The 72,089-nt window shown below is 35.5% G+C and overlaps 5 protein-coding genes across 7 annotated transcripts; 1 reads left to right on the top strand and 4 right to left on the bottom strand.

The window, feature by feature from the left end:
- The first annotated feature begins 24,813 nt into the window (after window positions 1–24,813).
- LOC122001971 (SKP1-like protein 1B) lies at window positions 24,814–25,167 on the top strand. Its single transcript, XM_042556965.1, has one exon. The coding sequence runs from the start codon at window positions 24,814–24,816 to the stop codon at window positions 25,165–25,167; it is 354 nt and encodes a 117-aa protein (XP_042412899.1).
- A 641-nt stretch (window positions 25,168–25,808) lies between these two features.
- Window positions 25,809–27,240, bottom strand: LOC122028955 (jacalin-related lectin 19). 2 transcript variants are annotated; one of them, XM_042587933.1, is made up of 3 exons: window positions 26,641–27,240; window positions 26,301–26,529; window positions 25,809–26,200 (listed from the first exon to the last, which is right to left on the bottom strand). In XM_042587933.1, the coding sequence occupies exons 1-3, from the start codon at window positions 26,641–26,643 to the stop codon at window positions 25,905–25,907; spliced, it is 528 nt and encodes a 175-aa protein (XP_042443867.1). In that variant the 5' UTR covers window positions 26,644–27,240; the 3' UTR covers window positions 25,809–25,904. The 2 variants fall into 2 exon arrangements, with proteins under 2 accessions (XP_042443867.1, XP_042443862.1); XM_042587928.1 differs by having other exon boundaries at window positions 25,809–26,237; window positions 26,311–26,529; window positions 26,641–27,227.
- A 961-nt stretch (window positions 27,241–28,201) lies between these two features.
- Window positions 28,202–34,801, bottom strand: LOC122028939 (ELF3-like protein 2). 2 transcript variants are annotated; one of them, XM_042587920.1, is made up of 5 exons: window positions 34,487–34,801; window positions 34,096–34,405; window positions 31,415–32,379; window positions 29,560–29,611; window positions 28,202–29,484 (listed from the first exon to the last, which is right to left on the bottom strand). In XM_042587920.1, the coding sequence occupies exons 2-5, from the start codon at window positions 34,315–34,317 to the stop codon at window positions 28,465–28,467; spliced, it is 2,259 nt and encodes a 752-aa protein (XP_042443854.1). In that variant the 5' UTR covers window positions 34,318–34,405; window positions 34,487–34,801; the 3' UTR covers window positions 28,202–28,464. The 2 variants fall into 2 exon arrangements, with proteins under 2 accessions (XP_042443854.1, XP_042443848.1); XM_042587914.1 differs by having other exon boundaries at window positions 34,096–34,801.
- Window positions 34,802–38,991: 4,190 nt separating this feature from the next.
- Window positions 38,992–56,682, bottom strand: LOC122028931 (casein kinase 1-like protein 2). Its single transcript, XM_042587906.1, has 15 exons — window positions 56,462–56,682; window positions 56,267–56,370; window positions 56,125–56,165; window positions 53,821–53,890; window positions 53,592–53,740; window positions 53,018–53,113; window positions 52,868–52,938; window positions 48,409–48,470; window positions 48,183–48,246; window positions 48,020–48,104; window positions 47,810–47,936; window positions 47,601–47,683; window positions 47,459–47,519; window positions 46,249–46,394; window positions 38,992–39,589 (listed from the first exon to the last, which is right to left on the bottom strand). Exons 2-15 carry the CDS (start codon window positions 56,340–56,342, stop codon window positions 39,299–39,301), a joined length of 1,422 nt encoding a protein of 473 aa, XP_042443840.1. The 5' UTR covers window positions 56,343–56,370; window positions 56,462–56,682; the 3' UTR covers window positions 38,992–39,298.
- Window positions 56,683–57,393: 711 nt separating this feature from the next.
- Window positions 57,394–57,914, bottom strand: LOC122009404 (keratin, type II cytoskeletal 2 epidermal-like). Its single transcript, XM_042565546.1, has one exon. The coding sequence runs from the start codon at window positions 57,818–57,820 to the stop codon at window positions 57,479–57,481; it is 342 nt and encodes a 113-aa protein (XP_042421480.1). The 5' UTR covers window positions 57,821–57,914; the 3' UTR covers window positions 57,394–57,478.
- Between the last annotated feature and the right edge of the window lie 14,175 nt (window positions 57,915–72,089).

Raw genomic sequence — 72,089 nt, 5'->3', positions numbered from 1 at the left:
TTATAGTCTATTTTGTTACAAGTGACGTTTACGGATATAAAGTACACAATTCCTTATGTAGGAAATCGTAGTGACTTTAGGTCTAAGGAATATTAATACCAATAGTCATATAAGAATGTTTATTACACTTATATAATGATCCATAAAACATTATCATAGTGAGTCATTCAGTACATATTCTTTAATATATATCCATATATCAATATGATATTTTATATGCATAACTTGTGAGATTAAGTTATCTATTGATCTATATGTAGTCTCAACGTATTAATATTGTCTTTGTATATTAATACTTGACTAGGAATAGTTAAGAGTAGTGTGTGTGTCTATATATATATATATACTTTCATTATCAATTCAACTAGTTGATATGTTGTATATTAAAATCTACTATTTTAAAATATTATTATACTTATTTATTCGGCACTGAACTGAAATAAATATAATAATCAATTTTATCTTTTATTAATTAATAAAATAGGATATAAAATTACCCTATCAATTATCCATTGATCTAGTGTGATCATCATGCTTTCTCTATATCAAAACATTGGTTAAAGGGTTGACAATATTAGCATCGATCGATTTTTTGTATATTTTCACATCTCGTCTATCGATAACCTCTCGAATGAGATGAAATCACTGTAGTATCTAATATCTATCACCACCATTTAAGCAAAATTGACTGCGATCTGGAATCATCATTGTCAGTTTGGAAGTTAGTATCGGTGTAACCCCTTATAGCAATCTTTTTATTGTATCCAAATATCAAGAAATAATCTTAAGTTCTTAAATACATAAGAATATTCTTGATTGGTGTCCAGTGATCTTCTTCTTGATTTGATTTGTATCTGCTAGTCATACTTAACACATACGACACATCTGGGCGAGTACAAAGTATGACATATTCGATAGACCCTATAGTAGATGCATAAGGAATCTAATTTATGCAGTCTTTTTTTTTCTTAGAAGAGGGGCATTGAGTCTTCGAAAGATTCACATCATGTGACATCGATAGGAATCCTTTCTTAGAATTCTGTATGGTAAAATGATTAAGTAGCCTGCCAATCAATGTACTTTGACTTAGATCAATCAATCTCTTAGATATATCTTTATAGATTTTGATGCCTAAAATGTAGGCAGTTTTGCCTAAATCTTTCATTGAGACATAATTCTTAAGTCGTGTCATTACTGACTGAAGAATAGAGATATTATTTTTAATGAAAAGTATGTCTTCTACATACACTAAGAGATAGATGACTGTGCTTTCACTAACCATTTTGTAGACACAAGATTTATCTTCATTCTTGATGAAATTAAATGTTTTGATTGCATCATCGAATTGAAAATTCTAGCTTCTAGATGTCTACTTAATTTATAAATGGGGCATTGCAACTTACATACTTTTTCAACATGCTCTGGATCAATAAAATCCTCAGGTTGTATCATGTACACATCCTCAAGTAAATTTTCATTGAGAAATACAGTTTTGACATCCATCTGCTATATCTCATAATTATAGTAAGCTGCAATAGCAAGTAAAATCTGAATAGACTTAAACATCGCAATTGGTGAAAAGATTTTATCATAGTTTATATCATAGTTTGTAGAATCGCGATCCTACGCAGGATCGATTTAGGGTCAGGATCGGATCGGTCAGGATCGGATCGTAGAATCGTACGATCATACCAAAAACCCTTAAAATTTTATCATACATGATTAATAATTAGAAAAAATACCTAAAAAACTCATTTACATATAAATAAATAACTAATTTTGTATATATATGCAATTATTTACACTCAACACATCAAATTACATTACTACATGTACAAATTTAAATTAACTTGTAATTCAACTATCATTCTCGCATAGTAATAATATTTATATTTTCATATCATAAAATGAAAGAATATAAAATATCTATTAACACAATAATAATAACACATACAATGTCAAAAATATTTCCTTGATTTATAAGATAATTCAATTTAAATGTCAACAAAGCATCTAACGTATATAACAAAATTTTGAGAAAAATAAATGACAGAATATTATTGATAAAAAACTAACTCAAAAATAATTAAACATATATTTAAATAATTTAAAACTCTAATAAGATGAAAAAAAGATAATGGTTAAGGATAAACTTTGAAATTTATTAAAGATCTCTGAACGAGCTTTAATTTGATATATTATAGGTCCCGTGGTTCAATCCGAGTCAAAAGTTATGACCTCTCAAAGCTTCCACCGATCCTGCTCCGATTCTGCTCCGATCCTGCTCCGCTTCTACCGATTCTGCTCCGATCCTACCGATCTTTTATAGGTATGCAGATGACCATCCATGTCAGTCTTTCCTTTAAAGATCCATTTACATCCAATTGGTTTAATCTCTTTAGGTGAATCAACCAAAGTCTATACATAGTAAATGTGGATTTTTTTTTTTTTTCAGATCTCATGGTCTCTAGCCATTGACGACGGACCCTATCATATTTACGTAGAGCTTATGCTACTTGAACAGGTTGTTCCACAATTTCTTGCAATATAATAAAATCGTGATCCACAACATCTTGTGGTACCTATTCAATTTTCATTAAAGCTTCGATGTTAGATTATGTATCTTGAATTTCTTCAAGATTAATTTTATTCCCACTAATTTTTCTAAAAATAAACTCCTTTCTAGAAAGCTATCATTTCTAACAACAAACGCTTTGCCTTGTGTGTGATTATAAAAGTAATATTCCTTTGTTTCCTTGGGATATCATAGGAAATAACACTTGTTCAATTTAGGTCATACTTTATCTGAGTCTTGTTATTCAACGTAAGCTTCATAATCTTGAATCTTCATGAAAAATATTTTTGGATTTTTCCCAGTCTATATTGTATATGTCTTTATAGCGGTCTTAGATGGAACATGATTAAGTGTGAAAGCGACCGTCTCTAGAGTATGCCTCCAGAAGAAGTAGGAAGATCTGTTTAACTCATTATCGATCATACCATATCTAATAAAGTACGATTTCTCCTTTTTAATACATCGTTTTATTGAGGTATTTTAGGTAGAGTGAGTTGAGATATGATCTCATATTCAACGAGATGGTCATGAAACTCTTGGCTAAGGTATTTCTCATCATAATTTGATCGAAGAATCTTAATATACTTTTTAAGTTGATTTTGTACTTCATTTTTAAATTTTTTTTAACTTTTCAAATGATTTCGATTTGTGTATGTGTATCTATTAAAATCGTCAGTAAAAGTAATGATATCCTCCTTTAGCTGCTAGTCTGAAAGGATTGCATACATTAATATGTATGAGTCCTAACAAGTCATTAGCTTTTTCACTGTCTACTAAATAGAGTTTTTGTTATCTTACCTTGAAGATAAAATTTGCATACCTCATATGATTTAAAATCAAATAAGTCTAAAAATTTATTCTTATGAAGTTAGGATATGCGACTCTTATTTATTTGACCTAAGTGACAATGTCAAATATATGTCTGGTTTAAATTATTAAATTTGAATCGTTTGATATTTATGTTATAGATGGGGTTGTCAAAGTCTAGAATATAGAGTTCATTCACAAGATATGCATTATAATAGAACATTTTATTAAAATAAACAGAACAATATTTGTCTTTTATTATAAATGAAAAAATTTTCTTATCCAAACAAGAAACAGAGATAATATTCTTAATTAAAACAGACATATAATAGCACTCTTTAAGTTCTAAAACGAACCTAGTGGGTAAAGATAAGGAATATGTTCCTACAGTTATATTAGTAACTCTTGTGTTATTGCCTAGTCGTTGGCCCACTTCATCCTTTGTTAATGATCTACTATTTCTTAGTACATACACATCAGTACAAATGTAAAATGCATATTCGGTATTTAATATCCATGAAGAAGAAATAGATAGATTAATTTATATATATATATATATATGAGGTAGAAGTTTCACTTCTCTTCCTTTTTAGTTCCTCTAGATATAACTTGCAGTTTCTCTTTTAGTGTCCGGTCTCACCATAATGAAAGTAGGTTCATTCCTTAGTACAGTGTGTGTGTCAGGAATGAGTTATTTTAGGACATATAGTTTTCTTTCTTACTTGAGAATTATTCTCAAGTTTTTGTATCAGTCTAAGAAATTAGCTTCATTGAACTTGTCCTTATCAAGGACAGATTATAAAGAGAGTACATTCGACATATTAGACGATAATGTGATCTACAACAATAAAATATAGAAATAAATATTATATTTAAATCATTTAATTAAGATTTTAATTAAATGATTCTCTTATTGAATTATAAATCTTAGTAGAAGTAACTCATGAATGTGATTTTACCCACACTACTAACTCTAAATTCAATTGCGATAGCAGTGATGGGGATAAGATCCATATTATACTTGATTTTGAGTTAGCTTTGGTTAATCGTCCACGACTTAGTATAGCTTAAGTAGGTAACGTTTATTAATTACATCCTATGTAACTCTTGTATCATTCGATGAACAAGATTATTTGTTCATTTGTCCATCTTATGAAATTCATATTATAACTTATCTTGAGTTAACTTTGGTTAATTACCCAAGACTAGTATAATTTGAATTATATCACATATGGTATGTCTCTAAATTTTCAATTTAATTAAGGTAACTTAGTTAAGTCACACCCAAAGTCCAATAGTCGGACATCATAATTGTCCTGTCGAATCCTATCAAGATAAAATGAGTCACTTTGTTTTGGCAAAATTTGACTACAAATGATCGAGATAGTAAGGAGTATCAGACTTTGGTAGACATATGAAAAATGACCTAATTATGATAACTACACATGCATCACATCCATCTATGGCATATATGCTAATTAAACGTGACATGGTTAGTGGGCGGGGGTGAGGCGGTTGTGCTCTCGGCATAAAATAACTTTTCATACTCATTGTATGAGTTGCTGCTATACATGAGACTCTGCTACCCATATAACCTTTGGCTGAAATCTTGCTGTTCAAAATAGTATTTTGGTCGAGACCTTGCTGTTCACAATAATTTTTAGGCTGAGACGTTTGACTAAAATCTAACTTATAATTATGTAAATCATAATAAATCTCTCATATAATTTCTATATCTCATATAAAATCTAACTATAACTTTAGTATATGCCTTCGCAAGTGATTCTAATGTCACTGTAAGGATCTAGCGTGCTAAACATGCAGAAAGCACAGTGGAAAACAAATTAGATCCTCTCCAGAAGATCCATGCGAAGGAGAAAAAATACATATACTAAATTTGATGAGAGGGAGTGATACATTTGTTGCGTACCCTTTGTAATCCTTGCAGTAATTTTTCTTTAGATGCAGATCTCAATACGATCAAGTGGTTGCGCCTCTATGGTATCCATACAAACACATTATGTCTGTCTTACAAACTCATGATTTGGAGAAGAAAACAACCTTTGGTTGTGCTAACAACTCATAAGGGAGTTTCAGTCAAGAAGAAGAGAGAAGATGAGGAGGAAGCTCAAAGGACACTCCAATTTTCATATTATGAAAATTTCATTCAAAAATCCTATTTATATCCATCTAATGAATACTAAGGATTTTTGTCCTTTGATGTTCTTCTCTTTAATGCATGATTAATTTTAATTAATCATCATTATTCCCTTTTTAATGAGTTGAATTATTATATTAAATTAATATTAATCCAATAAGTCATTAATTTAATAAGCATAATTATATCATAATTGATTCTTAGGGTTAATATTAACAACTTATCTATTTAGTACATTCGCTTACCGGAGGATGTCCTTTGGTCTTTGTAATGTCAACTACTTTCCAACGTTGCATGATGGTCATCTTCTCTAACCTTATTGAAAATATGATGGAAGTTTTCATGGATGATTTTTTTATGTATGATACTAATTTCAATTCATGTCCGAAAAATCTCTCAAAAGTTTTGCAAAGATGTGAATATGTTAACTTAGTTTTAAATTAGAAAAAGTGTCATTTAATGATAAAAGAAATGATAGTTTTGGGACGTATGCTTTCTGAATAGGGTATTAAGGTTGATAAAGCAAAGGTTGATGTCATTGAGAGATTGTCTCCCTCGATAAATGTAAAGGGAGTAAGGAGTTTCCTTGGGCATATCAGATTCTATTGACGGTTTATAAAAGAATTTTCTAAAATTTCAAAACCTCTAACTAATTTACTTTTGAAAGATGTTGATTTCACCATTGACTTGGAATGTTTGGAAGCTTTTCCCAAGAAATACGAAACCTCTAGAGCTGTATGCTCCAGATTAGAATTTCTTTTTTGAAATTATGAGCGATACTAGTGATTTTGCAGTCAGAGCAGTTTTAGAGAAAAAGAAAAATAAGAAATTTTATGTCATCCATTATGCTAGTAAGATTTTAGAAGATGCTCAAGTAAACTATGCTATAACGGAGAAGGAATTACTAGTTGTGGTATTTGTATTCCATAAATTCAGGTCATATTTAATGGGATCAAATGTGATAGTTTACATAAATTATGTTGCAATCAGGTATTTATTAAACAAGAAGAATGTAAAGCCTCATCTTATTTGATGGATATTGTTGCTTCAAGAGTTTGATCTAGAAATCAAAGATTAAAGAAACTAAAAAAATATGACAGCAGATCATCTTTCTTGATTGAACTAGTATGATAAAGTCAGGATGTGGGACAACTTATCGATTAATGATTTTTTTTCCTGACAAACAACGGTTAGTTGTTAGAAGTTTAGATGCTTCATGGTATGTAAATATGGTGAACTTCTTAGAATGTGGGATCCCCCCATAAGAAGAAATTCCTCCTATCAACAGAAGAAGAAATTCTTCATAGATGCAAAATATTTTATCCGAAATGAACCATTTTTACATAAGTGATGTGCAGATGATATCTATAAAAGATGTGTTTCGGATGAGGAGATTTGAGATATTCTTCACCAATCTCACTCTTCTACCTATGGAGCTCATACCGGGCCATTAAAAACTACAACAAAAGTCCTATAAGTGGGATTCTATTGACCTTTTATATTCAAAGATGCTAGAAATTTCGTAATGACATGCGATCGTTGCTAGAGGACATGTAACATCACCAAGAGACATGAAGTGCCACTGAACACCATCCAAGGAGTGGAGCTTTTTGATGTATGGTGGGTGGATTTCATGAGACCATTTTTTATATCTAGAGTAAATAGATATATCTTAGTAGTTGTTGATTATATTTCCAAGTGAGTGGAGGATATTGCATCTCTATCGTGTAATGCTAAGACAATTATCAAGTTGTTCAAGATGGTTATTTTTCTTAGATTTGGAACTCCATGTGTAGTGATTAACGATGGAGGATCTCATTTTATTGAAAGTTAATTCAAAATTCTACTCAAGAAATATGGAGTTATTCATAAGTTAATCACGCCATACCATCCTCAAACAAGTGGACAAGTTGAAATATCAAGAAGGGAGATTAAAAATATCTTGGAGAAGACAGTGTTATCATCGCGGAAAGATTGTGCCCTGAAATTGGATGATGCCCTTTGAGTGTACCGAACCGCCTAAAACATCTCCATAGGAATAATTTTATTTTGGTTAGTCTATGGAAAATCTTGTCACCTTTCGTGAAATTGGAGCATAGAGTTTATTGGGCTATTGAGCAACTAAATTTTTATTTAAAGATTGATGGAGGAAAAATGAAACTTTAACTGAACGAATTGGAAGAAATTCGGCATGATGCATATAAGCATGTCAAATCATAAAGGAAAGGACTAAGATATGACATGACAAATATATCATGAGAAGGAAATTCAATGAAGATGATTCAGTCTTATTATTCAACTCAAGACTTAAGCTTTTCCCTAGAAAATTGAAATCAAGGTCGTCAAGGCATTTCCAAGTACAGAAGGTATATCCATATGAAGTTGTAGATGTTTGGAGCAAAGCGTCGGGGACATTCAAAGTGAATGGCCAGAGATTAAAGAAATATTTTTCAAACAAGAAAGTTAATAAAGGCGAAGGTCAAGACTTTCATGAACTGACTAACCCAGATTGAGGAATATTGGTTAGTATTTTGTCGGTTAATTTTTATTTCACTTATTAGAGTGGTTAAATGTGCTTTTTTATTTCTCTTATTGATGTTTTCTTGTTATAGTTTGTTGTTAGGATGCATATCATTATGTTTTGATATCGTGATTTCAATTTAAAGTATACATGCATAGATATGTCCTTTAAGCAACAATTTTGGAGATAAAATCTTAGTGGATACATTTTCTTATTTTTGATGACTAATATTATCCTTATCATGTAGTAGGAATTTAGAAGTGTAGTTGATTGGATGATGATTCACTAAGATGCCTACTTATTTAGTTTCGCCTTTTCACTTACACTTATTATTTTGTATTCAAAGGGTTGATTTTGTACGATATAGTCATAATTTATATTATTGGATTTGTACCTTGGAGATCATAGGTTATCCTCTTACAACATCTTAGTTACTGGATTTTACTCGGATTTGTATCAACCTATCTGGAAAAATCAAAATCCTAAATAAATATTAAAAAAAGAAGAGATTATGGAAAAACAATAATACATTTTAAGTGTCAATAATGAGATAGAAAATAGTTGTCATAGGTAAACATGATAGAATGTCCCTTTCTGATCGAGTTAGGTTACTAGGGAAGTATTTATCAATTTCTTTCAATACCGAGCATACCTTTAAGACTTGATGTTGGGAAAAGGGGATGAACATCTTGTATGGCAAGTGCCTAGCCCTGGAAACTTTGGGAACACAATGAGATGATGACTTGGCTAAAGACGAAACTTAAAAATTTTAGGAGCAAACTACACACTTTGCACATAAACTTTATTATTAGGCCTGGTGAAACAAATTAAATGTATTCGCTTAATAATAGTACTACATGATAAGATTGTATGAACTTGATGGAATTAGGAGATGACATTCACATCTATTTATGATATTGATGTTTGCTTGAGCACAAGAAAAGGATATTTAGGGATTTTAATGTGTGCATTTTATATCGTATTTTTATCATAATTTGACATGCATCTCGTTTCATTTCATATGCATATAGCTCATGTTTTCATTTATTCATGCTTCATTTTACTATTTTTTTTAGTTCGGAGAACTGCTCATGTTTATTTTCTTTGATAGAGCGTGAAAAGGAGTGAAAATGGAGCTAAACGAAGCATTTAAAACATTCAGAGTTTGCCATGGTCGTGACCACCATTTGGCAGCTTGTGCCCAACTCCAGCTTCTCACAAATTCAGTCACAAGCAAGTTTTCATCCGCCATGACCGTGGCCACATCCATGGCCAGTTCTTGCTTAGCCACAGAGGCTGCCATAAGCTCCTCCACGCCCGTGGTAGACTCTAGAAGACTTCGATAATAGCCACAGCGGTCGCCACGAGCTTCGCCATGCCCGCTACCATGCCCGTGGCAAACTCTGGAAGACTTTGACAACAAACATAGAGGCCTCCACGGGCTCCGCGACACTCATGTCCATGCTCGTGGCAGACTCTGACAGCAACAACCTCCTCCATAAGCCTCGCCACGCCCGTGGCCATGCTTGTGTCGGGTGCCTAGGAAATAGGGTATAAAAGTAATTTTCATATTGGAAATTAGGGAATCTCGATTGGGAATCATCCAAGAGCTCCTAGAAGACCTCAAAGAGTGGACTTAAAAAGATTTGACACCCCCAACGCTCGAATTGGAGATTAGAGTATCCGGATTCAACTCTTCACAACAAGATTAAGTTTTCTTCTTCATATTTCTAAATTTTTTAATATTGCCTTTTTATAAATGATTTCATGATGAATTCTAGTTGTAATCCCATGATTATGGAGTAGGCTTTTGATTCTAGAATTAGGGAGTAACATTTTGGTATGTAGAAATTTTTTGATTACAATATATATGTTTGCATAATTCTTATTCAATAATTGATATTTATGGTCTGAAACTATTATAAAGAAAGCACAAAACAGCTCGAAAATTCAATTGAGGAGCTTTCGAAGAAATTAAGTGGCTTAACTTTGGGAGCTGAGCCAATCATTCCTAAGAAAAGAGGTTCCATCCTGATTTATCGGAATCCATCTGATATCCTTCAGCAAGAAAAGAAGAAATGAGTACTGCAAGACTACCAGCAGTATCTACTACTTCAACAATCCAAGTATCCAGTGCTGAGGATCAGATCTGAGACTACCGAAGAAACCAAAGAAGACTTTATAATTTACAAAGAAAATTAATGTCGAGTCAACGACGCTTTAGGCGCACTATTGAAAATCAACTAAGCCCTGAAGAGCAATTGGAAATCTCAAGATCTAGAAAAGCTGGAATGGTCCCAGCAGAAGTACTATACTCAGCGGGATTTAGACCAATCCAACATCGGGTTTATCAACATTATTCTGCAGAAGATATTCTTTGCGTAGAAGAACAAAGTTGTAACGATCAGAAGCGGGTGCACTTCTTTAGCCCCATCGTCCTTTTACTCATTACCTTTGTCAACGACTCAGAATTTTACTTTATGTCATATAGCTGAGTCATAAAGTAAATTTTACAACTAGTGAAAGGACGGTCCCTCGGGGCTCTATCCTTGCACTGTCTAGTCTTGGGGCCCACCACTTACTCTTTTGTTATGGTGGAGTCTCCTGTATTACACGATAGATGTCGCATAAAGCATTGGATGCTCTCCAAAGGTCTTTTTGTGTCTCTTGAATAATTGGGAGTTTCTTCGCCCAATAATTGTCTCTTCCACCTCCCGGATGCTTTCTATGATTAAAGTTATATTCCTTCATCTGTTGAATAAGCTCTAGTTCAGTAATTGCTAAGGAGGCATTTCGAATGGCTTGGTTCTCGATTTCCTTCATCTTTTAGCGCTTCTTGTGTTCCTATGGAAAAATTTTATTTTTAGTAGCATCATGAATTAAATCTTCATATTCTGTTAATAGGGGAAATTGAGTAGATCCTCCCAGACCTTCTTCTGTTAGTACTGCTATAGTCTCTGAACACTCCACCAATTTGGATAAATTATCTACAAAAACATTTAGTTTTCCATCTATATGTTCAAAATTTACCTTAACTCCAGTGCCCGTGATGAAGTCTGTGAAAGCTATCCAACGGAGTCTAGAAGGAATATTTCTGATAGATTTGTTATGGAAACTGATGATTGCTTGACAATTAGTTCTTAATGTGATCTCCTCTTTATCCAAAAAATAAATTTTTAGTGCGCTCATTGTCTCCATTGCAGCAAAGATTTCCACGTCAATTACAGATTTAATTGTAGGGAATTTTTAATGAGCGTAGGCGCATACCTTCTCCATACTTCTAGGGTCGACTTTCTTGGGCTTCCATTTACATACTCCTCTCCATCCAGTCATTGATCCGTCTGTTTCCAAAATAATGTTGGCATTCTTAGGAGGAATTTCTAAATCCGGTAACTGTTGTACCTAGTTTTTAATCTGCTTTACAAGAGCCCAATCAGAAACCTTCATTCGTTTATCACCATGGGGAGATGTCTTCTCATATAATGGTCTAAGCTTTGAATTTAAATTTGGTATATATGTCATGGCGTAGTTTAAAATGCCTAGCCACGAGCGCATGCCTTTCTTCTCCTTTAGCTAGTCATTTTGTACTTCAGTAATCTTCTTTATGATATGCGATTCTAACCTTAATTTTCCTTAACCAATCTCTGCACCGAAAAATTCAATTTTGGGCACCGCAATCTTGCATTTGGTTGGTGATAAAATCAACCCATGTTGCTCGCATATGTTAAGCATGACCTCCAGATGTTTAATATGCTCCTTTTCTGTTTTCGAGAAAATCAAAATGTCATCAATATAAACTGTTATAAATTCTTTCGTACCTTTAAAGTAGAAGTTCATTTTCCATTGAAAAATTGCCGGAGCATTCTTTAGGCTAAATGGCATTACCAGCTATTCATATAGTCCAGAGGGACAAATAAAAGTCATCCACTCTACTGATGCTGAGTCCATGACTATCTGGTGGAATCCTGATTTTAAGTCAAACTTTGAATATATTTTTGAATTTCCCACATTCTTTAGAATAGTATTTATTCCGGGCAGGTTGTACTAATCTTTATATGTATTGTCATTTAGCGTTCTGATATTGAATACCATCCTTTCCTTACCTTTAACTTCCTTGTTTGTAACTAGATCTATACATGTCCTGGATTGTACTATCATAGTCATAGTCCTATGTCTTGACTTACTAGGCCAGATTACCTTTAATTTTAATAGTATCTCCACATGCCTGTCAAAGGCCTTCCTCATAGCGGGTGTTACGTGTGACAGAGGCTTGTCTTGAATAGTAATATATGGATTAATAATATCAATTTGCAGGTAATCTGATTCTTAGCCCAATGCTGGAGGGGATTTCCCCCAATATAGCCCTGCTCCTTAAGTCTTGCAAGCAATGGTTCATGCTTCATTAGGATATTAATGTTTGAGGAATTACTTGAAAAGAATACCTACACCTTGATCTCCAAGTAGCCCATATCTTCTAGTTCCAATTCTTCAATTGCGGAGACTACGTTTTGATTTGTAGCAATAGACATTATATTTTTATAGAAAATTACAGTACTACCATCTTTCTTCAAGCCTCTTTGCATGATTCTGATAAAATTACATGCTAGGACCATTTGTATGCCTTCTCCCAAGGTCATCTCAAAGGAATATGTGAAGGGAATTCTGAACTTATTTTCTCCAATTACCATATGACCTCCTTTAAGTTTCCAGTTGACTGATTGTTTTGAGTTAACCCCATTGATCACTACTGTATAAGAATTTTCTTCCAAGGCCTGAGCTGGTACAATTCTTTTGTTAATGTAGCAGGATATGACTCCTGTATCAACTATTGCATTAACACTAAATGGTGCAACACCTGGGATATCAAAAATTACCATCATATTGTATAATCTGTTAACGACCCTCTTCTGATGGTATTGTCCTTCAATGACTTTTAATACTGCATGTTCTTCAAGGAGAGTAACATGTTCTTTTCCCTTTTCTTCTCCTCTTAAAGATAATTATCGTAAATCTTCTAGTAATTCTTGAGTTAATTCCTCCTCCTTGTCTGAGTGTCTTTTCATTTATCGGTCAATCTCTGCTTGTAGCCTTCTATTTTCTATTAGCAGAAAATCAATATAATTTAGTAGTTCAGACACTAGATTCTTTTCATCATATTGGGTGGGTGGTGGAGGTGCCACGATTGCTTCAATACCCAAATAGTAATCTGCGCATATGGAACAAGCTGTTAATAAACATTTTAAATAATGTACTCGTGACCTTATGCTTGTGTTTCTGCCACAGCCTTGACATCTTATGTAGAGGGTATTGATTTCCTTGTTTATTTCCCAGTCATGTTGGCAAAAATATTGTTCTTCCGGAATATCCACTTGCATTTGCCATCCTTGTGGTTCTCCGATTAAGACAAACAAATTTTCTAGTAAAATATTGGTAGCAGCACTGCAATATTGTTTAGTGTTGTGTTCCCCTTCTGAAATACTGCATATTGCATCACTATAACTTTCCTCTTGATCTACAGAGACTACATCATAATCTTCCGGAAGGTCAAGCTCCTTCAGCATTGTAATTCTTTCCTTGTTCCCTATCTTGTTTCTGCATTCCCGGGCGAAATGGCCTTCTTCACCGCATATAAAACATTTGCACTTCTTAACTTTTGCTCAATCATTCTGGTGCTTCTTCTTTATTACACGCACATGGGATTTGTGTGGCTTGCCCTTATAACTTCGTGCTTTTCTCAGGTCATATTTCTTTGCACTCTGGTAATATCCTAGAATTGGTATTTGAGAACAGAATTGAAAATCCATCAGGCTTCTCTGCAAAGATGCCTGCTTGCACATCTCCGTTAGTTCTTGATATGCGTGGTGAATTCGGGGTAGTACACCAATAGTGTTTCCCTTGAATTTTTCCTGAAATTTCCTTCTAGGTAGCTTCCAATAAGCGGCGGCATCTTTCGATAAAACTTGCTTGATAGTTCTTCGTTTAAGAACATCCGTCTGGTTCTTGCTGTAAGATCTTTATACTGGTTCATATAAGTTATTAAATCTTTTGTGTTATGACATATCAATTGCTCCAAGTCCAGATATGCTTGATTTTGTTCTGCTGTTGATCTTGAAGATGGGTCTTTTAATGTAATAATACGCCTTATTTGGGATAAAACATTCTGGGTTTCATCTGCTGAGTTAATCATTTTGTCATACTCGTCGAGGTACATCATTCTCCATTGAATGAATGTCTTTTTTTTCAATTTTCCCCAAGAGGTTTTCTATATATTGCACCTTGGTTCTTTTGTCCGATCATATTTTTAAATCAACTACATTTGTGGTTATTGACTCCCACCTGGATATAACATCATTGTATAATCCAATATTATCAGGTAGTACTAATAACGCACCAGTTTGTTGCTGAGCAGACGGGAGAGTCCATGGCTCACTATATTCCCTTTTTATCTTTCCTATCTTTGCGTCAATGACTCCCGAGTTTTGATAGGGATTCTGAACAACCAGTTGTTTAGTTGCTAGTACATACTGTGGTGGTCCCATCATGGTATCTTCCGGTGGATTATACCTTGAAATTGTTGATGAGGAGGTTTAGATGCCTTCATTAGTTCTTAGGATGGGATAATCCAATTCCAGGCCTTCGTCCAGGTCTATATGGGTCATTATCTACTCATCAAAAGTATCTAGCTCAGCAGAATAAAAAGAAGTTGAAGAGTCATACCCACCATCTTCTGTATAGAATGGATTAATCCATTCGTTGTTGGGCAATTCCGCCGTGAGAACATGTAGCTGTTGATAGGTGCATTGGCTGGATATTGAAGTATCATCAATGGGCATCCTCTTCCTTGGTAGGAGTTTGTTAATAAAATTTGTCCAAGCTATATTTCCAAGCTGGAATGCAGGGGTAGCGGTCTGAACTGTAACTGTTTGATTAGTTAAACCAAAACCTTTGGTTCCCCTAACAGTGTGTGGCAACTCTACCACTTGTACAATTTTCGGGGTAACTATTTTCTCCAAAATTAACTGAGCAATGGCTTCCCCCTTGTTTAATGTTATATTTCCATATGCCATATTAAACATGAGAATTTTTACTTCAACTCGGAAGTCGTTGTCAATAACTCCTGCCCCAATGTGTATACCTGTGCGCCACGTAACTTCAGATCGTGGGGCTATTCGTCTGTAATATCCTTCCAGTATCGCAAATGCTAGGCCTATAGATATAAATTCTCGTTCGCCTACTTCAATTATATAGGTATGATTAAGAGTAATGTCATACCCTGCAGCTCCCGCCGTTCTTCTTTATGGTATTATGATTCATCTTAGTAACATATAATGCTTCGGGGCATCCTTCTCTTATCATTACCAAAATTTCAATCTCCGGAGAAGTTATTTCTATATCATTTTCATTTGGTATAGGTGTGTACCCTTGAAATTGTATTAAGATACTACCATCAAGCAGAGTCCTGGTTTGTACTTCGGTTGACGCTACTGAGTTTCTTTCTGTTGATGGTCGAAGAATCCACCTCTGTTGTTGCAGCTCTTCAGTTGTGAATCTTGTTCCTGGTAGCACGATAACTCCTCGACTGGCCAAATAATTTGCAACATGTTGAACATTATAAGCAAAATTTTTGAAACTTGTATTAGTTAGTCTTCCAATCATCATACGTGTAACCAATAGGTTACTTAAGCCGCCTTGCCATTCAGCATAGCCATGGGTCTGATTAGAGATTTCCACGTGATTTGAGAAATCATGTATGCTCATCATTAGGTCAGATATGACATATACCATCTAGGTTCCACGAGTAAGGTCCATTTCCATGGTTGCAATAATTGACCTATTCCCTCGCCATCTGGTACCTCTGAGTACTACTAACACCATGGCTCCCGTATCTTGTCTATGCAAGGTATAGTTTCTAATCATTACGAGGCTCATATGTATATGGTGAAATCCTGCCTCGTGCAAAGCCTGATGGCTCTGTTGTGTAACAAGCGGTAGGTCTACTTGATTGTCTTCTACACAAAGAATATCTTCTTCAGAATAATGTTGATAAACCCGATGTTGGATAGGTCTAAATCCCGCTGAGTATAGTACTTCTGCTGGGACCATTCTAGCTCTTCTGGATCTTGAGATTTCCAATTGCTCTTCAGGGCTTAGTTGATTTTCAATAGTGCGCCTAAAGCGTCGTTGACTCGGCATTAGTCTTCTTTGGTTTGTTCGGTAGTCTCGGATCTGACCCTCAGCACTGGGTACTTGGACTGTTGAAGTAGTGGATACTGCTGGTGGCCTTGCAATACTCATTTCTTCTTTTCTTGCTGAAGGATATATGATGGGTTGCGATAAATCAGGATGGAATCTCTTTTCTTGGGAATGATTGGCTCAGCTCCCAAAGTTAAGCCATTTAATTTCTTTGAAAGCTCCTCAATTGGATTTTCGAGCTCTTTTGTGCTTTCCTTATTAGTTGGGAGATATTCAGAAAAACATGTGATAAGGCGATCGAGTTTGGTAACTGATTGCAAAAGACTGCAGTGTGCATAAGTCTCCAAACTGGAGCCGCTACCAGTCAGGTGAGCATGAAAATTTTCTGAATTCCTAAGCTGTAAGTATGTATATATGATATATCATGTCCGAAAAATTTGAGCAAAGTATAAAGGAATGGTATAACAAATCCCGACCCTTAAACCTTGAATACTTAAATCTTTGCCAAAACACCAACACCTAAGTCTTCGGAGTTAGCACATAATCTTGGAGTAATCTACGATCAAATTTCTTTACTATCAAAAGTCGCATTAAAACATTTCTATTATCTTAGAGAGGAAAATCAGGTGTTGTAGAAGGAATTAACTCAGCTACGGACCTCTGTTTGCCACCTGGAAAGAGAACTAAGCCAGAAGTCACTGACTAAGTCTGAAGTCAAAAGTCTAGTGATTGAGATAGCTAAACAACCAAAGTTGATTGAAGAAGAGGCTATCAAGTTAACTGAAGACCTCAAAACTAGTGTCAAAAGAGTTGAACAACTAGTCGAAAGCGTTAAGAGCCTTATAGGCGGATGAGTAGAGACTAGGTAAAACAATCAGAAGACCTTAACTACCTAGCAATAGTAAGGACAATAGAATCCATAGAAGCCCCAGCAGCAGGATTCGTCAAACCAACAGAACCCAAAACAACATTCAACGTCCAAAGAGCCTTAATAAAACAAAATAACACGATTATTTCTCTTATTATTATGTTATGCAATCAGGTTCAGGAGCTACAAGAGCAGGTGCAAGCCCTAAAAAGAAGCATCTCAACACCAACTGATAAAGAAAGCACAAAAGAGCTCGAAAATTCAATTGAGGAGCTTTCAAAGAAATTAAGTGGTTACCTTTGAGAACTGAGCCAATCATTCCCAAGAAAAGAGGTTCCATCTTGATTTATCGCAACCCATCGGATATCCTTCAGTAAAAAAGAAGAAATGAGTACTGCAAGACCACCAGCAGTATCCACTACTTCAACAGTCCAAGTACCCAGTGCTGAGGATCAGATCCGAGACCACCAAACAAATCAAAGAAGACTTTATAATTTACAAAGAAGACTAATGCCGAGTCAACGACGCTTTAGGAGCACTATTGAAAATCAACTAAGCCGTAAAGAGCAATTGGAAATCTCAAGATCCAGAAGAGCTGGAATTGTCCTAGCAGAAGTACTATACTCAGCGGGATTTAGACCTATCCAACATCGGGTTTATCAACATTATTCTGAAGAAGATATTCTTTACGTAGAACACAATCAAGTAGACCTACCACTTGTTACACAACAGAGCCATCAGGCTTTGTACGAGGCAGGATTTCACCATATACATATGAGCCTCGTAATGAATAAAACTATACCTTGCATAGACAAGATACGAGAGTCATGGTGTTAGTAGTACTCAGAGATACCAGATGGTGAAGGAATAGGTCAATTATTGCAACCATGGAAATGGACCTTACTCGTGGAACCTAGATGGTATATGTCATATCTGACCTAATGATGAGCATACATGATTTCTCAAATCACGTGGAAATCTCTAATCAGACCCATGGCTATGCTGAATGGCAAGGCGGCTTAAGTAGCATATTGGTTACACATACAATGATTGGAAGACTAACTAATACAAGTTTCAAAAATTTTGCTTATAATGTTCAACATGTTGCAAATTATTTGGCCAGTCGAGGAGTTATCGTGCTACCAAGAACAAGATTCACAACTGAAGAGCTGCAACAGCAGAGGTGGATTCTTTGGCCATCAACAGAAAGAAACTCAGTAGCGCCAACCAAAGTACAAACCAGGACTCTGCTTGATAGTAGTATCTCAGTACAATTTCAAGGGTACACACCTAAGCCAAATGAAAATGATATAGAAATAATTTCACTGGAGATTGAAATTTTGGTAATGATAAGAGAAGGATGCCCGAAGCATTATATGTTACTAAGATGAATCTTGATGCCATAATACCATAAAGAAGAATGGCGGGAGTTGTAGGGTATGACATTACTCTTAACCATACCTATATAATTGAAGTAGGCGAACGAGAATTAATATCTACAGGCCTAGCATTTGCAATACCGGAAGGATATTACGGACGAATAGCCCCATGATCTGGAGTTGCGTGGCGCACAGGTATACACATTGGGGCAGGACTTATTGACAACGACTTCCGAGGTGAAGTAAAAATTCTCATGTTTAATATGACATATGGAAATATAATATTAAACAAGGGGGAAGCCATTGCTCAGTTAATTTTGAAAAAAATAGCCACCCCAAAAATTGTACAAGTGGTAGAGTTGCCACATACTGTTAGGGGAACCAGAGGTTTTGGTTCAACTAATCAAACAGTTACAGTTCAGACCGCTACCCCGACAGTCCAGCTTGGAACCATAGCTTGGACAAATTTGATGAACAAACTCCTACCAAGGAAGAGGGAGCCCATTGATGATACTTCAACATCCAGCCAATGCACCTATCAACAACTACATGTTCTCACGGCGGAATTGCCCAACAACGAATGGATTAATCCATTCTCTATAGAAGATGGTGGGTATGACTCTTCAACTTCTTTTTATTCTACTGAGCTAGATACTTTTGATGAGCAGATAATGACTTATATGGACCTGGACGAAGGCCTGGAAATGGATTATCCCATTCTAAGAACTAATGAAGGCATCTACGCCTCCTCATCAGCAATTTCAAGGTATAGTCCACCGGAGGATACCATGATGGGACCACCACAATATGCACCAGTAACTGGACAACCAGTTGTTCAGAATCTTTATCAAAACCTAGGAGTCATTGGCGCAAAGATAGGAAGGATAAAAATGGAATATAGTTAGTCATGGACTCTCCCGTCTGCTCAGCAATAAACTGGTGTGTTATTAATACTACCTGAAAATATTGGATTATACAATGATGTTATATCTAGGTGGGAGTCAATAACCACAAATGTGGTTGATTCAAAAATATGGTCGGACAAAAGAACCAAGGTGCAATATATAGAAAACCTCTTGGGGGAAATTGAAAAGAAGACATTCATTCAATGGAGAATGATGTACCTCGACCAGTATGACAAAATGATTAACTCAGCAGATGAAACCCAGAATGTTTTATCCCAAATAAGGCGTATTATTACATTAAAAGACTCAGCTTCAAGATCAACGGCAGAACAAAATCAAGCATATCTGGACCTGGAGCAACTGGTATGTCATAACACAAAAGATTTAATAACTTATATGAACCAGTATAAAGATCTTACAGCAAGAACCGGACGGATGTTCCTAAACGAAGAACTATCAAGCAAGTTTTATCGAAAGATGCCGCCGCTTATTGGAAGCTACCCAGAAGGAAAATTTTAGGAAAAATTCAGGGGAAACACTATTGGTGTACTACCCCGAATTCACCACGCATATCAAGAACTAACGGAGATGTGCAAGCAGGCATCTTTGCAGAGAAGCCTGAAGGGTTTACAATTCTGTTCCCAAATACCAATTCCAGGGTATTACCAGAGCGCAAAGAAATATGGCCTGAGAAAAGCCCGGAGTTAGAAGGGCAAGCCACACAAATCCCATGTGCGTGTAATAAAGAAGAAGCACTAGAATGATAGAGCAAAAGTTAAGAAGTGCAAATGTTTTATATGCGGTGAAGAAGGCCATTTTGCCCAAGAATGCAGAAACAAGATGGGGAACAAGGAAAGAATTGCAATGCTGAAGGAGCTTGACCTTCCGAAAGATTATGATGTAGTCTCTGTAGATCAAGAGGAAAGTGATAGTGATGCAATATGCAATATTTCAGAAGGGGAACACGACACTGATCAATATTGCAGTGCTGCTACCAGTATTTTACTAGAAAATTTGTTTGTCTTAATCGGAGAACCACAAGGATGGCAAGTGCAAGTGGATATTCCGGAAGAACAATATTTTTGCCAACATGATTGGGAAATAAACAAGGAAGTCAATACCCTCTACATAAGATGTCAAGGCTGTGGCAGAAATACAAGCATAATGTCACGAGTACATTGTTTAAAATGTTTATTAACAGCTTGCTCCATGTGCGCAGATTACTATTTGGGTATTGAAGCAATCGTGGCACCTCCACCACCCACCCAATGTGATGAAAAGAATCTAGTGCCTGAACTACTTAATTATATTGATTTTCTACTAATAGAAAATAGAAGGGTACAAGCAGAGATTGACCGATTAATGAAAAGACACTCAGACAAGGAGGAGGGATTAACTCAAGAATTACTAGAAGATTTACAACAATTATCTTGAAGAGAAGAATAAAAGGGAAAATAACATGTTACTTTCCTTGAAGAACATGCAGTATTAAAAGTCATTGAAGGACAATACCATCAAAAGAGGACCGTTAACAGATTATACAATATGGTGGTAATCTTTGATATCCTAGGTGTTGCACCATTTAGTGTTAATGCAATACTTGATACAGGAGCCACATCCTGTTGCATTGACAAAAGAATTATACCGGCTCAGGCCTTGGAAGCAAATTCTTATACAATAGTGATCAATGGGGTTAACTCAAAACAATCAGCCAACTGGAAACTTAAAGGAGGCCATATGGTAATCGGAGAAAATAAGTTTAGAATTCCCTTCACATATTCCTTTGAGATGACCTTGGGAGAAGGAATACAAATGGTCCTAGGATGTAATTTTATCAGAAGCATGCAAAGAGGCTTGAGGATAGAAGGTAGTACTGTAATTTTCTATAAAAATATAATGTCTATTGCTACAAATCAAAACGTAGCCTCCGCAATTGAAGAATTGGAGCAATAAGAGATGGAGTACTTGGAGATCAAGGAGTAGGTATTCTTTTCAAGTAATTCCTCAAACATTAATATCCTAATGAAGCATGGACCATAGCTTGCAAGACTTAAGGAGCAGGGCTATATTGGGGAAAATCCCCTCCAGCATTGGGCTAAGAATCAGATTACCTGTAAAATTGATATTATTAATCCAGATATTACTATTCAAGACAAGCCCCTGTCACACGTAACACCCGCTATGAGGAAGGCCTTTGACAGACATGTGGAGATACTATTAAAATTAAAGGTAATCAGACCCAGTAAGTCAAGACATAGGACTATGACTATGATAGTACAATCCGGGACATGTATAGATCTTGTTACAAACAAGGAAGTTAAAGGCAAGGAAAGGATGGTATTCAATTTCAGAACGCTAAATGACAATACATACAAAGATCAGTACAGCCTGCCCAGAATAAATACTATTCTAAAGAAGGTGGGAAATTCAAAAATATATTCAAAGTTCGACTTAAAATCAGGATTCCACCAGATAGTCATGGACTCAGCATCAGTAGAGTGGACGACTTTTATTTGTCCCTCTGGGCTATATGAATGGCTGGTAATGTCATTCAGCCTAAAGAATGCTCTGGCAGTTTTTCAATGAAAAATGGACTTCTGTTTTAAAGGTATAGAAGAATTTATAGCAGTTTATATTGATGACATTTCAGTTTTCTCGAAAACAGAAAAGGAGTATATTAAACATCTGGAGGTCATGCTTAACATATGCGAGCAACATGGGTTGGTTTTATCACCAACCAAATGCAAGATTGTGGTGCCAAGAATTGAATTTCTCAGTGCAAAGATTGGTGAAGGAAAATTAAGGTTACAACCGTATATCATAAAGAAGATTGCTGAAGTACAAGATGACCAACTAAATGAGAAGAAAGGCATGCGCTCGTGGCTAGGCGTTTTAAACTACGCCATGACATATATACCAAATTTAAGTTCAAAGCTTGGACCATTTTATGAGAAGACATCTCCCCATGGTGATAAAACAATGAAGGCTTTTGATTGGGCTCTTGTAAAGTAGATTAAAGCCCAGGTACAATAGTTACCGGATTTAGAAATTCCTCCTGAGAAGGCCTACATTATTTTGGAAACAGACGGATCAATGACTGGATGGGGAGGAGTATGTAAATGGAAGCCCAAGAAAGTCGACCCTAGAAGTATGGAGAAGGTATGCGCCTACGCTCATAGAAAATTCCCTATAATTAAATCTGTAATTGATGCGAAAATATTTACTGCAATGGAGACAATGAACGCACTAAAAATTCATTTTTTTGGATAAAAAAGATATCACATTAAGAACTGATTGTCAAGCAATCATCAGTTTCCATAACAAATCTATCAGAAATAAGCTTTCTAGACTCCGTTGGATAGCTTTCACAGACTTCGTCACGGGCACTGGAGTTAAGGTAAATTTTGAACATATAGATGGAAAACTAAATGTTTTTGCAGATAGTTTATCCAGATTGGTGGAGTGTTCAGAGACTGTAGCAGTACTAACAGAAGAAGGTCTGGGAGGATCCACTCAATTTCCCCTATTAACAGAATATGAAGATTTAATTCATGATGCTACTAAAAATATAATTTTTCCGGAGGAACACAAGAAGCGCCAAAGGATGAAGGAAATTGAGGACCAAGCCATTCGAAATGCCTCCTTAGCAATTACTGAACTAGAGCTTATTCAACAGATGAAGGAATATGACTTTAATCATAGAAAGCATCTGGGAGGTGGAAGAGACAATTATTGGGCGGAGAAACTCCCAATTATTCAAGAGACATAAAAAGACCTTTAAAGAGCATCCAATGTTTTATGTGACATCTATCGTGTAATACAAGAGACTCCACCATAACCAAAGAGCAAGTGGTGGGCCCCAAGACTAGACAGTGCAAGGATTGAGCCCCGAGGAGTCGTCCTTTCACTAGTTGTAAAATCTACTTTATGACTCAGCTATATGACATAAAGTAAAATTCTGAGTCAGTATGCGTTGTAAAGTAAAGTTTGTGATATTGTGTGCTATAAAGTCTATAATGGCCGACAAAGGTGATGAGTAAGAAGGACGATGGGGCTAAAAAAGTGCACCCGCTTCTTATCGTTACAACTTTGTTGAAGCTATTTAAGGACTACGAGTGTAGAGGTTTAGACACACTTGAGCAATACCAAGGTATTTATTCCTAGAAGCAGTTTGTAAATCTTTCTGAAGGAGAAGTAAATTCTCTGATCTTGATGCAAAAAATATGATATTCGTATCCTAAGAGGATTTGGAAATGAACTGAAAGGAGAACTCAATATTTCGACCCATAGAAACTTGAGTCGTGAAGAGTCGAATATAAAAGTAGATCAGTAATCCACGAGTAGCAATAAGCTGCCATAGAACTTAATAGATTTGTACAAATTGATCGTCACACAGTAGGAGTAGGTATCTCGTGGGTTGTGGGATCACGTGACAGAGATCTTCTTAGAAAAGTAATCCCCAAGCTCTATCGCTCAGAAAATAGATGACAAATTGGAGCGGATACGTCCATGTAGTTCTAAAAATTTACATCAAATACATAGGATAGTATACCTACATGAATTGTCATTGAGGATAGGAAACCAAACAATATATTAGGTGCTTACATTTATTGAGGTGAAATCGAATCTTGGAATCACTTCTTCCAATCAATTTCACTAAGATCACTTTTCTTTCATTTCTCTTTCTTACTCTATTCTCTGATTTCTCTCTCAATTCTTTGATCTCTCACCATAGTTTTACAGCTTTCTCACAAACCAAATCAAAGTTTTATACAGACAATTACATTTGAATAGTAAACTAATACTTTACCATTAGTCCCTATGACACATTGAAGATGAGAAAAGATTAGCTCATGCAGTCTACAACATCAATTTCTGACATCTCTGCTTGGTGTAGAAGCACTCTAAATCTACTGCAAAACCAGGTTTTATGAAGCAACAGTGTAGAAAAGAGATGCTCTCAATCAAACAAGAGGTGATGTCAGACCCTAAGCCTCTATTTAGATGGGATGAAGGAAGAATCATTAATGGAAGAGGAAGGGAGGGAAAGTAAAATAAGGTTCATTAACGGAAAGGGAAGGGAGGGAAAGTAAAATATTTATGTTCCCTTTGTTTGGGAGGAGGGGAGGAGGGAAGGAGGAAAGGTTAATAGGGAGGGTTACGAATGTTAAATATATAAAGTTACAAAAATAACCTGCATTTCCTCTCGTTGTGAACTACAATGGCCATGATGACGATGGAGACCTCGACACAAGAATTGTCGGACAACCCCAACATCTTCATGTTCGACTCCCCCCACCCCATCTATGCCATGGCTTTCTTGCCTCTAATTTTCCCTTTCTTGATTTCTCCTTCCCTCAATCTTCTTGTGTGATTTTGTTCTTGGATAGTGTAAGGCACGACGAGGATGATCACGCTGAGGAGCTCAAACGATGAGGTGTTTGAGGTGGAGGTGATAGCGATGGAGTCACATACCATTAAGTACATGATCAAGGATGACTGGGCCAACAACGGCATCCCCCTCCCCAACCTCTCCTCCAGGATCCTCGTCAAGGTAGTTGAGTACTGCAAGGAGTACATCAATGTTGCTACCTCCAAGTCCTCCTCCGAGGACACCACCAAATCTAAAATCTCCGATGAGGACCTCAAGTCTAGGACGCCGAGTTCATCAAAGTCTACCACGCAAATCTCTTCAATTGAAAGAGAGATAAAATTGGAACAATTTTTCTTTTCTTCCCTTGCATCCCGATTTTGGGTGTAAGAAGTTGTGCTTATTCCAGAGTAAGTAGGGGTAAAGCTTACCCGTCTCTCCATTTTTCCTTCTTAACTCACTCCATTTCAAATAAGGGTCAATTCTCCCCTTTCACTTGTTCACCCTTCCTTCTCTTTCCCTCACCTCCATCCAAACAGAACGTAAGTGTAAGTCTTCTTGGGTGCCAACCACCTACAATCCATAAAATTTGTAAGCCACAACTATCACACGTTGAGTACTTGTCTAGCCTTGAAGATGCCAACTTCAACTCACGCAACCATCTCCAGGTCTTGTAGTTTTTTGTCAATGCATTTTTTTGTTTTTTGACATTTAAAAACGATGCTCACTTGTGTTCAGCTACAGAATCGTAAGCAATTGTTGTTCCAAATACCATTTTTCCTTGTTTGGATTTTTCTTAAGAATTGACAAATTTGCAGTGCTCCATATGAAGTCAGCCCAGGTCCTTGTAGAGCAACTGTGTGCCAGCCTATGTGCCAGGCTCAGGCAAATCAGCCAAATTAGGTAGAACTTAGTTTGACGAATGTGATGGGCATGATCGAGTGTGTGCGCCAGTTTAGGTCAATAGCTTTTCCATGTAAAAATTTCAATTTATCCCCTTCATATTAGAAAAACTACATAATACTGGCATATCACAGAAAAAAGGAATAGTCATCATGCTATAAAATATTACTCTCTCGCTCATATTTGAGTGGCATTCAAAGAGCCATCCCTTGTGCATTATTCTTTTAGGATTTAGCAGTTGCAAAAGGTTTGGTTGCCATGGTACCAAACTTTACGAGCTTCTTCTGCAACGTCTCATACATCTTCACACTGCGAGTTGCTGAGATGCGGCAGCCAATTGAATCGAGGTACCACCCACCTTTCCCATTGAACCCAACGATCATTCCTCCAACCGTAGGCAATGAAAATGGGGTTCCATCCTCAACCCCAAATGGTCCAAGAGTCCTCAAATTGCTCTTGAATGTGAGTGACCTTATAACTGGAGAACCACCATATACAACTGGGCAGGAATGCCCGCTCACTGCAGTCAAGTATTCATCAGGATACAAAAGCTTAATCTGTTCATGAAAAAGAAACATTCATTCAGTTAACAACTCGAAAGGAGTGCCAGAATGACAAACTTTTAGTTACTTTTGTGGTGACACTGCCGCCAAGCCCTCCATGCTTTTCTCCCAGAAAAGGCTTTCCATTATGATCATACTCAACCTGGATTGAATCGATGCATCGATCATGGATCAGTGTGATCCCCCTGATTCCTGTATGGATTCCATCGTCCCATTCAATTCCACCATGGCCTCCCCAAGGGCCTACCTTCACAGTCTTGCTTGATCCAACCACCTTTTGTGCTTGCTACACGTAAATATTGAGCGATAGATATCAGGCAGATAAACTTTTAACACTAATTATGTAAATGTGGTTCACAAATATTGGTTCGAAATACTTAAAAAAAAAAAAACTTACCATGATGGCTCCAAAGTCCAGTAGGAAAGGATAGAACTTCTATGAGAAACAGATTAAGGGTGAGAAGAAGAAGCATTATATAGTGTGATGAAAGTGCAATAAGAATCCAATACTCGCCCCTTTTTTAACGGCATATATGCCTGCATTGCTTTATAAAAGGACGAGCATGTATTTGTTGGCAGCATTCTTATTATTCGAATGTCACTTTTAAAATTGTATATAGAGTGTGAAAGAGAGGTGGAAATTCGAACTTTATTAGACAATTCAGCATCTTCTTTTGTTCAAGAACATGAACGTTGCTTATTAAACATCTGCCCGGGTTTGATTATTTTCTTTAAGTAGGAGCATTTGCTTTTGGGAATTCTTATATGGACACAGCTAATGATACTTGTTCCTTGAAAGGTTCCTTCCTCTGGCGTGCCGACACTTTTCTCATTTAGCAATGTAAATCTGGGGATTTCTTTTAAAGTTGAAAATTTTAAGCTAGTTATCATTTTGATGACTAAAAATTTGTGTAATTTATGGATCACTGTTGATGCAGTCGCTAAATACTCGTGAAATTGCAATGATATATGACTGAAACGGAGCCATCCAAATAGACTTGTTAAAAATACATATTAATGATCACAAGGTTTCAGCATCGCATCTCTCTCCAAGTTACAACCATGATGGTTGTAACTTGTAAAGCACAAGGGTCACATGGTAGATATATTATTCACCACACTAAGCTAGTATTTCATGTTGGCCAAGGAGAAGTTTGAAATGCTACTAAAAAACTTAAGATGACATCGACGAACATACAAAACCATAGGCACAAGTGTCAAGAGCTGCTCCATCTCAAAAAATCCTAGGGTCAGAAAGTTGATAAGTTCTTCGGAAAATGCAAAATGTAACAAAGAGGGTATATATTGATTGAAATCTTATACTAGGACCCCTTTATAAATGAGTCTGTGATAAAATCAAAGAAACCCTGCAGCTCAGTGACGATATGCTCCCATGTAATGGCAGAGAACAGTATAGACGGATGAAGTTCAAAATGTTGAAAAGAACAATGAACAAGAGGGTGCAAAAGATAGATAACTGTCCAATAATCACCATTTCTAGTTCACCTATAATAGAGTAACAGATGAATTCAGACAGTTATACTTCCCTATAGTGGCAGGAATTCTGAACCTCTTGATTTGGAAAATTGAGTTGCATCTGATAAGAAAGAAGACATGCTTAAGATCTAGTGCACCAGTTAAAGTTTTAAGAGTCCAAACAATGCCAATGCATAAGACTGAGGAACTACAAATCAAAGGAGAATCAATGTCCCACTACTATATCACTTTCACTACACGTAAAAGAAGGATTAGACTCGATCTGTTTATAATATTTTCTATTACAAATTCAATGAGATTTAACTTACATGAAAGTGCACGGCCGAGGTATCTCCACCTCTATAAAAGTTCAAATAGATACAGCACATGAAAGTGCACGGCCGAGGTATCTCCACCTCTATAAAAGTTCAAAAAGATACAGCCAGGCCAGAATGAGACAGTTGAATTTCTATTAGATAAAATTTGACAGCATAATTATTGAGACAAATATATCAGAATATTGTACTTTCTTACATGTACAAGCAATTCTGCAACTATAATACCTATGAGATAAAAGCTAATGAGCATTACATTACAGATGTTATATTCATGCATAACTTTGGAAGTTTCTATATCATATTGCTAATAAAAAGATCAAGGGCATAACTAGGTGGTAGGAGAAAAATATTAGCAAGTTAACAGACACGCTCATGAAGAATTGAACTCGGTTCAGCAAGTATATTAATCAAGAGTCATGGAGCTGCCTCTCTTGCTGTATCGATTGGAAAATCCTTGCAGCGGACTCTGTGGCAGACCTAGCATTGTGAGGCACAACCTTAATGACCCGAGTTTGGCTATCCCTTCCACTGGACTGTGATGGGCAATTAAGGCTGTTTGCTACTGGAGATGCAGGAAGAGGGATTTGCAATCTTCCATCTGGAAGTGCTTCCGTGGGACTGCTTGCTGTACTTCCTTGCAATTCGCTGTTCTTTGATACCTGAAACTTTCTAAGATTGCCAGAAAATGCTTCATTCCGTGGAGGATGGAACATGTTGCAAGAGCCCCTGGAGTGCTGAAGAGTTTGCCCATTGGCTTGGGAACCAGCTAGATTACTGACCTGTTCAACAGCAGAAATTGACATGATTTGGTTCGAAGGTCGGAGGCCATAAGGCATAGAGTAATAGTGGGGTGGAATTGCAGGTGGACCAGACAAACCCATGTTTGGTGGCTGATGAGAAGCTGGAATACCATAGGCTGGGTTCACAAAGTCCCCAGGGAGGGGAGATACTCCAAGAGGAGTGCAGCCTCCATAAAGAGGAGCCATGAAGGCACCAGGTGGTGGACAATGTCCAGAATACGGTTTGTAAACAAGTCCCTCTGATGGTGACATAACTGGAACTAACCATTGATTTGCCAAGGGAGGAAAACACCAAGGACTTTGCTTGTCATCAGGTGCCATTGGCACTGTTGAAGGGATGGCAGAGTTTTCCCCAACTTTTGGGACTCGAAGTTGAACTTGTGTAGTCATTTTGGATCCATCCTCGCATGCAGGGAGAGCTGGGACTCCAGCAACAACATCTTTTATTGGCTTCTCCAAATTATGTTTTGTCTTATGAAAATCATCTTGTCTCTTTAATTCCACTAGCTGAGAGTTAGTGTTGCACTGAGGTAATGTGGCATTATTTGGAATCTTTCCTGAAGGTTTGTTTAAATAAGTATGTCCTTCAATAAGTAAATGAGGTGATGCAGCCATCAACTTCTGGACCTGTTTCAGGTAGAATGTTATAGACACTGCAAGAAGACAAAGGGCTTGTGAACGTAACTATATGTGGAAACTAACCTTTATCAACCTGTGAAGCTCAAACACTTGCATTCCAAAAACCCTTTGCTGACTATAAAAATATAACAAAATCATTGCTTGAAAGCAATTCAAGAAATCATCAAAAAATTTTTAAAAAAAATACCACAATTGCAGTGTAATGACAGATGTAATACATAAACAACAAGTGTTAACATTTTGTACAACATATGAGCACTTTCTATTGAGTAAAATAAGTCAAAGAGTTAGTATTTGTGCACAACAAAAAGACATAACTTTCCTGATTTCACATAGTGAACCTCACCTAATGGAACAATGTTGTGAAAGTTTGTGTATTAAAGAGACTAGGGTTCAGCTTAAACGACAAAGAGAATCAGTAGATGAACTGGCTGTTGGAGTTGAATAAAGTTCCGAGAATGCTCAAAAGAAAACGAGAGAGAGAGAGAGAGAGAGAGAGAGGAAAGTGAAAATGAGAAAGTAGCATATACCCTTCCAAGTTGCAACTAATAGAGCAAGCTGATAAAAGGTTTGAGTGGGGTTAGGGCTTATAAACCCTTTCAAGTTGCAACTAGCTCAAAATGCTCAGTCAATTAATAACTAGTCACTAATCTAAGCTAATAAACCACCCTTTATTAGCTGTGACTAAATTGAAGTGTCATGTTCTCTGCCACTTAAGGTGGCTGACTAACGCTGCCCTCTAGTTTGACATTATTTGCAGTGGGATGCTTAATGTTGGGCTTCTGACTTCTTACTCTCAAATATGACCTCACTCAACTCTCAGCCCTAGACATCATCTTCTGGTCCTCCATTGCCTGCACATACTGGCTTAGTTTATCTAGACTTTAGTATCATCTTGTGACCTGCAATCATGCTGCATGCAAAGGAATAGAGAGATGGCAAGGATCATAAATTGTTGCTAGAACCCTTCCCCAGTCACCTATAAAGATAATAGTGTAATTCATATCCAATCACTCCTAATCCGCGACATTCAAGATCTGATAGTGCCTTCACATTTGTTTAGAAACTTAGGACAACATATTTCTTTCAGATTAGCTATGTGATAAAGAAGCAAGGTTTTCTAAAGAGACAAACTAGTTGGATGCATTAACTTCTCCCCAAGTTCATGATCCAAATCCTATAATGAACTTGTCAGAATGAATGAGCATTTTGCTGCAACAGCCTATGAATTAACCATGAATTGTTTAAAGACAATTCTACCATACTTGTCCTCCATATATAACAGCTTTTGATCTTTGTTTATCCTACGTAGTAATAATATCTCTCGGTTTACAATGATAACTTGATATATCCACTATACCACCATTAACTAAAATATGTCTATGGTTAACTAATTGTCTGGCTCCAGGAATCACCGAAGCTATATACCCAATCGGAAAAGGATATTTTCCAAAAGCATCTAAAGTAATTGTAGTAAAACGTGACCAACTGACCCTTTGGCTTTTCTAGCGATATGCACATAACTAAGTAATTGTCACTCTGTCAGACCATAATGAAACCACAATTTTTGTTTTTCTTCTAGATGAATACGATTCCATAGTTGATAGACTCAGATATAGGCTCATAAACAGTGGTCTCTACAAAACCAGCATACTGACAGGATGGCTCACTTGCATTGGAATAGTCAAATCCATTCTTCAAGCCCTTTAAAATGGCGCCACAAATATGTTTCATTGGTCACACATACTATCGGATATATACAAGGACAAAAGATTCCTACTATGAGATCATAAATAGAAACAATGCTTATCAGTAATTTAACTGCCACCTAAGGGATAAGGAACAACATATATTGTTAAGATCATTCTCAAGAATGTGTTTATAGGAAATAGTAATTCTACAAAAGTTTTATACATACTTGATAATAGCTCTTCGGGCCTTCCAAAAGTGTTTGGTACCAATTACTCCAACAATATCATCCGGGGATATTTCTAAGCTTGATACTGTCCCAGCCGTTGAGGGCTCATATGCATCATCTTTCCTCTCCACATCACCAAATTCAAATGACCCATTTCTCTTTGCATTTTCCTCCTTATAGAAGTCCGACAAGGTTGTATTTTTTGGACTTCTAGATGACAGCTTGGAATATAGCACAGTTTTGGCCTTCAGAGATTTCCTAACATCAGAAATAGGAATGTCATTTGACGTATTAAAACCACTAGGATCACCGTTTTCTTGGCATGCCACTGTTTCTCCATTTGCTGACTTAGTTAAATGAAAATTATTTGTATCAGTCTCAACTAAATCTTTTGAACAGCTTGGCCGTTTAGCAATATTGTTGGACAGAGACTTTTCTTTGATTTCCTTGATCTTATCAATATCTGAAATTTCTTTAAGATCTTCAATACGAGTTCTATTGGAATTTTGTAATCTAGTTTTTGCAATATCTGTTTCTTCTAAGGATTGCACATCTGAATTTGGGCGTTCAAATAAAGAATGAACAGCAGTAAGACTCTTCTGCATTTTTGGTGAAATGAAGGTAGTTAACTTTGCTGCATTTGTCATATATGTATCCTTTTGCATGGATGCAACCATTTCTGACTGATCAAAGGAAGGAACCACTATCTCATCTGCATCATCCAAAACATTCTTACTAGAATTTATAGCACTAGGGTTGTCTTGTCTCTGTAAGCTACATTCAGCAGCTGATCTTGCTCCAAACAAATTTCCAGAACTAACTTGCTTTGTGGGTTTTCTCTCTAATTCTATCCTTCTCGTGATTGGATTCATACCATCAGTAGTTCTAGAGATTTCTGCTGAACGAACAGACACTTGACGGTTGATACAAAAAGGGGAAAATATCTTCCTCTGCTGACCGCATCCCTAAAACACAAATGTTTGTCAACTCCTAAAAGAAATAGTTGAGAGCCATACATAATAACAATCATCTTTTGATGCATTGATCATAAAATATGAATAAGAGTGGTCTAAGTACATCATGGTTTTAATACCAGACTGGAAACCAAATGCACATTATACAAAAATAAGTTCAATAGGAAAAAGGATATTAAATCAACAAAAATTTTGTTGACTGTATGATGCAAGATAACTATATGCATTTTGAATCTTCTTTGAGGATTCAATGTGCATATTTTGAACTCTATAGTTAAGCCCTAGTGTAGGCCCACATAATTTCATTTTTCAAATTGAAGTCTGTTATGGTTGATTTATTTTGCAAAAAATAAGTTTGTCATCCAATATAGATTAGGGTTTAAATGTAAATATACCAAAATTAGCCATGTTACTGTAAAATGACAATAAAGGTAATAATAAGGGTAGAAGACATTATCTTAGGGAACAACCCTATGTAATGATTTTCCTAATCCGAACATATTATCAAAGCTAATCCATCTATTTTGTTGGTTCTTTCCTGTTTGAATCATGCAATCTCCTCTGTTTCTTTGGTGTAAACCTCAGATCCTGTTCTCAGTTCTTTCCCATTTGAATCATGCCCAATTGAATCATGTAGTATCTATCATGTGCATCCAAGTGCACAGATTTTTTTATTCCCAAGCTGCGTTCAACCATGGTTTCTTCATTGTGAACCTCAGATCCTCATTTCCCCCTCTACAGATGCTGGAGAATTCTTGTTTCGGCAGCTTGTTCTGCTGAATTATTCATTCAGCAAACTGTTCTCCACAGCTCATCTATCAGTTGGATTCTGTTCTTCCAGAGTTTTGTTTTTTGATTCCTACAGTTATCTATGTCTGGAAAAATTGTTGTTTTCTTCTCTTGAACCTCATGACTTGTGCTGCATATGGTCTCCGAAGCAAATTTTTAAAGGGAACGCACAACATGGATAGGATGACTTATGCTGATGTATTCCTATGCGAAAGTATGAGCCAGACCCATTCACATGCCTACCTAGTATACCAAATATGTGTTATGCATTGGAACGACCATATTCTGCATACATATACTTTTTGAATCCCTACGATCTAACAACATGTATAGGATAATTTTTGGCATGAAGAAGCTAAAAAATGTACATAATTTAAGGTATGAAAGAGAAAACAATTATCCTATCTCATCCACGATCTAACAACATGGATAGGGGGTAGAAAGACGAAATGTGAAGGATGCGACACTAGTTATGGAAGGAGAAGAGATGCCTGGGTCACATTAGCATCTTTAGCAAAGCCCACTGTAGTTACACCAATTTATAAAGAGAGCTAAGAGAGTCTTAGTTGAACATGGCTTCTAATCTACCCCAGGGTAACATAAACAAATGATGTTATTTCTGACTATGGGAAGAAATGGTCCGAGCCTTGAGTTATGATAGCACATAATACACTGCTCTAAAATAACAAATAATCCTTTGTAAATTGTCGTCTTGCCCATCACATCCGTTTTAACTTTAAAGTAAAAGAAAATTGAATTAGTTTACGGCATTGGAAAGATTATCATGCCATCCCAGATACAAATTGTTAGGAAAAGTCAAAGATACTTCTGTGAAATGCATTAGATGAATGATAACAGCAAGATAAGCAGTTCGAAAAATTCAACCAAGCTAGAAAGTGAACAAAAGGCATCACCAACCTGACTCGACGAAAACGAAGGAACCAAATTGTTGGAGCTACGAGGAAGAAATGGCATGGCAGAGGAGGTCGAGTTGAACCTCTGCGAAGGGACGCTGAGCTGCTCGTACAACGCCATCTTGTTCCTCGGAGGCGCCCTCGGCCCCCCTCGATCGGTGTCATTCACGTGGAGCCTCGGGAAAAGAGGCCCCATGGTCTTATCCTCCTCCTTCGCCCCTTTCATACCACTCGATTCCTCCGATCTGGAAACTCGACTCAACCGGGAAAAAGCCTAATTAACCCGCTGAAAAGAACACGATCTTCAACAAAAACTGCAAACGAGAGTCGATAGTCACACAGACTCTTCAAAGAAATCCTAAATCAGTGTTGGACAACCACGACAATCCATCTACCAATTTGGGTCAAAAAAAAAAAATCCAATCTTTCCGGCAAAGTAAGTCAGGGAAGAACGGAAACAGCAGGCGGAGCACCAAATCCGGCATCAAACTTCCACCGCGACAGCTGATCAGCAGTAATCTCGAGCCGGATCTCGCGACGAGTAAAATCTGTTAGCAGCAATTCACTAATCGGTGGAGAAGTAGCAGGAGCTACGACTCGAGATCGAGCATATGCAAAGAAAGGGCCGGCGAAAGAGAGATTCGGGAAAGTGCAATCGATAGTCACTTTTGGATCCTCATCCCACCTCATCCCATTTCATCAATTTAAAGGTACGAACAAGTACCAATAAATAAATAAAATAAAATAACCGAACCGTGTCCTCGTAGCATGTGACTACTGATTGGCCTCAAAAGCCCAGAGTGAATTTTTAAATTTGGAACACCATCTATAATGTATAAGTTATAACTAAAAATTAAAAAGATATTATTATTATTATTAAAAAAGAAAAACATTATATTTTTAAAAATATCAACAAGACGCTCTTATTATATTTTTCATTAATAAAAATTAAGAGTGTGTGATTTTTCATACAAAGGACGTACTAAGTCCTTCATGATTTTTTTCCTTTTAGAATATGGGACTATACTAGAGGAGTTGACGACTTATTTTTTCTTCTTTCGATGACTTTATTTTTTTTACTATAATTAATAAAAATTAAGAGGAGTGTTTTAATTATTACTAGACCCTTTAGAGTTCTTTACAAAAAAATATATAATTTTTGGCACTTTATTTTAGTAGGACAATTATGATTTTTATGCTTTGGTACCTTCTTAAATCTTTCCCCCTCCTATAATTCTTCTTCTCAAGAAGGTCTGACTGCAATCTAACTCAAATAGGTTTGCCGTACTTGTCAAAAGACTAGACCTAAAAAGTCTAAATTCTAATAATATAAATTATATGAGCAACTAAAATGTGTGGCTTATGAGGGGTTTTGCTCGGGGACTCCATATCTATACGCACGCATCGCACGTGTATGAAGGATTACCATTCGATCGCGTTGTTTGAGATATTCGAGGCAATCTTGAATTCTTAGAAGAACTTGTATTTAATTTTGTGATTTTTTTCTTTTACAAACAGAGATAGATTTAGAGGATTTTCACAAAGATCCGAATCTGTTGGGAAAGGTTTTTTGGTTGAGAAGGATTTTTAACTTGGATGGCAACTTTTGTATGGATATAAAAATATAAAATGACAATTTAATCTTTTTTGATTTAGTAGTTCTCATGTGAAATCTAGATAATAAATGCTAGTTAATGAGGCATATCTAGGTAATAAATATGTGATTCAGTTAGGCCCCTTTGAGGATATTGGGATGAGCCTAACCGCATCTCTAACTAACTGTGCTTTTTGGAAGGTTTTTGCTTTTGGAAACTATATTAAAAACTTGGCCACTATTATTATCAGGTTTGTTCTTTTAAAAAGCTTTGGCTAGCTCAGTTGCGGACAAGAAGATCCATTCTCCTGTGAGAATAGAGATTTTTTTATCTATAAATTATGGATTCGGAGATGATCCCTTACATGAGGATCCTTAATTTGGAAAGACTCCATCTTTAAATAGGTTGGGTCTATCCAAATCAAGAGTTTTAAAAAATAGATCATCCTTTGATCTACAAATTGTGGACCAGAGGATCTGTCCTCCTTCGATAGTAGGGATCCTTTGATCTACAAATTGTGGATCAGGAGATGGTCCTTTGCATCAGAACCCTTGATTTGGATAGACTTTACCTTTAAATAGGTGGGGTCCATCCAAATCAAGAGTTTTAAAAAGTAGATCATCTTCTGATCCGTAAATTACAGATCAGAGGATCCGTCCTCTTCCACAGTAGGAATCCTCTGATCCATAAATTGTGGAACCAGGAGTCTCTATTCATTCATTGGATGGATGGACCGAACTCCACATGTTAAATAGATGAGATCCAATCCATTCAACTAATGAATAAATAAGGGATCAAAATCGATCCAGCGATCCGAGACTAGAGGATCCCTGCCCATTAAACTCAGGTTTTTGAGTTTTAGTGGAATCAAAAATGATTTTTTAAAGATTTGACCATTTAATTTTGTTGAGAGGCTGGTTTCATTTATTTTATTCTCTAATTAATTTTTTTTTACTATTTTTTTCTACTGTGCTTGCTTGACCGTTTTATTTTTTGTGACTGTTTTTTTATTATTATTTTTGTGACCAATTTTTTCTACCGTTATTTCTAGCGAATTATTTGCAATGGCTATTTTTTTCTATATAGATACGCGCATCCTTTCTATTAATCATCCTACTTTTAAAAATCATCCCATTCTTATTTTTTAAAATTCGTTTCATTCTTTATTCTTGAAAATGGATCCAAATTATAGAAAAGTTTTAAAATATTTATAATTCTAAAAATATAACTTATTAAAGTTCTCGCAATCCTCCTAATATTCAATATTCTCAAATTTCTACTTCCACACTTTACTCCCAAAACTTTCCAAATATTCCATACATTCCATAATTTCCTCTAAATTTTCAAAGTGTCCAAAACTTGTCAGCCCCTCCAAGTAATATTCCTCAATCCCCATTTTATATATATCCTCTCGAATATTGACGGTCCATGACAAATTAATTTATAATATCACCCCCTTCTAATGGAATTTCTTTTCTATAACCATCATTAATGCTCTCAGACGATTCACGAAGAGCTAGCATAGATATATCCGGGACTGACAAAGAATCAGTAACACCATCCGAAGTTTTAGAGTTGATCAAAGAAACACGTTTGGGTGTGCATAACACCAAAAGAGCAAAGTGGTCAATGGATGAAGAGATACACATTGTAAAGGCATGAATCAATATTAGCATCTATCCAATCGTCAGTAATGATCAAAAGGATCAAACTTTCTGGAAATGAATTGCAGATTACTACAACAAATATCGACTTCATGGATTTGTAGAGCGACATTAGATGAAGGTAAAATCATATTTCTATAGGCTCCATCGATGGTGAATAAATTTACAACCATATACAACTTTATACATATCGTGAAAGTATGTGGAGCGATGAGGATGTGCACATGAGAGCGCATAAAATGTGACAGAAAAATCATTGCAACAAGTCTTTCAACTATGAATATGTTTGACGAGTTCTTAGAGAATGTGAGAAATATGCTCCACAAGGAATTGATCATCGTGCTAACAAACAATCCAAGATCTCGGAATCAAAGGGGCACACATCCTCATCCAGTCAGATACTCCTATGGACGTAGATGGTTGAGAAGTCCATACTTGTCCAATGGGATAAAAGGTAACCAAAAGGAGGGACAAATCCAAAACTAAAGACATTGATGACATGAAATTTAATAATAAGTAACAAAAAATATTTAATATATTAAAAAAAATCTATAAATATGGGATCAATTTCATTCATTCCATTGTAATCTTTGCTCTCAACTCATTTCTTCCTTTCATTCCCTATTTGTATTCGAGATGGATGAAAATCTCAATACTTCCTTTACGAATCTTTTGAATTCTTCAAATACGGAAGAAAATACATTTTCTCAAAATACTCGCACTCCTCCAAATATCCAATATCCTCATATTTTCTCTCACCCACAATATCCTCCAAATGTTCAAAATATTTCATATGTTCCACAATATTCTTCAAATTTTCCAAATTTCCAAAGTTCTCAAAATTTTTTACAGACGTGGAATCCAAGTAACGTCGCCCCAGCTCCATTTGGTATGTATCCATCCCAAGATTGGTCAGCAATGGGTAACCAACTTGGGATGCCTTATCTTTACGTATTTTCTCCTACTCAACCACCTGTCATATATTCGAATGAATCAAGAAGGACAACTATTGATCCATCTATCAGTGACAAAGAATCTCTAACACCATATTTTTATATATTATTATAATTTATGTCTTTTTATTTGATGCACTATAATATTTATGTATTTTTTTAATTATTAATGTTGTTTCATGTTAGCAATTTATAAATTTAAATTTTATAAAAAATTAATGGTGTATAATGTAAAATATGAAGGAGAAATGAGAATTATATATAACTAGGATGACAAAAGATAGTAAAAGAAAAATGAAACTTTTTTATTTTTGATGTGACAATGACATAACACACATCTAAGATGAAAAAACCTCACTTTTGAGATTCATCCATTGGAGATGCTCTACTAATGTTAGTAATTGATCTCCATCATCGCTTCCCTTGGACACCGCTTCTTGATTTATAATGCTTCTTGATTTATAATGATAATCGATAAAAAAAAAAATCTGTAGTATTAAATCAGTCATCTTCAGAATCAATTGATTCAAATAACTAAATATCTAAATTATCAAATGGAAGAATAGTGACATGATTGCAGATCTTAGCCATATCATAGGGATCTAATTGATCTTAGACGATTAAAAAAGTAATGAGGAATTCACCATCACTAGCAACACAGTTGATCTCTTGTCCTAAAGAAATTACGGAAGCCACCATGAATAGTTTCTTATCCGATAATACTGGAAGCCAACCGTTTACAGCAGATGCAAAACAAAGAAACAATACGATACATAATGCTAACGATAGTGACAAAGGCGAGGAGCAACGGCAAGTTCTAAATAAATTTACAATGACACAGCTCCTCAAACCCACCATCAATCTACTGTCAGAAAGAAAATTTCTCAAATCCAGTGTTATATACCACCTCACGGGGAGGGCATGTGTTCCTTGTCGCGCTCTAAAAAATTTACAAAGATAAGAAAAAGCAACACAGTAGTGCTTTCTTGGCAAGGTTAATACTGAATCCTTTCCTCATCGTCAAAGCTAAGGCCCTCGATTCCTCTGAGAGTTGACTCGTAGTTCTTCAAATTTGGTTGATTCCTCACCTGGGAGAAGTGTCTGGGTTCTGCAGAACTTAGCAGGGAGTTTCTTTGGGAGCTTGAAATTTTACGGAAGGTCCCAGGACTGACTTCTGTAGTGCGAGTGCGTGTCTGATCACCCTCAGAGCCTATTTCTCGGCTGCTAGAAACAGCAACTCGCCTTGAAGATCCGCTTGATTGTCCCAAAAAAGCTGAACTGGAAAACTACAAATGTGCTTTCAGTGTCAGAAGATATCGAGTAGACATCAATAAATTAGCAAATGCAGAATAGCATGCCCAACGAATCACTCAGAAACTAGAGAATGTAATCCCTGAGTAAAAAAAGAAGACAACCAAATGTTCTGGTTGTAAACTTTCCCAGATACAATGATAATCCACCAAGTAAAATGGTATAGACATACACATACAGGAACTTGAACAGGGAAAAATTCTAGAAAACTTAGTATTGCAGCAGAACCAAAAATATTCACAAAAGTCCAAGTTAGGCTTGTAATTTAAGGTTCTTGACTTCTTGGAAACTATGATCCAACAGAGCATTGGCTGTATTTGCCTAACAAAGTTCACTACCAGAAATTCCATACTGCTAATAAAAAGTCAAGGTCTGTCAAAAAATCACTTGTACGATGTCCGACTCAGTAGATGACATGACAAGACGTCCATTTAGAAATGGCAGGATAGGAAAGATAAACAACACGATAAGCAGGAGACTTTCCAAGCAACTTGTGTGACATATATTAACTTCAACAATGAGAAATATTCAATAATATGTCATGTCTCAACTAAAGAAACATAAAGCCCTCAAATTTCTAAGGAACGAGGCAATTACTAAATGTCTAGCTATGCATATTCAAGATCCTAGCAAAGTTGTTGGTAGGCGAGATGCAAAAATGTAGTCTAGGAAGAGTAATCATAAGAATCATGTCATTCAGTAAATTATTAAAGTAGGGTGAATTACTAAGCAGGAAAACTTTAAAGATAATCATCACCATGCCCTCATTAAATGAAAAAACGTGTATACAAGAGACAATGTATCTACATGACTTTTTTCACCACAGAAGATACAGGGTAGAACTCTAGAAACTTGAGGCAATTACAAATGAAACATATCAAACAGCTGTCACAGCCAGTGAACAGATTTGACAGATGTGAACAGATTTCACAGCTTGTATAGCTGTGTCAAACAACTATGAATAGATTTCACAGCTTGTACAGAAATAAAACAGTTGTGAGCACAAAGTAGGAAATCAAGGAATTTAGTTAGAAAGATATTAATTTCTTATATACAGAATAATTAGTTTCCTATTCTCTATTCTATTGTAATGTTATATATAAGGGGTATTTCCATTCTGAATGTATACAATTCTTTGAGTAATATCAATTCGATCCACATTTTCCACTTGGTATCAGAGCTTTAGCTTTCATTGCTAATTCTCTTTTCTACATTTCTTCATCATGGCCGATTCTCAAATAACCATTTCCAACAACCCTAGCCAATCTATTGTATTTGATGATGGTAGTTCAGTCCAGAAAATTGGTGATCTACAGAATATTCAGGCTTCCAATCAACTCAACGAGAAGAACTACTTGAAATGGTCTCAGGTTGTTTGTACGTAGCTCAAAGGCAAAGGGAAACTTAGCCATATCCTTGGGATAGGACCTACCACGACTGATCTAGTTTTTGAGGCATGGGATGAAGAAGATTCTATGATTATGTTTTAGTTATGAGATTCCATGGAACCATCCATCAGTGATACATGTATGTTTCTCTGCTCATGAAATTTGGGATTGCATTACTCGCACTTACTCAAAAGTCTGTAATACTGCCCAAGTTTATGAATTTAAAGTCAAAGCAGGTGCTACTAAGCAAGCAGATAAATCAGTCACGGAATATTCCATGGTTTTGCAAAATATATAGCAAGAACACGATTACTACCAAGTAATTGGGATGCAATGTGCTTCTGATGCTGTTGTTTTGAAGAATTTTATTGAAAAGGAGCGTGTTATATGATTTTTTGGCCGGCTTCAATCCTGAATTTGATCAGGTCCGGATCCAAATCATTGGCAAAGACTGCATACCGTCCCTAGCAGAGGTCTCTCTACTTCGGGCTGAGGAAAGTTGATGAAGTGTGATTCTTGAGCCCCAACCGATGGCTAGATCAGCCCTTACATCCAAAATTGACTCGCAAGAGAAAGATAAGTATGGTGTGACTCCAATTAAAGACAATAAAGCTCATCTTTGGTGCAACTACTAAACCTCGCCACACCAAAGAGACATGTTGGAAACTACATGGTAAACCACCAAGTCGACAATGGGGAAGTCGTAGGGGGCAACACAAATCTCAAGCACACCTGATTGAGCAATCCCATATTGAAGAAACTCAATTCTTGGCAGATTCAACAGTGTAAAAATTGAGAAACTTCGAGGATTATTGGGTTCTCTTGATAAACCATCTGACACACGCTCTTTGACTCTCTCAAGTGTCCTCTCACTCTCATCTTGTATGAATACCTAAAATAGTTTGTTTGATAACTCATAGATAGTAGACTCCGGTGCCACAGACCACATGACTCCCAATTCTAAAATTTTTCACACTTATAACCCCAACCCAAGTAACAGAAAAATTATAGTAGCCAATAGTTTCCTAACCTTATCCTCAAAAACATCCTCCATGTACCAAAATTGTCTGTCAAATTTGTTTCCGTTAAAAAATTAACTACTAAATTTCATTGTCATATCATTTTTTCCCCTTCTTATTGTGTTTTCCAGGATCTGGACTCGGGGAGGAGGATTGGACTTGCTAAGGAACATAGTGGTCTTTACTACCTTGAATCCACTAAGAAGAATAAGATGACTTTGTCCTTTCACAGTTCTTCCAATAAAGACAATATTTGGTTACATCACAAACGTCTTGGTCATCCCCTCTTTTAGAGTGTTAAAGGTCATGTTTCCTTGAAGGATTGGATGTTTTTGAATTTCAATGTGATGTTTGCGAATTGGCAAAACATTCTCGTGTACCCTTTCATTTAATTCATAGTGACATATGAGATCCTAATCATAGAAAAAAATTATGAAATTATTTTTACTATTTTAAAATTTTTAAAAATTCTAAAAATTCTAAAAAAAATTAAAATTAAAATTTTTTATAAAAATTCTATTAAATCAAATTTATATTCTTATATATATATTTTTTACTGATTTAATGTTTAAATAAAATTACCGAAACTGTATCGGCACCTAATATTCCCAATATTTTTGAGGCTCGATGGTTTGTCTCCTTAATTGATAATTGCACTCGGGTTACATGAGTGTTTCTCCTCAAACAAAAATCTAATGCCAATATTATTATTCTAATTTCCACCCAATGATTCAAAATCAATTTGCCGTGAAAATCAAAAGTGTTAGAACCAATAACACTAGAGATTACTTCAACCAAACTTTGTCCTCCTATTTCCAATCCCAGGAGATTATTCATGATTCATATTGTGTTTATACACCCTAACAAAATAGAATAGCAGAAAGGAAAAATGGACACTTACTCAATACTACTCGTGCTATTCTTTTCCACAACAATGTCCTTAAATCTTATTGGGGAGAGGATATCCTTAATGCCACATACATGATAAACAGACTTTCTTCACATGTCCTAGATAACAAGAGTCTCATGCAACTCCTCAATGAGTTTTATTCTCATTTCCGAACTACAAATGGACTTACTCCTAGGATTTTTGGGTACATTGCTTTTGTTTATATCCACAGTCCACTTCGAGGTAAACTAGATCCTCGTGCATCAAATGTGTCTTTCTTGGATATTCATCCACTAAAAAAGGGTACAAGTGTTATCATCTTTCATCTCAAAAGTTTTACATCTTGGTTGACGTTACCTTCTTTGAACATACCCCATTCTTCTCCAAGTCCTATCCTTAAGGGGAGATTTCAACAACAAAAGATAGCACTTGTAGGTCATTTGAACCCATTAACGCTCTTGATCTTCCTCCTACTCAAGTTCGTATCGAATCACCTTCTATTCCATCTAGTGAGCCTCCTCCTAGTGATACTTTAAGTATCCCTCAAGTGTATTCAAGTAAAAAGGCCGCTTCAGAAGCGATACAAGACCAAGAACCTCAACTACAAACCTCCAACCCCGATGCTAGGATCATGGTAAGTTTTGACCCACCTTTAAAATCTACTGAATCATCCAACCTAACAGATAGCCTTGACCTTCCCATTGCGGTTAGAAAAGGTACTAGAGAATGCACCAAACACTCTCTCTATCCTCTATCTCACTATGTTTATTTTAAACATCTATCACCAGTCCACAAAAGATTCATTGTGAGTCTAAATATCATGACTATTCCCAATACTGTTTCTGAGACAGTGTCAAAAAGGGAATGGAGGGATGCCATGAGGGAGGAAATGGACGCATTAGAAAAGAATAAGACATGGGAGGTTGTTGAGAAGCCAAAGGGGAAGAACATTGTTGATTGTAATTGGATTTTCACATTAAAATACAAAGCAGATAAATCTCTTGAGAGATATAAAGTTAGGTTAGTGGCAAAAGGTTTTACTCAAATTTATGGGGTAGATTATCAGGAGACCTTTGCTTCAGTTGTAAAAATAAATACTGTTAGAGTTCTACTATCTTTGGCTACACACTTCAACTGGCAACTCCTACAGTATGATGTGAAGAATGCATTTCTTCATGGAGATTTAGATGAAGAAATTTATATGAACCTCCCACCAGGATTTGAAAGGGATACTAGTAACAGAGTATATAAACTGAGGAAGGCTCTTTGTGGTCTAAAACAATCTCCTAGGGCATGGTTTAGAAGATTTACAAAAATCATGAAGAAATCTGAGTATAACTAAAGCCAAGGGGACCATACTCTCTTTATTAAGCACTCAACAGTAGAGAAGTTGACTGCTCTTCTAGTCTATGTAGATGATATCAATGTGACTGGAAATGATGAAAAGGAAAAACATGATCTAAAGCAACAATTAATAAAGGAGTTTGAAATAAAGGAACTGGGCAAACTAAAGTACTTCCTTAGTATTGAGGTAGCATACTCTACTAAATGAATTTTTATTTCTCAGCACAAGTATGTGACTAATTTGTTAGCTGAAACCGGGAGATTGGGTGTAATCGATTTCTAATCCAATGGATCCAAATCACAAGATAGGAGAAGCTAAGGAAGAACCAACTGTTGATAAAAGAATGTATCAGAGGTTGGTTGGTAGGCTTATATACCTTGCTCACACTCGTCCAGACATTGCATATGCTATGTAATCAATCAATTCATGCATGATCCAAGCTGTTTACAGAGTATTACATTACTTGAAAGGCACTCCAAGAAAGGGAATTTTGTTCAAGAGAAATGAGACACTAGCTTTAGAAGCTTACACAGATGCAGACTATGCAGATTCTCTAGTGGATAGAAGATCAACACTACAGGATATTGTACTTTCCTTGATGGTAATCTGGTGACATGGAGGAGCAAGGAACAAAATGTGGTGGCAAGATCATCTGCAGAATCAGAATTTAGAGCCATTGCTCAAGGAATATGTGAACTACTCTAGTTAAAGATTATTCTGGATAATTTGAAAATCAAATTGGAATACCCATGAAACTCTATTGTGACAATAAGTCAACTATAAATATGGCTCATAATCCTATTCAACATAATAGGACTAAGGATATTGAAATTGATAGACATTTTATCAAGGAAAAATTGGAAGAAAGATTAGTATGTATATCATGTCCCGTCAGAAATATAATTGGATGATGTGTTAACAAAGGGACTAGACAGTTCTAGATTTTACGATCTCATAGTCAAGTTGGGAATAGAGAACATCTATTCCTCAACTTGAGGGGGAGTGTCAAACAGCTATCACAGCAACTATCAAAGCCTGTGAACAGATTTGACAAACTGTGAACAGATTTCACAGCTTGTATAGCTGTCAAACAGTGAATAGATTTCACAACTTGTATAGAAATAAAACAGCTGTGAGCACAAAGTAGGAAATCAAGGAATTTAGTTAGAAAGATATTAATTTCTTATATACAGAATAATTAGTTTCCCATTCTCTCTTCTATTGTAATGTTGTATATAATGGGTATTCTCATTTTGAATGTATATAATTCTTTGAGTAATATCAATTCGATCCACATTTTCTACAAAACACAAAAACAAATAAGATATGTGTATAAACTTCATATCAATAGAGGACCATTCATATGAACAAAATTTCGAAAAGGAATTTTTTATAAAACATAAGAGAGTTAGTAATTCCTTCAAGAGAATAATATCGGGCAACTCAAACATAGAAAAGTTGTAAATCTAGCCTCCTGAGTGGGTTTTGTGATGGAATGGGGTTCTGCCAAATTCTATTGAAGAAATCAAGCCATGTGATTCTTGTCAAATCCCATGTGTAGAACAGAAGACTCTTTTACCAAACAAGGCTTAAGACAGAGACTCGAGTGACCATGCATTTGTAAAACACATCAAGATCATATACTTATAGTTATACCCAAAGGATGAAGGTTTTTGCTAGTTGTTATAATAGCCCAAACATGATAAGTGAGGCCTTTGCTTAGTCTAAGATATAGCAACAAACTTCTAAGCATCCGACGATGGCTTAGTTTGATGCATCTGAATTCATGTCTTTGTCAAAGTTTTAAAACAATAGACCACATTTATATCAAGTAAACTAATTAATCTTAGTCCATATTCAAAACAAATTATTAAAACTATGAGATTCAACATTTATGAAGATGACTTTTGAATATATATTCCAATTTCCAACAATCATAAATCTTTCTTGCTGATTGCTGCACAGACAAGGAAAAAAGAAGAATAAAACTCACAACAGCTTCTTTGTTTGCAGGTGAATCATGACCAGCGGGAGCCTTCTGTTTGGTCAAGCTCCCAAGATGTACAGCTGGAGGTGGAACTCTTGGGCGATAAGTGGGGTCCACTGTTGCCCAACCACTTGTCCTTCCATCATCACCACCTAACATCAGGAAAAAAAAACTACAAATTACTAACTGCCATTCAAGAAATAAAGATCAATTGCAATTGGGATTTGGGCCACATAAGCATTAGTTTAGTAGGCTGTATGGTGAGTACTGGTCCTTTGTCCAACCAATAGCCCAAATGGTTGAAGTTATGATCTGTAATCTGCTTCCACCAATTGGAACACGTAAATTGTACTACTTCGAATGTTGCCCCAACGAAAGAAGATTGAGAGACTATCTGGTAACAAATTTATGTGAAGATTCTTTTCTAAGTAATGATATTTCAAATGTTAGTGGAACTCTATAATTCTGAACTGGACTAGTCCTTTGTCCAGCCAATAAGCCCAAAGCTGGTTGGAGGAAGTTCCTGCTTCCACCAATTGGAACACATATACTGCACTACTTTGAATGCCATGTCAACTAAAAGAACATACAGATTCGTAGACTATCTGGTAAAATATTCATGTGAAAATTCTTTTCTATGTAAAGTAGATTACAAATATTAGTGAAACGCTATAATTTTGAACTGACTAGTTGTACTGATTTACAACAGTGCAGAAGTTCTTGCTTATTATGCAATATCTCTGGGCAGATTATGAATTGGTAAAGACATACCAGTAAAGTCTAAGAGACAAACATACATATCTGTACTGAAATGCTATAAAGATCTAAATTACATGAAAATTAATCAGTTTTGCACAATATAATTAGATATGTAAGCGAAAGACCAGTAACTACTTTTAATGTTGTGTCAACTAGAAGAACATACGGAATAATAGACTATCTGGCAAACAAATTCATGTGGAGATTCTTTATAAGTAATAATATTTCAAATGTTAGTGAAACTCTAATTTTGAACTTAGATGTACTGATTCACAACAGTGCAGTTCTTGCTTATTGTGCACCATTTCTGGTTAAATTCTAAGAGACAATCCAACATATATGTACTTAAATCATGCTAAAAATATCAAAATTACATAAAAATCAGTGAGTTTTACACAATATAATCAGATATGCATGCTAAAGACCAGTAACCATAGCACTAGGTGAACAGGAATACCAGGCTGTCTATCATTTGTAGCAGCATGAGCCAAGCCAGAACTAGGTCCCACACCTGATCCCTAAGAATTAAGAGATAACACATTTACTCATGGAAAATATTTGAAATTATAAATTACTATGTTCTTCAAAGATCAACTAACAATAGCACGTGGAGGAGCATTAGCACTCTGTGACTGCTGGTACTTCAAAATTGTCCAATCAAAAACATAATCAAACTGGAATCCTGGAAAATAAGTGTTAAAATGTGTTAAAACCATTCATATAAAGATCAGAATGTCAACAGCTATCAGTCATGAGGTATTTGACACATGTTAAATAAATATATATTATATATAAGAAGAAAATTAACCTTCTCGGATAAAGAGGTCCCTGAATAATCGCTTCAAGTATGCATAATCTGGCTTATCATCAAAACGTAGCGAACGGCAATAGTGGAAATATGATGCAAACTCTGAAGGATAACCCCGACATAAAGCCTGGTTGTAAAAATGGATCCCCATCCTCAAGTGAAAATGTTAAGGCATAAAGGATATAACTAGTGACAAGAATTAAAACTAACCTCAATGGATGTTGCAACTTTTCTTTCACTAATCTTTTCATACTTTTGTTTCTTGGTTCCAGCTTTTAGACCTTGCCATGGGAGGCTGAAATAAAAAATCAAGAAATTTACATTAGAACATTTAACAGACATAGGGAAAGAAGTTTAAGAAACCCAAGTGCACCTTCCCCTTAGGAAGTACATGAGAACATATCCAAGAGATTCCAAATCATCCCTCCTGCTTTGCTCTTTGCAGTCAAAACCAGAAACATAGAAGTCAGACTAAGGATTCATAATGAAGGGAAAAACTGAAAATAAATCAACCAAAGTTCAATTTAACAAATATTTATAACAGATAGATCCAAATTAAACATATAAATATTAAGTGAAGTAAAAGTTAGTTTCCATACCTATGCCAAGATGTGTGTTAACACTTGCATACCTTGCTGTCCCAGTCAGATTCTTATTCTCTCTGCGATGACAAGGGATGAACATGTGATAAGAGAATGAAGGACAAACAACATGCTACTGGAACATGGGGCAGAATATAAAGAGTCCACTAAAAACATCAAAAGAAACAATGCTAACAACTGAATCTGCAAACTTTGTTGGCAAAAATTGGACAACCTTATTGCAACTATGGACTGATTGGTTAAGGACTTGAACTTAGCACCATCAAACTTGTTTTTTACTTGGAATATTTCTACATGTCAAGAATCACATAATGCTGAATATGGATTTTGCCAACCAGTATTTGCTGCTATGGTGACCAACATCATGCCATATGATAGTAGAATGATCATTCCTGTTATCATGTCACGTGTATCAAGTCAAGCATATGCCTCCTATAAACCAGCTAACTGATCCTGCAGATCCTTTGTCCACATACAGATCCTGCAGATCCTTTGTTCATATGTGGAAAACCTCAAGTATTTATCATGATTCTAATAGAGGAAAACTATAGTTGATAATTCTCCTTCTGATGAACAAAGTACAGACTAAAAATTCACATAATTAACCTCCTAAATTGTACGTTCACTTAACTAAATACAAAAGGTTCTCATAGTGGGAAATATAATGCTGGGCAAAATTTTATGGGATAGCAATCTTAATCCTTGCATATTGAGATTTTGGGATTGGGATTGTTGTTAATTCTTACATTTCCTCAACTCTAGGGTAGAAAGGTCATGTCAATTGCTCATTGATTGCCAGTAATTACATTTATCACAAAAACGAAAAAAAAAATCTTTAATCAAACAATAAATCTTCCTTTCCAATCTGTCTCATGGAAACATATCAATAAAGAACATCTATAATATAAAAAATAAGTAACAGGAAAGTATGAAGAGAAAACACTAGTTAAGGAGCTTTATAGGCCAAAGTACATTCCCTCAAATAGATTGATTGTAAATCTGAGCTAGATTCTTGGGAAATTCAAAAAAATTTATAGTGTTGGTTTGCTTGATTTAATATGTTGTGATACATGTAAAAATTTTGCTCATAGAGATTGGTTCAATTAGATCATTCAAAAAATTATGCAGTAAAGCTAATTATAATTGGTTAGGTTAATTTTTTATATAAAAGATTAGAGCACAAACTTAAATATTTAATTGCATATAGAGTAGTATATATTTATCATATAATTAATTTAATTATTTTAATATGGACAACATATGCATATCATCATATGCTCTATGAAATGGCTTGGTGGAATCATGTCTACAATTTAAAACTCTTCCACCATCATTTCCTTTGCCTAAGGATCCTCCACCAAAGTCCTCACCTAATAGACCTTCTAGTTTGGATCTTCTAGTGGCATTTGGCAAAAATTGCCATAACTGTGCTTCCCTTTGTATCACATCATTTCTAGCCAACCACTCATCTTTTCAAGAGTTCACAATGTTTCTCTTCTCAGTGTCCACAGCCATGATTCATCAACAATATCTGTTAGATCAGAGATAGACAACAGACAGTGAAATGACTGCATTAATTGGCATACTTGGGACTTAGCCACTGCAAGGGTAAGGGTCCCATTTGCTTGTAAGTACTTAAATTTAATCTCGATGACACAGTAAAAATTGGTAGCCAAAGGCTATGCCCAGTTATCTGGCTTGGGTATCTTCAGAACATTTTCATTGGCAGCAAGATTCTTTTCACCAATGGCTGTTATTCAGTGTTGGAAAATGCATCAGATAGACATAACTATTGTACTTTAAAAAATTCATTTTGAGGCTGTATGTACTCTGTATAGATTGAACCCTCAAGGTATGTTGTTCAGGAGGATTTGCAACTGTTCAAGCTTCCAAAGACCATCTACAGATTGAAACAGAATACTCAAGCTTGGTATGAAGCAGAAGAAATTGATCTTGCCAGAGCAGTGCTGACTATTCTTTGCTTGTCATATTATTTTTGGCATGGCGATATTGGCATTTGGCAGTTTACTGATGATATTTTATGGACTAATATTAATGATGCGTATTCTTGAAGTAAAAAAGCATCTGAAAAAAATACTGTTCTACCTGAAGGGAAGACTTCTTGGATGCAAATCAGACACTGCTACTGACTTGAATATTCCAAGATTGCAGATTTTAAGGATTGTGTTCAGTATCAAGGTGTGGTAGGAAAGCTCATCGTCTCACTCTTAAAAGACCAACATCGGTGGAAAGTTGTGATAAGAATTCTTTGTTACCTTAAAAGGACTCCTAAAAGATGGCTATTTCATAAAAAGGCAAGAAATCTATGAACTGAAATCAATGCTAATGCAGACTATGTTGGATCTGTTAGTGATATATATATTGCTGTTACACTTTTGTTGGTAAAGACTTGGTTGCTTGGAAGATAAAAAGTGTTGTGACTTGCTCCAGTGATGTGGCTGACTACAGAATAATGGGGTTCATTGTGCCTGTAAATGTAGGATGATATGGTAAAGGCTCTGATGAAGAAAAAAAATTGACATCAACTTTTTAGCCTATAGTTCTGGATTGTGACAATAAAGCAATAACTTATACTGGTAGTGAGCTTGTCTTATATAAACCACCAAACATACCAGGTGGATTCTCACTTTTTATGTGATACAATTTTTCCAAAGAGTGTGATTTCTCATATGTGCTGAAAAGAAGTTGGCTAATAGTTTTACTAAGCCTTTGAGTGCCTCTCAAGTAATCAAGATGTAAAATATATATATTATTGTTAAAATATATATGATCTAGCTTGAGGGATTAGTAGTGCCTAGATGTAATAATAAGTTAGATAAATTGGTCCTAGGTTCCTAAGTTTAAATATAGTATTGGCCACTGTACCTGGCATACAGTTCGCTGTTATATTCTCGTACTTTTAGTTTTTTATTGACAAAAAAAAACTAAATGGTTTTTTTGCTTAGAGGGCAGATATAAATCAGTAGAGAAGGGAATTGATTTACACAGTTTACTTTGAGCGGGATGGAAGGTGATGCATTTGGCAAGGAAACCCTTGGAATGATCTCATGCGTCCAATGCTTCCACCCAAAATTTTTCTTGCCTTTCTCATTTATCAAATTACAGCATTAGACCATTACTATCCTGAGCTCCATCATCATCTCCATTGATTTTAGTGTCACCGTATCCAAAGTCTTTTTGTCTATTTCTTTTGATTCAATTATTTTCATCTTCACCACCTGCTTTGGATGATTCTGGCAGCTAAAACAAGGCCTTGTGTGATGACCACAATGGCGTCTTTGCCAATTGACATGGGTGGCCATGGTGGATGGTCGATGAGCTATAAAGCCATTGTACCACCACTAAGAGCTCCAATGGGGAGTGTGACAAGGGTGCTAAAAAGGTTCTGGCAACAAGAAAGGACCTCCTTCACACTGCCATCTTGCTTGACTTAATCAAGCTCCACCACATGCCCTCATAGTGAGAGAGCGAAAATGGTGGAACACACAGAGAACTAGCAAACTTGGGTGGGAAGTCGATGTCAATACTACCGGAGGAGGATGGCTGGTTTTTTGTCATTCTTCACCTCATCCTCTTCTCCTCCTTCCACTCCCCCATATTCTCCTCCTTTAAATAAGATTTCACCGCTCCTCTCCCTTCCCTTCCCCTTCTCTTCTCCCCCTCTCCCTCCTCTCCTTTCTCTTCAACCTCTTTTCCAGAAAGTAAGCATAGTTTAAAGATAGGAAGGAATAGACATTGTCCTATTTTGCATTTAAGGCCAAAATTAGCAATAGTATGGAAAGGCTACAACAAAGGGTTACCTGGGATTTTTCCCTAATGAAGAATATAAAGTACATGGGATTGGGTGGAAATTTCTAAAGCCAAACAAAGTGCTCAAGTAAAAGGGAAAAACTGTTTATTGCAATAATAACTCTTGGCGTGGCAAGAAACTAATTCTCCCATGATTTGGAAACACAAACCACAATTATATTATCGACACCAAAGAAGCAGCCAAGGCACACACAGCTCATGCCAATTCAGATAGTGGGGACTGTCAAACTCAATTTTAACAGAGACAAGGATGCTTCTGTTAACATTCAGATGAAAGTACATAAAAATTAACAAAAGGAATACATCCAAGTTTCTACCTTCCATGATTGAGATTAGTTTCCAACAATTTCAACAAACTTGGTAGTTAACAAACACAATGCTAGCTAAAAATGTTAAAGTTCAAATATTAACTCTGTCATATCCTTAAAAATGAAAACTCAATCAAGAAATACAGACTATTTGTTTTCAGAACTGTTGTTGTAATAGCCTAAGGAATATACTCCGTGTCTTGAAGCACTAATTTCTGTAAGCCTTTAAGTCTCTGAATTTTCTAACATGTCAGCTATTTAAATATTTGATGCAATAATTTTGCCCAGAACTACAAGAAAATGCCATAAAGTTTTACCTGTAAGGAATATGCTGATGAGTAGAACTATCTCTATACTTCTTGGCAAGTCCAAAATCAATAATATAAACCTAGATGAAAATCCAAAGTAGCTTAACACAAAACATAATACACTTGTTTATTTTTTATAGAAGGAAGCTAAAGTCTCACTTGATTAGCACGTCTCCCAAGACCCATAAGAAAGTTATCTGGCTTGATATCTCGATGTAGAAAATATTTTGAATGAACAAACTCCACTCTATTTATCTGATAAAGCACAGATATAATGACTCAATTCTTTGGTAGCAATAATGGGGGAAATTAACCAGAAAGAAAGTATTGAGGACTGGCATTTGCAAACTAAGATGTGGATAGAAATGTAAGCCTAAAATCTTAGGATAAAAATAGCTATCAACTGCATTCCAAAGGGAGTTCGTAGGGTTGCAAGGAATAAAAAGTTTGGTTCAACGAAGATAAGACCTAAGTTGCAATATTGAATATTCTGTGAAAGACAAACAATGTGACAGTCAAAATGACAGATATGGAGGGAAATCATAGACAAAAATAAAAGAAAATTGTAGTCAATAATATATATAAATATATATATATATATATATATATATATAGAGAGAGAGAGAGAGAGAGACTTGATAGCCTGGGCGACTCTCACATTGGGAGGCGCCTCCACATGTGAGAGGCGCCCACGGGCGTCGCCTAGGCTATATATATATATGAATTTACATACCATCTGGTCTGCAAGCATTAACACTGTCTTTAATGAGAATTTTCTGTTGCAAAAGTTGAACAAGTCTTCAAGACTAGGTCCTAATAAATCCATCACCAGAACATTGTAGTCACCCTCAATGCCATACCATCGAACATTGGGAATTCCAGCTGCCAGATCAAGCAAGGAGGAAAGGGAATGAAGAAATGGCAAAAATGTATTTCCAAAACTATCAAAAACAATTTCATACTTCCTCCCTGTAGGATCTTGTATAGCTTTGATTCATATATCAACTGTGGATGCTTCGTCTTAACATTTTCCTAGGAAAATAAATAGCAAGTGGCCATATTAGGGAAGGTAGGTAGTCCAAAACTTGTATTAACAGAAAGAAACTCTTGCAATCCAAATAGAAAAAAAAAGCATATGTATTTTCTGTGTAGCATGTTACATATACATTAGCACAACATCGAATTACGGATAAGGTATTTGAGATATTTATTTCATTTAACAGGTGTATCCAACTGTAATAGTTATTTCGTTGACTATGGTTAATTTAAGTTTTTATGTTTAAGTTATCAGCTAAAATGACATAAGAACAGAATATTAATATGCAGTCTAGTTAGATTAAATGAGAAATGAAATCTAACAAAAATATAATTAATAAACAAATTTAATTAGTCTATAAAAATAGTCTCTATTATTATTACAATTGTTTCAAGGCAATCATTGACAATTGTTATAAATGCTTATATAAAAAATATAAATCATTAAATGCTCAATTCTCATATATTCTGTTAGTATTATTTTTTGAAAAAAAATATTGATTGAAAAGAAATCAAAATATCATTTATGTTTAAAGAAACTTTTTTATTATATAATCCAATCTAAATGAATAATCATATTTATTCAGTAACTATTATTTGAATAAAGGTATAAAATCTCAAGGGATTTCAATTTATAACTAGAACAATACAATTTCGGTACTCTCTCTCGTGTACAATTTTGATACTTGTTTAATTGAATTATTAATAATATGAATTTTTCTGAGTATAAATTGTAATTTTTAATTATTATTTTATTATAATTAATTATTAAGCCGAATCAAAATAATATTTAAGTTTTTAAAGTTGACAAAAAGGCAATTTAGGGTTTAGTGGAGCTTATCGAGGAGACATAGTGATTAGGGTTAAATGGATTCAAGTCAATCTCCATTTAATTTCATTTAAGTCGGTCTAAGATTGAACCATGTTTATAAATGAGATAGTCCGGTTCAGGTTCAATCCTGTTTGATTGAATTAGTGAAATTTTTAGGAGATTAAGAGTTACTCATATTCTTCTACTTCCTCTCTTCCTCTACCTCATGGCATTGCCCAACTCGTGCACATGCCATTTGCCGTTGATCAAAGTTGTAGAAGAGCATCATGCCCCTTCTCCCACTCCTCCAGTAACCTTTCACTATCCCTCAATATGTCTCTTGGTCTCTCTATTTATGTACTTGTCACCTCCTCTCAAGGTTTGCACGCCTCTCACGCAACCTCATCAATATCGTAGAAACCCTCAAGGACCTTTTTCATCACCGTAAGTCATGATATCAAAATCTTTTCAGCTATCAGTTAGTAGGCATAATAGTAAATGTCGTCAATGCCAACTAGCACAACTTAGAATTTAAAACCTTAATTTGAATAGTATGAAAATTAACTAGCAATTTGACCGGTGGTACATTCGACTCGGAATAAATTATTATTTATGAATTAAATTGTTTCAACATAAGCTAAAAGTTAAAATGTGTCTGATTATAATAACAAAATATAGTACTTACCACAAAAAATGAGCATGTCCAAGCAATTAATAAAATCAATAATAAAATATAATATTAACTACAAAAAAAATGGGAATGTTCAAGCAATTAATAAAATCAATAACTTATCTTCAACAAAGTAACTTATACAAACAACCAAGTCCCAACCATTTTAAGTAAATAATATTACTAACAAATGACAATTATTTGCTCTGTCAGTATAATTATTTGTTAAAACATTCTCTATTTATTATAATTAATTATTGAGTTTAAAAAAAATCCAATACATTGAAGGGTATAAAACTAGTTGCATCATTTCATGGAATACAGAAATAAAAAGATACATTATATGCTTGAGGTTTAACTTCCTCAGAGCCCATTCACAAGTGACTCTTCGAGCATCACCTGCAAATTCCAACCCAACGGTTCATGTAACAAGCTTCAGGCATTCAGGGTGAGAGCTACTGCATTTTCTCAAAAACAAGCACTCCAAAGCTAAGAGAGAAATGACTACTCAAGGGTAAAAAAAAAACTGATTTTGTTTTCAATATACAAACTGAAACTATCTAATTAAATGGTGTCTTAGCTTTAAAAAAAACTAAAAAAAAAATCTATTTCAGCTAAATGGTGTCATATGCATCAAAGATACAGAAATAACCTGAACCCCATACTATTCAACACTCGAAAAAAATAAAATCCACTTTTTGATTGATCGCTGAAGAAAGCAAACTGTCCTTGTTAAAAATCTGCACTTACAAGTTTAATGGCAACCTCTTCGTTCGTTTGGATATTTGTTCCTGTAGTCCAACAAGCAAAACCACCATAGAATCAGACTTCACAATTCCTATCACAAAAGAATAGCAACAGATCTCGATTGCAAGTCCAATCAGAGACAAACCTAGATAAATCTCGCCAAAGGATCCGCTCCCTATCTTTCGACCAAGGCGGAATTTGTTTGCCACGCGGGGCTCCATCCGAGCGCGATCGGAAACGGTATGTAACCTGGTTTCAAATCAGCCCCTAATTCAAACAATCGAACTGGAAAAAAAAAACGCAAGTGAACAACAATAGCGAAACCTCTGGTTCAACTTACCGAGGAAGAGGATCAAGACAAATTTAGCAGGTCAAGGGAGAAAGGAAGCTGATCTCAATCGATGGAAGAACCGGAGATTAGATTGAGCGGAGACCTGTCTAGGTCAATTTATCGCTCACAAGCAAGAAAGGGGAAGAACAGACGAAATCGTGAAGCGGGGATTGATGGCGTATTTCCACCGGATTCTGAACGCCCGGTTCGAGCGAAGCGTAGGTTACTGGTTAGTTCCCTGGATACCGAGCGGATAAAACTTTGTCCGTACGCGTGATCATCGATTATTTACGCGTAAATTAATTTTTAAATATATAATTGATTTCATTACACGTCACTACGATTAAACAAAAATATATACCAAGTTCATATATTCTAATTAACTATTTGTTTGTTTTCTTCAAACTTATTATTTTTTGTATTATATTTGATAGTTATTTTCCAATTTGTGGGAAGATATAAATCAAGCGGCCATAACGATCATGAGCTTGCAATCAAGCGGCCATAACGATCTCATGGCCATATGATTACTTAGATCATTTTCATCAAAAGTCAATTGATTAAATTTCAATCTTTTGATAACAAACTTCAAATTCAACCCTCAAACCTCATCTCCATCGATCTTAGTTTTGTGATTGGGTGATAGAGAAGCCATTTGGTCAAATTTCAATCTCCTTTGAAGGAAAATTTCCATCCCAATCCTCAAACCCCATCTCCGTCAACTCTAGCTTTGTTATTGCTTCCAGAAGGTAAGGAAACAAAAGTTTACATGGAGTTCCACCATTAATTTCAATCTTCTCAGTTCCAATCCTCTAAATGTCATCTCCATCAACCCCAATTCCACTGTGCATGCGATTTGACAAGAGGGATCGGGGTAGTCAAATGACCTTACTTTAACAGTGCATTTGGTAATTCATAGAATGGAGAAAAGGATAAATATATAGCAAGAAGTTGCTTCATTGATTCAGCGATGAAAAGAGTTACATATATCAGAAGCTATTATTAATGATAGTTGATTGGCTCAGTTCATTTTCCGCCCTTGTCACCATGATGGAGGCCCTGGAAGTAGCCTTGGGGGTTCCTCTCAAAGGCTTCCCTTAATATGTAGCCCTCTGCTCCAGGAGCTTTCATCGCCCCATCGCCTGATCCGATTGGCTTCGCCGATGAAGAGGCTTCGCCTTGGCCCTTTGAAGAGTAACCTCCAGTGCTGCCGCCTCTTGCACCACCTTCAGCAACTCCTGAAGGTTTGCCACCTTTGTTTGCACCACCTTCAGCAACGCCTGCTGGATTGCCACCTTTGTGATCCATTCTAAGTGAAGACAGTTGTAGCTCACCTTCTCTAATTGCTGAGGTGAATGGCTTCTTCATTTGGCACTGTATTTATAGAGCAATGAATCGAATCGCGCACTAGCGGATCAGTCTTCGCTCTACTGCAATAGTGTGGCTTTGGAAGTAGAAGAAGGGTGTTAATGGCGGATTGGGAAGTGGAAGGGTCGTGCATTGAGTAAACTTAAGCTTTGGTCAAAGTTCTGAGTTTTCAAAGCATCTGATAACTGCAATCATTGGAAAACCCACATGTCCAAAAATAACGCAGAACATAACTGAGTTTTTATTTATTTATTTATTATTTATGTTTTTTCAATTATCATCGTTACCACATAGAAAAAAATTTTATTTTTCTTTTAAAAATTCTCCAATTATTTTTTAATAGGCCCACTCTTATATCATTTTTTTTAACAGTAGGCTCATTACCTCGTAAAAAAATCTAAATTCGAGATATTGAAAGCAAGAAAGCTTTTTTCAAAAAAAAACTTATTCTTACCATGGTGATATATTTTTGGCACAGTTTTTGAAAAAAAAATTGAAAAAGCTTGCAATGTGGATACTCTAAATTCTAAAGGAAAAAAAATATTAGAATTATTTTCACCAGGAAAGAATAAGTTTTTCTAAGAGGTCAAATTGCAATTGCAAGGTGACTCAAAGATTGGATCACAGTTTTACTAAGCACAATGGAGACATATAATAAATATAAATTTATTTTAAATAAATTTTCTCTTCCATTGATTTGACATTCAATGTACAGAGATCGTATACCATATCATCAAAGACAGATCTAGAAATTGCAGATGACTAGATTTTTAATGCAGAAGAAATGGATTTTAGTGGGCTATGTAAAAAAATTTATAAAAGTAAGTTTTTTTTTTTGATAAATTAGAGAAAAAATTTTAATCATAATTTTAATTTTACATATAGTTCCCAATCATAAAAATTTTTATTTTCACTTTCTACATATAAAATTTTATTTACTTCAACTCCCTCATATAAATATTATTACCTAATTACCCCTCAGATTTTTTAGATAAAAAAATTTAAAAATGAGTATAATTCCTCTTAAAGTCAGCACTTTACATTTGAATTGAGTATATTTTCTATTAAATTGAGTATGACTTTTTTCTTACTTAATAGAATTTCTCCTAAATTCAGCATCATTTAAAGAAAATATAATATATTTTCCATCCAATTGAGTAATATTTAAAGAAAATTTAGTATTTTTTATCCAATTAAGGTAGAAAAAGAATCGTACTCAATATGATAAAAAATATACTAAAACGAGTATAATTCCTCTTAAAATCAGTACTTTATACTAGAATCAAGTATATTTTCTATCAAAATGTCCCTAATATTTTTTAAGTACAAATAGTCTAAAAACGGGTATAATTCATGTCAAATTCAGCACTTTAAACTAGAATTGAGTATATTTTTATTAAATTAAGCATGACTTTTTTCCTATTTAATATAATTCTTCCTAAATTCAACACTATTTAAAGAATATCTAGTATATTTTTCATCCAATTGAGTACATTTAAAGAAAATTTAGTATATTTTCTATCTAATTGAAGTGGAAAAAGAATCATACTCAATTTGATAGACAATATACTATATATTCGAAAGAGAGAATCGAATACAAAGAATTTAAGCAAAGTGTAACACGCTACACTTTCCTTTTTCAATAATTAAGTATAGAATAACTTTGTTACCAACACGTAGGGATCAATGTGAGAGCGCACTTGTGTTGGTGTCGGTCTACCGGTCATGATCGAAAGTCCTTGGAGCAGTCGTCAGGCGCAACAACTTCGCAGCAGAGTCATAACAAGAAGTCGGAGTAGTCGGAACCTCGAATTAGAGCGTAGTAGCTGGTACAGTAGTTGTTGAATGAAGCTTGATTGAGACTGCCTTAAATAGGGCATGGAAGGCGCCTTCCATAGGCGTTGAAGGCGCCTCCAATGGATCAAATCTAATCCCAAAGCTTACTGAAGCTTATTGCCGAAACAGTCAATTTTTATCATTTGGAAGGCACCTTACATAGCCATTGAAGGCGTCTTCCATAAGCAGCTGAAGGCGCCTCCCAATGCTTGAAGGCGCCTTCGGGCACTGTTCATCTAAAGGCTTTTATGCTCTTTTTTTCCTGCAACATGCATTAGTCAAAAACTAAACTCTGCAAAATAAAGTTAGCACAATTATAATAAAGAGTATTAGTTAGTTTCTGTCCTTCCAAGACCAGGAACTAGTCAAGATCTCAATTTAGGGATCCAAAATAAACCTAAACTGGATCGACGCCTACTGTCCCTCAATCCGGGGTGCATCCTCACTTAGTCACTCTCCTCCAGTGACTTAATTTAACTTACCAACTTGCTGTCAACTTACCTCTTGACCCACCAGATCTTTATGCCAGTTGTCCGGTCTGCAGACCCAACTGGACTTCTACCAGTTGTCCGATCCCGCAGACCCAATAGGACTTTCTGCCAGATATCTGATCGGCCCATTAACCTATCTAGACTTCGCACCAGCTATCCAGTCTCATGGACCTAGCTAGATTTTAGCCTGTTCTCTGGTCCTTTAGACTCGTCAATTCCTGCACACTTGGTAATGCAATTAGATCACAAAACAACTAACTTAACTCACTTTTCATTTATTAAAATCTGAGTTAAACCGTTAGTACAAACTGCACCAACAATCTTTCTCTTTTTGATACAATGATAATCTGGGTTAAATTAGGAAAAATATATGACAAATAAGCAACAAAAAATGATTTTACGAGAAACAACAATAAGAACATTAGTTTTTTTCTCTTGATTATTTCTAGAGTTTAAGTTATACTGATTTTCTTCTTTTGTTTTCTAACTTAAACTCTAACCCTCCCCCTTTGACATTCATCAAACAAATATGAGTAGATAAATGAGTGAACAAAAAATATGTCAAGTAAAGTAATCAGAGAAAGTAATAAAATTTTGACAATAAGAGACCTTCAGGATTATTGGGGGAAGGAGTTAGAAAATTTTATAACACTTTTCAAAAGAACTTTCCAAAAAACATTTTTCAACGTATGTTAAAATAGTTTTCACAACACTTGTATAAAATATCAAAATTTGTGTAAGGCAAATTTATAGGGCTTATACTAAGTTTTGAAAGCTAACATATACCAAATTAGCGCTGAAGTTTAAAGTTTAAAAAGCTTTTAAGAAACTTTCAAAGTAACTTTTCAAAAAAAAAAGTATAAAAGTGATTTGAAAAGTGTTCTACAAAATATATTTCTAAAAAATAGTTTTGAATTAAGCTTTCAAAATAAGGGATTTCAAAGTATTTTAAACAAGAATTTGGAATTCTTTTCATAATTCCTTATTAAGAATTTTGAACTTCAAAATATCTAAAAGTAAGTTGTACATACTTTCAAATAATTTTCAACTATTAAAATAAAAAAACCATTTTGAAAAGAGAGTTTCAAAGAAAAATTTTCTAAAATTTTCAATTTAATTTTAAAGAAGAATTTTTGAAAAAAAAATTTAAAAGTACTTTTAATGAAATAACGTTTTAGGACAAACTTTCAAAGTGCTTTTAAAGAAAGATTTATCGAAGAAATATTTCCAAAGTAATTTTAAAAATTCAAAGTAAAAAATATTTTCACAAATTTTTAGGTAAACATTTATCAAACAAAAATATTTTTCCAAAATCTTCTAAAATTTTTTTTCAAAGCTTACTAAGTAAAAATTTTGAAAGTAAGTTTGAAGAAAATTTTTCCCAGAAAAATTGTCAAAATAATTTAAACAAGAGTTTTGAACGTAGAAATTTTTAGAATGGATTGTTAGACAAAAAGAAGAGTTTCAAATACATAATTATGTTTGAAACTGTAACAAAGTGAAATTTTCGATAAATGAAATTATTATTCAAATATCCTCCCCCTGGTCTTAATATGATTTAAAAATAGTAGACATATATAAATTATCCTTAAATATCTAACCAGTAGTTACTAACTAACTATCAAAAGATAGCAGTGTTCACTTGGTTAGTCAAGTTAAGTATTAGTATCCAGTTAATGTTTGACTAAAATTAGATTACTTAACTTGATCACTATACTGTTTAGTATTTTACGCTCAGACTTGTATTGATGCACTGTTATAAGCATCTTAAGTCCAAGCAAGGGGCCTACACATCTCACCCTGTTCTAAGTTGTTGAATACACAATCAAAGTAAACATAATGTGCTTGTGAGATGCTCAAGTCCTAGATCTATAAGATCATGTTTTCTATAGATTTGACCTAAGCTAAGGCAAAAATTTTGAAAGTCTAAGGAAATGGGAATTTTAAAATATAAGTAAGAAATTTTTCTAGAAGTTGTAAACTATTTTAAGAAATTATTTGAAAAGTAGCAGGCCTATTCTATAAAGCACATCCTTAATTATCGACGTAAATTGCTAAATTTATTTTCAGGGAGATGTTTGGTAAATATGTTAGCTAAGTTTGACTTAGACTCAATGTAATTGAGTTTAATGTCACATTTAATTACATGATCCCTGATGAAGTGATGTTTAATTTCGATATGTTTAGTTCTTGAATGATGCACTAGATTTTTTGTTAAGTTGATTGAACTAATATTGTAAATTAAGCTTTTGTATTTTTAAGTTTTAGATTTAAATCTTTTAGGGTGTGCATCATCCATAATAGTTATGTAACACATTCACCTATTGCTATAATTTTACCTCAGTAGTAGATAAAGCGACACAGTGTTACTTTCTACTAAAGCAGCTGTCAAGTGATGGTCCAAGTAGCTGACAACCATTACTTGTATTTTTTTGTCTAATTTACATCTAGCATAATCTAAGTAAGAGAACCCTATGAGTTCAAAATTGATTATTTTAGGGTACCACATACCTATGTTGGGCGTTCCTTTTAAGTATCTAAAGATTCTTTTAATATTGACCAAGTGTGACTCCTTGGCACATATTTGGTACCTTGCACACATGCTAACTACAAATAGAATGTCAAGTCGACTAGCAGTTAGGTATAGTAGGTTTCCTATGACACTTCTGTAATATTTGAGATCTATAGAATTTCCATTTGGATCACTATCTAGGGTTATATTGGTGACCATTGGAGTTGTAATTTTAATTTACTTTAATTTAATTTATTTTAGTTTAAATTAGTTTAAATTTATTTTTAATTTAAATTATTTAATTTAATTTAATTTAGTTTATTTTTAATTTAATTTAATTTAATTTATTTTCAAATTCTTAATCATCTCACCCGATCTATGTTTTCAATCAGGGAATCCTATAATTTTGTGAGATGAGTTAAGTTCAATTTCAGAGTTGGGTTTAACTGTGTTATTCTTTGGATAAACTTTTGGGCTATGGTGAGTCATCCGGATATCATTAGAGTAACCAATTGTAAGGAACTAGGACGCTAAACACATTAATACTGTCCTTGTATATTAATGTTTGATCTACATGCTAGTCTCAACGCATTAATACTGTCATTGTATATTAATGTTTGACTAGGAATAGTTAAGAGTAGCGTTCTATATATATCTACAATCTCACTATCAATTCAATCAATTGATATATTATAGATAAGAACCTACTACCCGAGAACATTATTATATTTATTCAATCGAAACTAAACTGAAATAAATATAATAACCAACTTTATCTTTTTATTAATAATAAAATATGATACAAAAATGAGTCCTTTACAATCATCTCATAATTGGTACTAGGACTATTACTAACATCAATGCCTTTGAAAATTTTCAAATAGTCCTATCCACTGAACTTAATAATAAAACTTTGGTCTAACCAGTTAGGATTAGTAAGGGATAGCTTTAGTTAGTTTCACTCAGCCAAATGCACCAAGTCAAAGTCATATCTTTCTAGACATGCATAGACAAAACTTCTCTAACCTACTATCATTCAAAACTCCTCCAATACCATTTATTAAGTTAAACTTTTATCCTATTTAACTTAGTCCTAATTACCCAGCCGGGTAAACTATTATTTTGGAGGTGTCAGCTAATTTAGAGTCTTCCCTTGAATTATTTGGCTAGGTTTAAGTTTTGGGTTTGTGTCGATTTTTATAATTATAATAAACTTAGTTATAGTTGGAGTTTAGGTTAATTTGGTTCTACTTAGTTTAGGTTGATTTTATTTTATTTGACTCCTTTGGTTTGAATTTATTGAATGTTTAATTTTGGAGGTTGAGAGTGAGTTATTTGATTTATTTTAATTGATATAATGAATTTTGTTTTTAGGGACATAGTATTGATTGAGTCCTACTTGCTTGATTATGCACGCTTTTAGAATTCAGGCCTTGGTTTGATTTTTATTTTGATTTACCAGAGATATAAAGATTTTGTTGGTTCAGCTGGACTTGTATCCGAGTTCGAATTTATTATACACAGCTCTTTATGATCCAAGTATCATGTCATGGTACTTGGATCTAGTTGTGAATTTCTCTAGTAGTTCTTTTAGTTCAACTACTTCGCCTTTCAATCTAGAATTATCCTCTTCAAGTTTTGCAATTTGAATTGGGATTTCAGCTTAAATTGGCTCAGTTGTTGAATATGAATTTAATTGATTATTAAGGATTTTATTTTCTTTAATTAGTTCATTTATTTGATCTTCAGATGCAGTCAATTCCTTATGTAAGCACGCAATAATTTAAAAAAATCTTTCCTTAAAGTAGATTGTACCTCATTGGAACCTTCAGAAACGAGTGCGGACTCATGACTTGATTCGGGTTTGGACCCATCTTCTTATTCACTTTTCGATTCTGGTCCGTACGCCATCAGTGCGAGGTAGTTGGTGTGCCTTAGTTCATTGTTGTACGATTCCTCTACGGATGATTCATCCCAAGTTGCCTTAAGGGCTTTCTTCCTTTTGAGATTCAGGCAGTCGATCTTGTAGTGTCCCTTCTTGTTGCATCCAAAGCATGTAATATTTGACTTATTGTTGGAGTTAGAAGTGGAGTTGATTTTCTGCAAGTCCTTTTTGGTGAAGTTCTTCTTTCTCCTGGTGAACATCTTCCTTACCAAGTTCACCAGGTATTCTTCATCGTCTGAGTCTTGGTCAGACTCAACTTCAGGTTCTAGTTTGGTTCTAGACTTTTCTTTCGATATTCCTACAATAAAAGCAACATCTTTCTTGAGTTTGGCGTTAGTCTGTTTGTGTAGCTCTGATTCACAAAAAGTTCATCTAACTTTAACTTAGATAAGTTCCTCGAAATCTTATAGGCATCCACAATGGATGCCCACAGTGCATTTCGAGGAAATACATTTAGACCGTACCTTATAAGATCACAGTTCTCCATCTGGTGGTCGATCATGTGAAGTTTGTTGAGGATGTCCTTTATTCTCGCATGTAGTTGACTGGCAATCTCACCTTCCTGTATTTTTATATTAAATAATTTATTTAAATATAGATCTCCTTTTGTTATCTTTGCATCGTTGGTTCCCTCGTGTAGTTCTATGAGTTTGTCCCATAGCTCTTTGGCATTTTTGTGTGGACTGACACGGTTCAGCTCCTCCTTTGTTAACCCGCACTGGATTGTGTTGAGGGCCTTGAAGTCAATCTGAGCCTTCTCTTCATTTCCATATTCTAATTTTCTAGGTCCATTGGAATTTCGGCGTTGTCAATTGGCACATTGTACCCTTTGGTGATGTTAAACCATTGGTCGAAGTCAGTTTTCAGGTAAACCTCCATCCACTTCTTCCAGTATGGAAAATCATCTCCATTGAAGAGTGGGGGGCGAATGGTGCTGCACCCTTTATTTTGGGTCGTTTAGAGCTGTAGATAGAAAAATAAAGAAAGGTATTAAGACTTGGTCTTGGATTAGTAGAGTTTGAGAAGAAGAATAAGAAATTTCAAAGAACTCAAGTGGTGTTGCACCAACTTCGAGTTAAAACTGAATGAGAAATCATTATTTGAAAGGGTAAGTTCTGCCAATTCAAATTGAATACAAAAAATTAAAATTCAAAAAGAAAATAAAAGAATTCCCCTGCCTTGATTGGTGGTTGCACTAATTCAGAGCAGAAACTGCTCTAATACCACTTGTTAGATCGAGTCACACTTAAGAGAGGGGAGATGAATCACGTGGTTTTGAAAATCTCATTCTTTTTGAAATTTAAAAGATAAGTACGTAGCGAAAAATTAAGAAAAAGAGAACACAAGAAAACACAATAGGTTTTACTTAATTCGGAGCCTTCGGCGACTCCTACTCCAAGACCCAGGTCTCGCGAACCTATCAATGGGTAATCTACTAAAATACTCTTTCGATACCTCCAGAAGAGGGAATCAAGTACAAAAAATGTAGGCAAAGTGTAACACGCTACACTTTCCTTTTTTTCAGTAATTAAGTACAGAATAACTTTATTACCAACACGTAGGGATCAATGTGAGAGTGCTCTTATGTCAGTGTCAGTCTGTTGGCCGCGATCGGAAGTCTTTGGAGTAGTTGTCGGGTGCAATAACTTTGCAGCAGAGTCCTAGTAGGAAGTCGGAGCAATCGGAACCTCAAATTGGCGCGCAGTGGCTCGTATAATAGTTGTTGAATGAAACTTGATCGAGATTGCCTTAAATAGGGTGTGGAAGCTGCCTTCTATATGCGTTGAAGGTGCCTCCAATGGATCAAATTTGATCCCGAAGCTTGGTGAAGCTTATCGCTGAAATAGTCAATTTTTATCGTCTGGAAGGCACCTTCCATAGCCATTGAAGGCGCCTTCCATGAGCAGCTGAAGGCGCCTTCGGGCACTTCATCCCAAGGCTTTTGTGCTCCTTTTTTCCTGCAACATGCATTAATCCAAAACTAAAACATTTACTCTGCAAAACAAAGTTAGTGCAATTATAATAAAGAGTAGTAATTAGTTACTGTCCTCCCATGATCAGGAACTAGTCAAGGTCTCAATTTAGGGATCTAAAATGAACCTAAACTGGACCGACGCCTACTGTCCCTCAACCTGAGACGCATCCTCACTTAGTCACTCTCCTCCAGTGACTTACCTTAACTTACCAACTTGCTGTCGACTTGCCTCTTGACCCACCAGGTCTTTATGTCAATTGTCTGGTCCGCAGACCTAACTGGACTTCTGTCGGTTGTCCAGTCCTGCAGACCCAACTGGACTTTCTGTCAAATATCTAACCGATCCGTTGAACTATCTGGACTTCACACCAGCTATCTAGTCCCAAGAACTTAGCTAGATTTCAGCCTGGTGTTCGGTCCTTTGGACTTGTCAATTCCTGCACACTTGGTAACGCAATTAGATCACAAAATACCTAACTTAACTCACTTGTCATTTATCAAAACCTGAGTTAAACTGTTATTGTAAACTACACCAACATAATCTTTGTCGATCTTTAGTTTGGTCCACTAAACACCCTCAGATTTAATGGGCCACAATATTTCTACATGGTTTTAAGGATCTTAATGCTTGGAACAATGCATTATTGTGCCGGACTTTATGGAATATCCAAAGCAAGACAAACTCGTTATGGATAAGATGGGTGCAACACCACTACATTAAAGGTGCAGATTTTTGGCAATGGTGCGGTAAGACATCATATTCGCCTCTAATGAAGAGGCTATCACAAATTAGAGAAGATATATTACAAAGATTGGGGAGTCAGGGGATTGTGAATATATAGTTAATTGATTTATGATTTGTGATACGGGGTGTTAAATGTGGACCCCGGGGTAACGTGGAGATCCAAGTCAAGGTGACATGATAGTCAAATTCAAGGAGAGGTGGTAGCTAGCATGTCCCTCTTTTACTCCCAGCACTAAAGTCCCAATCCATGGATGACTGGCGACCGGTCCTAGCTCTGGCCAGATCCGAAGGACCTAGCATTTTACTCCTGTGCCAAGACGCATAGTGTATATCTAATCATCTATTATCTGCTTGGGTTTAAGAGAGGATAGGCCTGCCACAGGACCGACTGGGAATATATTTGGTCGGGTCCTAGAAATTCAACCTTTCACTCTCAGAGTACAACTTAATATGCAGCTAATCAAACATATAGGCTTTCACTGTTCATTCCCCCATCCTCCTACATATGGATAGCCAGGTATAAAGTTAATCAGAGTTACAGGGGTCGGTATCTTTATCTCTAAAGAATCAACATACAAGGCTCAATATCTTTATCTCAGAAGAAACTCGACTAGATTTTTAAAGCTCAAGCTATCACTTCAGGGACAAGCCTCTAAGTAAGGACGATCAGCTGAAAGTATCGATCGAGCTTCTCGAGGCTCGATTCCCTATTCTTTATAAGCAAGTATCTCTATATATGACCAGTCAATTATAAAGTCGTCTAGACCTAGGGGACTTGGTTCTCTATTACTTCATAATCAGATCTCCAGCATCACACGACATATATCCGAATAGCCCTAAAGGTCGAACACCCTACCATACTCAGTACTCTACCTTTATATATTCACTCGATCGGTTAAATATCCTGTTGAGACATCTTCGGGAAACCATATAGGCAGAGAATCACAACAACCTATCAGAGACTGACAATCGTTTGTCAGAGAATATTGTTTTGTTGTTACATAAGCATTCAATGGTGTTGGTGCAGGTTGTACTAATAATCTGATTTTGATGTATGACAAATAGGTTAAAGTTAGATGTGATGTTTGTCTAACCTTTTTTACCAAGTGTATAGGAGTTGACTGGTCTGAGGGACCTGACACCAGGCTGAAAACCTTTTTTACCAATCGCTTGTGGCTTTTACACGTTTCAAATTCGAAAAACTCGACGAGAGTAAAGCAGCGGAATAAAATAAAACACGATCGAAAACACAAGTTATTTACTTGGTTCAGAGTCTGTGGCGACTCCAACTCCAAGACCCACGCTCGTTGAGCGTTTACGTTGGGCAACAACTATTATCTTGAAAAATGATTACAATTTTACAGTACGATTAACAGTAATTAAATATACCAATGACGAAAGAAATGATAGATTCTGAGCTCTGGGTCATCGACGTCAAGTTATAGCTTTGTCGAAATTTCTCGTTAGCAGCTAGTTGCAGAAAGATCGCTTAGAAGGTGATGCCTCTAACTGCTGGTTGAGATGTCCTTTTATTGGCCATTGAGGGCGCCTCCAATGCCTCATGGAGGTGCCTCAAACACAAAGGTTTATCTCGAAACCTGGTTGTGATAAACCTTCGCGTCGCTGCTTCTTATCCGCCTGGAGGCGCCTCCATCAACCACTGAGGCGCCTTCAAGCCAGCGTCCAGGGTGCCTCAGCTGTCCTCGAGGGCGCCTCCAAGCTCGCTGCACAGCCAGCCCATCTTTGCACCCAAGGCGCCTCCAAGCTCCATTGAGGGTGCCTCGGGTATTGTTCATCCGAGGCAAGATGTGCACTTTAGTCCCTACAAAATATGTTAGTCCACAAAACACCTACATACCCTGTAAGACAAAGTTAGCACACATATAAATCCAATAGAAGAAGTATTTGACAATCTCTGAACTGTTTAGTTCTGACTTCGGATTTTCGACCGGAAATCCTAGGTCGAACCGACGCCTACTGTTCCCTCTTCCGGGGAACGCGTCCTCACTTACTCCACTCAGGAGAGCATACCTGATGCCAGTCCGGTCCTCCAGACCGACTGGACTTTTCGCCTAGGGTTACCACCCCCTAGGACCTAGGGTTAACACCCCCTAGGGTTTTTCGCCACCTAGGGTTACCTCCCCCTAGGACCTAAGGTTACCCCCCTTAGGATTTCCACCACTTAGGGTTACCATCCCTTAGGACCTAAAGTTGCCGCCCCTTAGAATTTTCCTCCACCTAGGGTTACCACCCCCTAGGACCTAAGGTTGCCACCCCTTAGGATTTTCCACTTACCTAACCGCAGTTAGGACTTTCCTGCATACTCATTTGCGCATGTTAGATAACACATAGTCTTAACTTTGAATCCTTTGTCATTATCAAAACTTGGATTTGATCGTCGGATGCTTCCCACACCAACAATCTCTCCCTTTTTGATTATGACAATTGAAATTCAAAGTTAAGTAAAGAGATACACTAAAGAAAGGTTATAAAGCATCTCTATCATAAGCATAAATTTAATAAGCATAAATTAAGCATAAATTTGATATAAAGCTCCCCCTTAATAAAGGCTCCCCTGAATTCCTTTAAAATTTCGAATTTTCTTTGAATTTGAATTTGAATTTTCTCCTCTCCCCCTTTGCCATATATCAAAAATAGGTAAGAGAGTAACAAAAAAGGTGATAAATGACCTTGCTAGTTTTGAGAAACCTTATCTTTTTTTAAAAAAAATTGTCATAAATTTTGAACACTTTTAACCTATTTAGATTTGAAAGCTTTTTGAAAAATTACTTAGTGAAATTTAAAAAGTTTTGAAAAGTTTAAAAACTACTTAAATTTGAAAAACTTTTAGAAAGATACTTGGTGAAATTTAAAAAGCTTTGAAACAACTTAGTTTTTTGGAAATTATTGAAAAACTTTAGCTAAGAGATAGTTATTTCAACTTGAAAGATAACTTAGTTAATTTTGAAGAACTTTTAGAAAAATGCTTTTTGAAAAATAATTAGAATGATTTTGAAAAGTATTTAATTTGAAAAACTTGTAAAATTTTAACTAAGGTCAATTCCTAAAGTCCAAGCATGAGTAACAAAAAGATGAAATTAATTACTTAAATTCCTTAGCCAAATGTCTAACCATTAGCTACTAGCTGTTTACCTAGATGGCAACAGCTTTCACTTGGTTAGTCAAGTTAAGTTAGTGATCCAGTTATATTTGACTGAGTCTGGATAACTTAACTTGATTATTGTTGTTTGGTATTTAACGCCCAAACTTATGTCGATACACAGACATAAGCATTCTTAAGTCCAGGCAGCACCCTATGCATCTCACACCGTTCTAAATATTTTTCAAACGCAAGCAAGTTAATCCTAATGTGCTTGTGAGATGCTCTGGCTGAAACTAGGGGTACATGATTTCTAGGGGGTAAGATCGTAGGCTAAACCAGATTTTTGAAAACACTAACAAAAGTTGGAATTTTGCAAAATATTTTTCCTAAGATTTTAAAACTGATTTTAAAAATAAGTTAAGAAAATATAGTAAACAGAAAAATCAATTCTATTCTACTAAGCACATCCCTATTAGTCTTCTAAGTGAACTGAACTCAAGTTCAGGTAAGGGCTTTGTGAATATGTCAGTTAGATTTGATTTTGACTCAACATAGTTGAGTACAATGTCGCCCCTGGCTACATGATCCCTTACAAAGGAGTGCTTTACTTCTATATGTTTAGTTCTTGAGTGATGAATTGGGGTTTTGATTAGATTAATTGAACTTATGTTATCAATTTGATTAATTAAATTAAATTGTTAGATTGATTAGTTAAATTGATTGATTGAATTAAATTATTAAATTGATTGATTGAATTAAATTATTAAATTGATTAAATTAAATTATTAAATTGATTAGATTGGACTAAGTTCAACTTAGACCCATCTCACCCGATTCTAAGTTATCAATCAGGGAACCTTAAGTAATTTTATGAGATGATTATCTTCGATTTAGATTATTTCTAAGGATTAATTTACATTTGAGTTAAACTTAGGTTTTCCAATTGGTTAATTAAATATACATTTCGAAGATCGACTCCGAGGCTGTGGCGAGACACTAGGCCTTCTTGGGTATGGGATCACCCACCATTTCTTGACAGAGTCTTTTAAAGAAAATATATATTTAATTTTCCTTTTGAAACCCCTAGGTTTAACTAAACAAGTGAAAATTATGCCTAGGTCCTTAGTCTAACCTAATTTAAACATGCATAATACAAGGAAAATAAATAAACAATCATCAATCAATTCTAGAGATAGTTTTTCTATTGGCTCCCCCAGGATCATAGCCTCGATATGGTCTATTAAGGTAATGGACTTGATCCTTGGGAACCCAATATTGACAAAGTCCAACTTGATTGACCAAGTTGGACTTAGGTACCCATGCTTGGACTATCTTTCTATTCGGTCTGTTAATAAGCGATAAATAAGACCGATATTTCTTTTTAGCTTTAAATCCTAGTCCGGATCGATTGTATACGACCTTCTGTTTTCCTAGAATCAAGTCAAGATTCTTGGAACCAAGTGTAAATCATTCCAATGCAGTCTTCAAATCCTTGACTTGAATTTTCAGGCTGGAATTTTCTTCCTCAAGCTTTTGGACTTGAGTTGAGGTTCCAGTCTAAATTGGTTCAGTCTAGGATTCGAAGTTAGTCGCTTCTTTAAGGGATGTTACCTCCTTTAGAAGCGACTTGATCCGAACATTAGACTTAGCTAATTTATTCAT

Source organism: Zingiber officinale, chromosome 1A, assembly GCF_018446385.1.
Source record: "Zingiber officinale cultivar Zhangliang chromosome 1A, Zo_v1.1, whole genome shotgun sequence".
Classification (NCBI taxonomy): domain Eukaryota; kingdom Viridiplantae; phylum Streptophyta; class Magnoliopsida; order Zingiberales; family Zingiberaceae; genus Zingiber; species Zingiber officinale.
The sequence above is the reverse complement of the archived record's forward strand: the minus strand, read 5'-3'. Positions and strand labels throughout refer to the sequence as shown.

Bases quoted from the DNA above. Each gene is read 5' to 3' on its own strand.
- LOC122001971 (XM_042556965.1), top strand. From the start codon at position 24,814: ATGATCACGCTGAGGAGCTCAAACGATGAGGTGTTTGAGGTGGAGGTG.
- LOC122028955 (XM_042587928.1), bottom strand. The intron at 26,238-26,310 runs GTAACTAAAAGT...TTTCATGAACAG, and splicing joins GCGGCAGTGTCACCACAAAA to ATTAAGCTTTTGTATCCTGA.
- LOC122028939 (XM_042587914.1), bottom strand. From the start codon at position 34,317: ATGAAAGGGGCGAAGGAGGAGGATAAGACCATGGGGCCTCTTTTCCCG. The intron at 32,380-34,095 runs GTTGGTGATGCC...TTTGTGTTTTAG, and splicing joins CTTCGTTTTCGTCGAGTCAG to GGATGCGGTCAGCAGAGGAA. The intron at 29,485-29,559 runs GTTAGTTTCCAC...TACCTGAAACAG, and splicing joins AGCTTCACAGGTTGATAAAG to GTCCAGAAGTTGATGGCTGC.
- LOC122028931 (XM_042587906.1), bottom strand. From the start codon at position 56,342: ATGGAGCCCCGCGTGGCAAACAAATTCCGCCTTGGTCGAAAGATAGGG. The intron at 47,937-48,019 runs GTTAGTTTTAAT...TTTTACAACCAG, and splicing joins AAGTTGCAACATCCATTGAG to GCTTTATGTCGGGGTTATCC. The intron at 47,520-47,600 runs GTTAGTTGATCT...CTTAATTCTTAG, and splicing joins ATGCTCCTCCACGTGCTATT to GGATCAGGTGTGGGACCTAG.
- LOC122009404 (XM_042565546.1), bottom strand. From the start codon at position 57,820: ATGAAGAAGCCATTCACCTCAGCAATTAGAGAAGGTGAGCTACAACTG.